The sequence below is a fragment of the Ornithorhynchus anatinus genome, chromosome 2 (assembly GCF_004115215.2).
Source record: "Ornithorhynchus anatinus isolate Pmale09 chromosome 2, mOrnAna1.pri.v4, whole genome shotgun sequence".
Classification (NCBI taxonomy): Eukaryota; Metazoa; Chordata; class Mammalia; order Monotremata; family Ornithorhynchidae; genus Ornithorhynchus; species Ornithorhynchus anatinus.
The window spans coordinates 2552524-2624612 of record NC_041729.1 but is presented as its reverse complement, the minus strand read 5'-3'; the positions used below and the strand labels follow the sequence as shown (position 1 = coordinate 2624612).

Below are 72089 nucleotides of genomic sequence, written 5' to 3'. Positions count from 1 at the left end.
AATATTCTCTGCCACAAGGAGAAGAGGGATATAAAAATATTTCCAATTCGCCCAAACATTACCTGGATGAGGCATGGGGGCTCTTTGCTCCGCGCCTCTGATTTTCCAAGGGAACCGAAGCTTCCCAACGGGACCTAGTAGAAAGAGCACATGACTGGAAGTCCAGGGAATTGGGTTCTAATTACAGTTCTGCCCTCCGTCTGCTGTGTGACCTGAGGCAAGTCACTCAGGTCCTCCGTCCCTCAGTTTCCCCATCTGACAAATGGGGATTCAATTCCTGTTCACTCATTCGTTCATTCAGTCACATTTATTGAGTGCTTACTGTGTGCCGAGCACTGTACTAAGCGCTTGGGAGCTTAGGCTGTGAGCCCCCATTTGGGACTGGGACTGAGTCTGACCTGATTATTTACCCCAGCATTTGACATGAAGTTAGCGTGTAACAGATTATTATTATTATTGCGTAATTACTATGGGTCAAGCACTGTTCTAGGTACTGGGGCAGATACAGGGTAATCAGTTTGGACACGGTCCCCAACCCAAGTGGGATTCAGAGTCATCATCCTCATTTTCCAGATGAGGTAACTGAGGCACAGAGAAGTTAAGTGACTTGCCTAAGGTCACAGAGCAGACAAGTGGCGGAGCTGGGATTAGAACCCATGTCCTGTGACTCCCACCCCTGTGCCCGCATGCTGTTTCCTCCAGCATTACTGTTTTCATCGTCGTCGTCATTATTATCATCATCATCATCCCGGGAACTACTGTTTAGTTACCGGGGGCGGGATGGGGGGCCCGGAGGGAAAGGGGGAAGGGAAGGGCAGGGCAGGGTGTCCACGGCCCTCCTGGCTCCCAGATCTGGATTCGGGGAAGAGAGCCAGGTAACCGTGACGACGAAGGCACCCCCGCCCCGAGCGGAGAGCTCTCCTTTTGGGGGAGGGGGGGAGAGGGTGTGGGACTCCCAGGGAGAGCGGGCAGCAGGCTCAATTTTGGCAGCCGGTTTTGGAGAGTGGGCCCCGGATCCCCCTGAGGAGACACAATCCTCCGCTGTGGGCATGGGGTCAAGGTCCAACGGGAGAGGTCCAGGAATATTCCAGCCCCATGAGACTTATGGAAATTGTCTTGTACTTTGCTATTTCCCCCACTCCCAATTTATGGAAATTAATGTCTGAACCCCCTTAAGGGAGGGGATCGTGCCCAGCAGCTCCGTTCTGTTGTACTCTTCCGAGCCCTTAGTACAATGCTCTGCAAACAGTAAGCGCTCAATAAATCCCACTGATGGATTGTTTGATGGAAGATTTGATGACCACTTGGTTTCTCACAATCCCGTGTAGGTGCTTAACCAAAACACCGTTATTATTATATTATTGAGAAGCAGCATGGCAGAGTGGATAGAGCACGGGCCTGGGAGTCAGAAGGTCATGGGTTCTAATCCCGGCTGCACCACTTATCAGCTGGGTGGCCTCGGGCAAGTCATTTCACTTCTCTTTGCCTCACTTACCTCATCTGGAAAATGGGGATTGAGACTGTGAGCCCCACGTGGAACAGAGACTGTGCCCAACCCAATTTGCTTCTATCTACCCCGGCACTAAATACGGTGACTGGCACATAGTACCTTAATTATTATTATCATTATTATTATTATTCAGCTTGTCCAACCCCAATCGGGGACAGATTCAACACTGGACTCCTTCGGGTCCAGAGCATTTTCGAGGCCCGGTCTCCCACCGACGAGATTCCTGCCGCTGAGATCCGTGGCCGGGAAGCAGCCCCCCCCCCCCCAGTTCCCAGGGACCCGGATGTATGGGGGGCAGGGGAAGACCGCCAGTCCCGGAGGCGGGAAACTGAGGGTTCTTCGCCTTATCCTCGTTCACTTTGGTCAAATCATTTCACCTCTGGGCCTCTATTTCTTCTTCAGATTGAATCCACCTATTCATTCAATCGTATTTATTGGGTGCTTACTGTGAGCAGAGCACTGTACTAATCGCCTGTGCACCCTACACCATACAATCCCCTAGTCTGTAAGATCACTGTGGGCAGGCAAGTCACTTAACTTCTCTGTGCCTTAGTTCTCTCATCTGTAAAATGGGAATTAAGACTGTGAGCCCCACGTGGGACAACCTGATTACCTTGTATCTACTCCAGCACTTAGACCAGTGTATGGCACATAGTAGGTGCTTGACAGATACCATCATCAAGGAATGTGCCCACCAACTCTGTCATATTGGACTCTCCCAAGCACTTAGTACAGAGCCCTGCACACTAATAAAGTGCTCAACAAATATGACTGACTGAGTGATTGACTGACTAGAGAAGCAGCGCGGCTCAGTGGAAAGAGCCCAGGCTTAGGAGTCAGAGGTCATGGGTTCTAGTCCCAGCTCCCCGACCTGTCAGCTGTGTGACTTTGGGCAAGTCACTTAACTTCTCTGTGCCTCAGTTACCTCACCTGTAAAATGAGGATTAAGACCGTGAGCCTCACGTGGGACAAACTAATTACCCTGTGTCTACCGCAGCGCTTAGAACAGTGCTTGGCACATAGTAAGCAGTTAACGTATACCAACATTATTATTATTAGCATTAAGTTCCTGAGGCTGCCATTCCAGCCCCAGGGTTCTAATCCAGCTCTGGCCTCCCCCGCCCCCTTTTTTTTTTTTAACAGTATTTGTTAAGTGCTTATTATAATTATAATGATAATGTTGGTATTTATTAAGTGCTTACTATGTGCAGAGCACCGTTCTAAGCGCTGGGGTAGATACAGGGTAATCAGGTTGTCCCACGTGAGGCTCACAGTCTTCATCCCCATTTTACAGACGAGGTAACTGAAGAACAGAGAAGTTAAGCGACTTGCCCACAGTCGCACAGCTGACAAGTGGCGGAGCCTGGATTAGAACCCATGACCTCTGCCTCCCAAGCCCGTGCTCTTTGCACTGAGCCACGCTGCTTCTCTATATATACTATATACAGACACTGTACTAAGCACTGGGGTAGATACAAAATAGCCAGGTTGGACTCCGTTGTATTGTCCTCTCCCAACAATGCTCTGCAAACAGTATGTGCTCAATAAATATGAATGATTGATTTATTTGATCGATTAAGACACCCAAGCCACTGATCAAAAATGGCATGAGCCATTAGGAACATAAGCGAGGACCAGTGAATGGAGCATGGGCCTAGGAGACAGAAGACCTGGGTTCTAATCCCAGCCCTGGTAGTCACCTGCTTTGTGATCTTGGGCAAGTCATTTAACTTCTCTGTGCCTCGGTTCCCTCATTTGCAAAAGGGGGACTCAATACCTGTTCTCCCTCCCGTTTAGACTGTGAACCCCAAGTGGGACCTGATTATCTTGTAGCAGAATGGTGTAGTGGATAGAGCACGGGCCCGGGAGTCAGAAGGCCATGGGTTCTAATCCCAGCTCTGCCACTTCTCTGCTGTGTGGCCTTGGGCAAGTCACTTTACTTCTCTATGCCTCAGTTCCCTCATCTGTAAAATGGGGATGAAGACGGTGAATCCCATGTAGGACAGGGACTGTGACCAACCCAATTTGCTGGTATGCACCTCAGGGCTTAGTACAGTGCCTGGCACATAGTAAGCGTTTAACAAGTACCACAGTCGTTATTAGTAGTATTACCCCAGCACTTAGTACAGTCCTTGGCACATAGAAAGCACTTAACAAATACAACAATTATTATTGTCAATATTAGCAGTTGAAGAAATAATAATAATTAATATTAATTGTACTTGTTAAGTGCTTACTATACGCCTAGCACTATTCTGAACTCTGGGATAGAGGCAAGTTAATCAGGTTAGGCGCAGTCCCTGTCCCACGTGGGGCTGACACTCTTAATCCCCATTTTCCAGATGAGGTAACTGAGGCCCAGAGAAGTGAAGTGACTTGCCCAAGGTCACAAAGCAGACAGGTGGCGGAGCCAGGATGAGGACCCAAGTCCTTCTGACTCCCAGGCCCAGGCTCTATCCACTAGGACACACTGCTTCTCTGGGCTTGGAATAATAATGTTGGTATTTGTTAAGCGCTTACTATGTGCAGAGCACTGTTCTAAGCGCTGGGGTAGATACAGGGTCATCAGGTTGTCCCAAGTGAGGCTCACAGTTAATCCCCATTTTACAGATGAGGTAACTGAGGCCCAGAGAAGTGAAGTGACTTGCCCACGGTCACACGGCTGACAAGTGGCAGAGCCGGGAGTCGAACTCATGACCTCTGACTCCGAAGCCCAGGCTGCTTCCCGAATAAAGGGCTTGGAATCCCCTGGGTGAAATCCTCTCTGCTCTTTCATCTCACCGTCATGGCATCTGAGCACTTGCCCAACCAGTAAGCGCAAAACAAAGCATCGGAGACGAAAGATCGCCTTCCTAGAAGTCTCCCCAGAGAGATCCTCACGACAGGGGTCCCGGGCGGACCTGACTAATGGTGAGGTCATTTGGGAGAGTTCCGTGTTCGAGGGGGAAGGATTTCTAGGCACTAGGCAAATTAGGAAGTCAGAGCGTTTCCAGAGAGCGACGATCGGGTCCTCTCTTTAATCCGTCGCCAAGAAAAGCACATTCCTTTCTCTTAGCCAACATCTCATCTCACCAGGCCCGGGGACACTGTTTAGGGTCGGCTGTTCGGCAGGGCCGGATCGACCCCAGCTGACGGGCCGGGGCTGGACCGTCTCCCGAAGACCACCGTGGACCCCCGCACCTCCCGAGGGGCGAGGAGAGCCACGGTCTCCGTCCTCTGGGAGACCCCGAGGAAAGCCGGAGTCACCCGGAGGGGAGAATGCCGGGACTTGGGTTACGGAGGAGGGTGAGGGGCTTATTTAAAACCCAATTCATCCTTTCCCATACGGTCTGACAGTTTTTAGATCGTGAACTCCTTGAGGGCAGAAATCGTTCTAAAAACTTGCTTTCTCCAGGAGGCCTTCTCTGGATAATCTCACCTCCTCCTGGATCAAACCTCCCTATCAGCAAGCACCTCAACCCTCGTGCTATTTGTCTATTTTTCTTTGTTGCTTATTTGTTTATCCTCTCGTCTCTAATTTCTATCAAGGTTCTCATCTGACTGCGGTATATCCTTTTTTTTTTAGTGGTATTTCACTCATTCATTCGATCATATTTATTGAGCGCCTACTGGGTGCAGAGCACTAGATTAAATGCTTGGAAAGTACAATTTGGCCACAGATAGAGACAACCCCTACCCACTTGCTATGTGCCAGGCATTGTACTAAACTCGGCCTGGACCCCCCTCAACCTTCCTGCTTGCCTGCCACGAGTGCTCACTACATCAGAAAACTATGGTCTTGCCAGACCAAGGAGCACAAACAAACAAACAAAAAATAAATGGCGGTATTTGTTAAGCGCTTACTATATGCGAAGCACTGTTCTAAGCGCTGGGGGATGCAAGGTGATCGGGTTGTCCCACGTAGGGCTCACAGTTTTCATCCCCATTTTACAGATGAGGGAACTGAGGCACAGAGAAGTTAAGCGACTTGCCCAAAGTCACAGAGCTGGCAAGCGGCGGAGCCAGGATTAGAACCCACGATTTCTGACTCCCAAGACCGGGCTCTTTCCACTAAGCCGCGCTGCTTCTCTACAAGAGAGTAAGAGAGTGAGAAAACGAGGATCCGGGGCTCACAGGCCCTTCCAAGTTTCGCCTGTACCCCAGTTGCGGCTGCGGCCCTTTCGAGAGCCAGGCACATCCTCTCCACTCGGTCCAGGCACACGGTAACCGATCGATTGATCGATCGATCCGTGGTAGTTATGGGGCACTTACCGAGCACTTGCCGAGCACTGCATACTAAGCTCTTGGGAGAATTCAGTGCGGTAGAGTTGGAACAGGCATTCCCGGCTCATCGGCGGCATGGTGTAGAGGATAGAGCCCGGGCCTGGGAGTCAGAAGGTCATGGGTTCTAACCCAGGCTCCGCCACTCATCTGCTGTGTCCCTTGGGCAAGTCATTTCACTTCACTGTGCCTCAGTTACCTCATCTGGGAAATAGGGATTGAGACTGTCAGCCCCACATCAGACAGGGACTGTGTCCAACCCTATTGGCTTGTAATAATGATTATCATCATTATTATTGTTATGGTATTGGTTAAGCACTTACTATGTGCCAAGCACTGTTCTAAGCACTGGGGTAGATACAATACCTTGTAAGTAGTTACCGTGTATAGTGCTCTGCGCACAGTAGAACGTAAGCTCCTCGAGGGCGGGGATGGTTTCTACTAACTTTATTGTACTTTCCCAGGTGCTCACTCCAGGGCTCTGCACACAGTTAGGCTTTCAGTAAATACAATTACTTGATTGACTCCGTTGTCCCACGTGTCAGGCTGTCCCACGTGGAGCTCACACTTTTAATCCCCATTTTACGGCTAAGGTAACTGAGGCACAGAGATGTTCAGCGACTTGCCCAAGGTCACACAGCAGACAAGTGGCGGAGTCGGGATTAGAACCCACGTCCTCTGACTCCCAAGCCCGTGATCTTTCCACTAAGCCATGCTGCTTCTCTTCCAGGCACATAGTTAGTGCTTAACAAATGCCACAGTTATCATTGCTATTATCATCACCATCATCAGTGGTATTATTGAGCACTTATTATGTCCAGAACGGTTCATTAAACTGGACACAGTCCCTGTGTCACATGGGGCTCTTGGTAGGAGAGAGTAGGATTTAATCCCCATTTTAGAGGTAAGATAACTGAGGCACAGAGAAGTTGGGACTTGCCCAAGGTCACCTAGCGGTCACACAGCAGAGCCGGTATTAGAATCAGCTCCTCTGACTCCCGGGACTGGGCTCTTTACGCTAATAATAATAATAATAATGTTGGTATTTGTTAAGCGCTTACTCTGTGCAGAGCACTGTTCTAAGCGCTGGGGTAGACACAAGGGAATCAGGTGGTCCCACGTGGGGCTCACAGTCTTACTCCCCATTTTACAGATGAGCTAACTGAGGCCCAGAGAAGTGAAGTGACTTACCCACAGTCACACAGCTGACAAGTGGCAGAGCCGGGATTCGAACCTATGACCTCTGACTCCAAAGCCCGGCCTCTTTCCACTGACCCACGCTGCTTCTCGGAAGACGGAGTCAGCAACGGAGTCAGTCAAGTAATTGTATTTACTGAATGCCTAACTGTGTGCAGAGCCCTGGAGTGAGCACCTGGGAAAGTACAATAAAGTTAGTAGAAACCATCCCCGCCCTCGAGGAGCTTACGTTCTACTGTGCGCAGAGCACTGTACGCGGTAACTACTTTATAAAAAACCCTGTGTTTAGTGCTTACGGTGAGCACAGCTCTGCACTGATGGCACAGGATGCTCAGAACACTGGAGTGATCCCTGGGGGAGTTCACAACACATGTAAAGAAAACAATATGGCCTTCAAGTAACTTACTATCTTACGAAGAAGACGGTCACCATAAAGTGACAAATCTCCCCCCTCTGGACTGTAAACTCCTTGTGTCAGGGAACGTGTCTACCAGCTCTGCAGTGCTGTACTCTCCCAAATGTTTAGTGCTCCGCACACAGTAAGTGCTCAATAAATACCATTGATAGATCGTGGCCTAGTGGACAGAGCCTGGGCTTGGGAGTCAGAAGGACCTGGGTTCTAATCCCAGCTCCGCCACATGTCTCCTGGGTGACCTTGGGAAGTCACTTCCGTCTCTGTGCCTTAGTTCCCTCATTTGTAAAGTTGGGTTAACTGGGAGCCCCATGTGGGACATGGATGGTCTCCAACCTAATTAGTCCGAATACCCCAGTACTTAGTACAGTGCCTAGAACATCATAATAATAATAATAATGTTGGTATTTGTTAAGCGCTTACTATGTACAGAGCACCGTTCTAAGCGCTGGGGCAGATACAGGGGAATGAGGTTGTCCCACGTGAGGCTCACAGTCTTCATCCCCATTTTACAGATGAGGGAACTGAGGCACAGAGAAGTGAAGTGACTCGCCCACAGTCACACAGCTGACAAGGGGCGGAGTTGGCATTCGAACCCATGACCTCTGCCTCCCAAGCCCGGGCTCTTTCCACTGAGCCACACAGTAAATGTCTAGCCAATACCATTTAAAAAAAAAAAAGAGCATATCACAGTCAGTTAAGAACCTGGATAGAGATGAGAGACAAGAGAGGATAAATGCATAAGCGAAAAAGAAAAATAGATAAATAACATCGGGGCTGAGGCGTCTGATAGGGAGGTATGCTCCAAAGGAGGTGAGATTATCGGAGAAGACCTCCTGAAGGAAGTGAGTTTTCAGAACGATTTCTGCCCTAGAGGAGTTTTACGATCTAAAAACTGGCAGACCACATGGGAAAGGATGAACTGTGTTTAAAAAAAAAAAAACAAACTCTTCATTCCTTTTCTGGGGTCTGAGAGAGTGATGGGCAGGGGATGTGAGTGCTAATGCTGTTGTATGTTCCCAACTGCTTAGTACAGTGCTCTGCATAGAGAAAGCACTCCGTAAATTCCACTGACTGATCAATTGATTGATTGAGGGATTTGGGGTACCCGCTCATCTGCACTATTAATAATGTTAATAACAATGTTGGTATCTGTTAAGCGCTTACTATGTGCCGAGCACTGTTCTAAGCGCTGGGGTAGACACAAGGGAATCAGGTTGTCCCACGTGGGGCTCCCAGTCTTCATCCCCATTTTACAGATGAGGGAACTGAGGCACCGAGAAGTTAAGTGACTTGCCCAAAGTCACACAGCTGATCCCAGTTTCAGAGCTTTTCAGAGTTAAAAAGTTTGGCCGTTAACTGATTGATTTTTTTTTTTAATGGCATTTGTTAAGTGCTTCTTACGTGTCAAACACTGTTTTAGGCCCTGGGGTAGGTATGAGTGAATTAAATTGGCCACAGCCCCTGTCCTGGGCCCTCGGTCTAAGTAGAAAGGAGAACAGATATTGAGTCCCCATTTAACAGATGAGGTAACAGGCATAGAGAAGTTAAGTGACTTGCCCCAGGTCACACAGCAAGCGTTTGGCAGAGCCGGAATTAGAACACAGATCCTCTGGCTCTCGGACCGATGCTCTTTCCACTAGACCACGCCGCTTCTCGTGACATTTCATCCCCAGAGCTCTTTGAAGGTTCCCTTCCCATTCCTGGCTGGCTTACAAGTCAGAAATCAAATGGCTAATGACATACAACGTTCAGTAGCCTTTAACGCTCTCCCAGACTCCTCCACGCACCATTGCCAGAGATTAAGGGACGGGTGGAGCCTGGGGTCTGAAGTTGGAAAGGGCTTGCGTTTTAATCCTGGCACCAGCGAAGACTCACTCTCCTTGGCCCTGGGAAAATAATTAATCACTTAAACTTCTTAGTGTCTCATTTTCCCAATTGGTAGGACCGAAATATTAAAACCTGCTTCACAAGGTGTTGAGGGAATTAATTACTTGAATGTTTATTAAGTGCTTTGAAGATGAAATGCGCTAAGGACTCACTTTCACTGTCTCTTAGATACTCCTGTGTTCTTGCGCAGGGACAAGAATCAAAAGGAAGCAAACCGTAAAACTCAGATGAAAGATGCATTTTCGTTCCAAGGAAACAAGTAATAACAGATATACGCGCTTCGCCAGTGTGGAGCGAGAATGCCTAATGGAAGTCAGAGGACCTGGGTTCTAATTCCCCCTCTGGCGCTGGCCTGCTGGGTGACCTTGGGCAAGTCACTTTAACCTCTCTGGGCCTCCATTTAATCTTCATAATGGAGACAAATCACCTGTTCTCCCTTCCCGTCAGACGGGGGGTCCTTTTTCTTTTGCTCTGTTTTGTTTTTCGTGGTATTAAGTGCTTACTGTGTGCCAGGCACTGTTCTAAGTGCTGGGGTGGATACAAGCTAATCACGTTGGATACAGTCCACGTCCTACATGGGGCTCCTGGTCTTAGACCCCATTTTACAGATGAGGAAACCGAGGCCCAGATAAATAGATCCTCCCTTCCTCTTAGACTGGGTGTCCCATGAGGGACAGGGACCTTGTCCAACCTGATTAACTCTGTGCCTGGCACATAGTACACGCTAAACAAAATACAATAAATAAATAGATAGATAGCTAAATAAAAACTTGTATCTCTCCCAGTCCATCAATCGGTGGTAATTATTGAGCACTTACTGTGTGCAGAGCACTGCACTAAGCACTTGGGTTAGCCCAATACAACACAGGCGGCAGACAGGTTCCCTGTCCTCAGCGACCTTACAGCCTGAAGAGGGAACAGATATCAATCGATCAAACATCAACGGTATTTATTGCGCCTTGACTGTGTTCGGCCCACCACAAGCCGGAGTCTTGTTTGAGCCCCGAGACATTTCCCAGGGGGCAGTGGGAGGAGGGCGTGGGCTGTGAGGGGCAGTGTTTCGGGGTCCTCCCCGGACACCCCGGATCAGAATAGTGCCAAGCACGCAGTACGGTGTTCTGCACACAGTAAGCGCTCAGTAAATACGATTAAATGAATGAATGAATCCGTTAAGGGAGCCGGGGAAGGGAGGAGTTGGATCCCGAAAGCAAACTCGGCGACCGCCCTCCCCTTCCCCGATGTTCATCAGTTTCTCCAACCCTAGAGGGGTTAACTCCTGTAAGTCCCACCTTCACAAAATGGCTAAAATCTGCCCTTTCCACTCCATCCGAACTGCTATCACATGAATACGGTGACTCATCCTATCCCACCTGGATTACTGCATCGGTCTCCTGACTGACCTCCCGGCCTCCTGTCTCTCCCCACTCCGGTCCATACTTCACTCGGCTGCCCGCATCATTTTTCTATAAAAATGTTCACCCTGCTCCTCAAGAAACTCCAGCGGTTGCCCATCCATCTCCACGTCAAACAAAACCTTCTCACCGGTGGCTTTAAAGCACTCTATCAACTAGCCCCCTCCTACCTCACCTCGCTACTCTCCTACTTCAACCCAGCCCGCACACTTCACCCCTCTAACGTTAACCTTCGCACTATGCCTCCATCTCGCCTGTCTCACCGCCGACCCCTGGCCCAAGTCCTGCCTCTGGCCTAGAGCCCCCTCCCTTCTCAAATCGACGGACAGTGACGCTCCCCTCCTTCAAAGCCTTATTGAAGGCCCATCTCCTCCAAGAGGCCTTCCCAGACTAAACCCCCCTTTCCTCTTCCGGCTCAGCGGAAAGAGCCCGGGCTCCGGAGTCAGAGGTCGTGGGTTCGACTCCCGGCTCTGCCCCTTGTCAGCTGTGTGACTGTGGGCAAGTCGCTTAACTTCTCTGTGCCTCAGTTCCCTCATCTGTAAAATGGGGCTTGACTGTGAGCCTCACGTGGGACAATTTGATTACCCTGTATCTATCCCAGCGCTTAGAACAGTGCTCTGCACATAGTAAGCGCTTAACAAATACCAACAACTCTCTCTCTCTCTTCTCCCACTCCCTTCCACGTCAGCCTGACTGGCTCCCTTCATTCATCTTTCCCACCCAGCTCCACAGCACTTATGTACGTATCTGCCATTTATTTATTTATATTAACGCCCATCTCCCCCTCTAGACAGTAAGCTTATTGTGGACAGGGGATGTGTCCGTTTATTGTATCGTACTCTCCCAAGCACTTAGAATAGTTCTCTGCACACAGTAAACGCTCAGGAAATATGACTGAATAAATGGAATAAAAGAATGAATAAGTGAATAATACAGAGTCTTCAGAGACAAGGGGCTTCTGCCTTCTACTTTTACGGTTTGGGGCTTCCACCCTCACTGCGGGAGCAGAGACGGGGCTGTGGCTGGCAGCTGGGTTTGATGGGCCGTCTGTGGCCAGTGGGCCACTGGGAAGTAACAATTAACCTTCGTGATGTTCACTGGGGCCAGGGTTTAATTGAGCGTTGTATTGACTGGATGCTTCAGATCTGTCAGGAAACCAGATCCCTCCATCTCTACCCTTCCCGGGATGCATCTTGGAATGTCCCGGGCTGGAAACAGCTTGGGAATAAGAGAATCTGGACAATGGGGGAGAAAGTTGGGACTGCCCGGGACACTCAAGAGAATCAATCAATCAATCAACTGCATATGTAAAGGACACGGAAGAGGACAATATAACAGAATTGGAAGGCATGTTCCCTGCCCACAAAAAGCTTACAGTCTAGATGGGGAGAAAGACATGAATAGAAATTACAGATACGTGAGTTAGTGCCGTGGGGCTGAGGGAGGGATGAAGAAATGATGCAAAACCCAGTATGGGGGTGGCACAGAAAGGAGTGGGAGAAATAAGAGAAGGTGTAAGCTCATGGTGAGCAGGAAATGTGTCTGTTTATTGCTGTATTGTACTCTCCCAAGCGCTTAGTACTATGCTCTGCACACAGTAATCGCTCAGTAAATACGATTGAATGACTGAAAGAATATAGGGGTTGTAGAGAAGCAGCGTGGCTCAGTGGAAAGAGTCCGGGCTTGGGAGTCAGAGGTCATGGGTTCGAATCCCGGCTCTGCCACCCCTGTCAGCTATGTGACTGTGGGCAAGTCACTTCACTTCTCTGGGCCTCAGTGACCTCATCTGTAAAATGGGGATTAACTGTGAGCCTCACATGGGACAACCTGATTACCCTGTATCTACCCCGGCGCTTAGAACAGTGCTCTGCACATAGTGAGCGCTTAACAAATACCAACATTGTTAGTAGTAGTAGTAGTAGAGTAGTCGTATCGATATTAGTAGCACAGTCCCCTTGTAAACTAGTTGTGGGCAGGGAATGTGTCTGTTATATTGTTATATTGGATTCTCCCAAGCTCCGCTCTACCAGTCTCGGACTAGGGGACGGAGAGTCAAACAGAGGCCTACCCCTTCCATTCCTACCTCGGGCAACGGTTAGCGAGTGGCAGGCCATCTGCTACAAGTCCAAACTCACCCATGCTGGGGGGCAGCGGCACGAGACAGAGTCAAGGGCAGAGCCCCAAGTTTACCTCATGGAAGGAGGCGATGGTAAACCACTTCGGGATTTTTTCCAAGAAAACTCTGTGGATCCGTTACCGGAACGATTGCAGATGGCGGTGGGGCGTTCCGGGAGAGATGCCTCCACGGCACCGCTGTGGGTTGGAGACGACTCGACGGCATAAGACAGGACTGTCCCGAGCGCTTAATACTTACTGCACTCAGTAAGCACTAAGTAAATACCATTGATTTATAGTAGTAATGGTACCACCAGTTTTGTAGTGGAATTCATTCATTCAATAGTATTTATTGAGCGCTTACTATGTGCAGAGCACTGTACTAAGCGCTTGGAATGTACAAATCGGTAACAGATAGAGACGGTCCCTGCCCTTTGACGGGCGCACAGTCTAATCGGGGGAGACGGACAGACAAGAACAATAGCAGTAAATAGAATCAAGTGGAATAATAGTAGTACTAATAGAAATAATAACAATAATAATAATAATAATGTGGGTATTTGTTAAGCACTTACTATGTGCAGAGCTGAAATGATCCCTTACAGATGAGGGAACTGAGGCACAGAGAAGTGAAGTGACTTGCCCACAGTCACACAGCTGACAAGTGGTGGAGCCAGGATTCGAACGCATGACCTCTGACTCCCAAGCCTGGGCTCTTTCCAATGAGCCATGCTGCTTCTCTAGTAGTGATATGGTAGTAGTGATATACTAGCAATAGTAGTAGTGATAGGCTAACAGCATTCAATTAGTGATATTTATGGAGCCCTTACTGTATGCTATAATAATTATGGTATTTGTTAAGCGCTTACTTTGTGCCAAGCCCTGTTCTAAGCACTGGAGTAGATACAAGATAATCAGGTTGTCCCACTCACAGTCTTCATCCCCATTTTACAGATGAAATAACTGAGGCCCAGAGAAGTCAAGTGACTTGCCCAAAGTCACACAGCTGACAAGTGGTGGAGCCAGGATTAGAACCCACGACCTGTGACTCCCAAACCCATGCTCTTTCCGCTAAGCCACGCTGCGTCTCATAGAGCAGGGTACTAAGTCCTTGAGAACGTACAATGCATGGAGTTGTTAGAAATGATCCTTACCCACGAGGACCTTACAGTCTGCAGGGGGTGACAGACATTAAAATAGATTAGGAGAAAGGGAAATCGTAAAGTATGAAAATATTTACAGAAGTATGGTGGGGCTGAGGTGAGAATAAAAATGTACTAGTAGTGTAGTATTAGTAGTTGTGGGCAGGTATTGATGTCATATTGTACTCTCCCAAGTGCTTAGTACAGTGCTCTGCACACAGTAAGCTCTTAATAAATGCAATTATTATTTATAATAATAGTAGTTGTAGTATAGTAATGATAGTAGCAGCAGCAGATTGAGAAGCAGCATGGCCAGAAGAAAGAGCACAGGCCTGGAAGTCAGAGGACCTGGGTTCTAATCCCAGCTCTGCCACTTGTCTGCTGTGTGTCCTTAGGCAAGACACTTAACGTGTCAGTGCCTCAGTTACCTCATCTGTAAAATGAGGATTAAGACTGAGAGCCCCATGTAGGACAGGGACTGTGTCCCACCTGATTACCTTGTAATAATAATAATGATAGCACTTATTAAGCACTTACTATGTGCTGAGGACTCTTCTAAGCGCTGTTCTAAGGGTAGATATAATTCCGACTCCGCCACTGATCAGCTGTGTGACTTTGGGCAGGTCACTTCACTTCTCTGTGCCTCAGTTACCTCATCAGGAAAATGGGGGTGAAAACTGAGCCCCATGTGGGACAACCTGATGACCCTGTATCTACCCCAGCGGTTAGAACGGTGCTAGGCACGTGGTAAGTTCTTAACAGATACAACGATCGTAATCAGTAGCAGTGGTAAAAGTAGTTGTATAGACGCATAATGGAGGCAGAAGTGGAAGTAATAGTACTAGTAAAAGTACTAGGAATAGTAGTGGTAATAGTAATAATACTATTAGTATAATAGTAATAATAATAATTTTTTACAGTATTTAAGCACTTACTGTGTGCCAAACACTGGGATAGGTACCAGGTAACCAGATTGTCCCACGTGGGAATCAGTCTCAATCCCCATTTTACAGATGAGGTAACTGAGGGACAGACAAGTGAAGTGACGTGCCCCAAGTCGCACAGCAGGCAAGAGGCAGAGTCAGGATTAGAACCCACGTCCTCTGACTCCAAAGCCATGGCTCTTGCCACCAAGCCATTCTGCTTCTTCTGTAGAAGCACAGTAAGAGGAGGAGAAGGAAGAGGAGGAAGAGTAATCGTACAGAGGCAGAGTCACAGCAGTAGTAGTAATACAGCATTGACTGATTGATTGCCAATGACTTCATTCATTCAATAGTATTTATTGAGCGCTTACTATGTGCAGAGCACTGTACTAAGCGCTTGGAATGTACAAATCGGTAACAGATAGAGACGGTCCCTGCCCTCTGACGGGCTCACGGCCTAATCGGGGGAGACGGACAGACGAGAACAATGGCAATAAATAGAATCAAGGGGATGAATCAGGGAATTGAGTGGTAACAAAATCAGGAAGGATACAATATCCGTTCTCCCTCCTACTTGACCTGAGAGTACCATGTGTAACATGGTTAGTTGTACAATCCCAACTCCTCCACTTGTCTGCTGTGAGACCTTGGGCAAGTCACTTCACCTCTCGCGGCCTCAGTTCCCTCATCTGGAAAATGGGGATCGAGACCGTGAGCCCCACATGGGACAGGGACGGTGTCCAACCCAATTTGTTTGTATCCACCCCAGAGCTTAGTATGATGCCTGGCATGTAGTAAGCGCTTAACAAATACCATAATTATTATTATTATTGCTGTTATCATTACTCCAGCACTTAATTCAGAAGTTGGTACACGGTAAGCACTTAATGAATATTATTATTATTTTTAATTCCAGTCCCACATGTGATTCAGAGTCTAAGGAGGAGAGTTAACGGGTAATTCAGCCCTACTTTACAGGTGAGGATACCGAGGCTCGGAGAGGTTAAGTAATTTGCCCAAAGTCACAGAGCAGGAAAGTGGCACATCCGGGATTGGAACCCAGCTTCCCCGACTCCCAGACCTGTGCTCTTTCCACTAGGTCAGGCTGCTTCTCACACGAGGAACTTCTGCAACTGCCAAAGGACACTCCTCCTCATCGCTTCTTAACTTTGTTAATCCAGATTTCCTTTTCCTTCTTCTTTAGTGATTTCCTCTCCAGAATGAGCAGTCTTGCCCGAAAGAAATATTTACGGCCCCAGTCAAAGAAACCTTCCTCTCAGCTGACAAAATTCATTAAACGTGCGTGAGACGACAACTTTGTTCCCCACAAAAAGGAATAAAAAACCTATTTTGCTTTAAGCTGACCACACTCTATCTGTCAGGGTAAATATATCCACTTTCTGTGGCTTTTTTTTTTCCCCCTTCATGTTTAGGAAGTGTTTGCATGTCATAACATTTTGTCTGTTTATCTGAAATATTTCCACTCAAAAAGATTGTTTGTTCAAACAGACTGACATGTTGATATGTTGGCTGACAGCTCAGTGACTGGTATTGAAATAAAATGTAAAGTAAACACATTTGCATACAGTTTATATATGACCCGGGTCTGAGGAAGCCGAGGAAGTACGGAGGGTGAAATCAGAATTTCTTATCTCCCAACACCCATTTCAGCTTCCCTCTCATTTCCAGGGTCTGCTCTCATAATGCTCTGGGATTAACCAAGGTGGATTTTTTTTTTCCCATTAGCCTGAAATCCAGTTCCAGCTTTCCTAACCTTTAATAATTGGGGTATTTGTGAAGTGCTCACTATGCGCCAAGCACTGTACCTCGCGCTGAGGTAGAAACAAGGTAATCAGGTCAGACAGTAATCCCCCTTTTCTTCGGACCACATCTTTGTACTTTCATTGAATGATGTTGGTATTTGTTAAGCACTTACTATGTGCAGAGCACTGTTCTAAGCGCTGGGGTAGATACAGGGTCATCAGGTTGTCCCACTTGAGGCTCACAGTCTTAATCCCCTTTTACAGATGAGGTCACTGAGGCACGGAGAAGTTAAGTGACTTGCCCACAGTCACACGGCTGAAATACAGCGTTTATTAAGAGCTTACCGTGGGCTGAACGCTGGGACAGATACAAAGAAGATCAAACACGGTCCCCGTCCCATATGGGGCTATCTTATCCCTATTTTATAGATGGAGAAACTGAGGCCCGGAGCAGTTGAGTTGACCAAGGACATGCAATATGTCGGGTGCAGAGCTGAGAATCAATTAATCAGTGATATTTATTAGGGGCTTACCGTGTGCAGAGCACTGTACTAAGCAACTGGGAGAGTATAATGATGAAGCGGTCAGAGCACAAGCCTGGGTGTTAGAAGGTCATGGGTCCCAGCTCTTAGAACAGTGCTTGGCACATAGTAAGTGCTTAACAAATACCATCATCATTATTCTAATCCTGGCTCTGCCACTCGTCTGCTTTGTGACCTTGGGCAAGTCACTTCACTTCTCTGCACCTCAGTTACCTCATCTGTAAAATGGGGATTAAGACTGTGAGCCCCACGTGGGACAACCTGATCACCCTGTATCTACCCCAGCGCTTAGAACAGTGCTCGGCACATAGTAAGCGCTTAACAAATACCAACATTACTATTATTATTCTCTGTGCCTCAGTTACCTCATCTATAAAATAGGATTGAAACTGTGAGCCCCACATGGGACAGGGAGGAACTGGGTTCAACCCTATTTGCTTGTATACAGCCCAGTGCTTAGTACAGTACCTGGCACATAGTAAACGCTAAGCAAATACCACAATTATCATTATTATTATTATTATTATTATTAGACAAGATGACTGCCCACAAAGAATTTGCACTCAGAGGGATCGCAAATCCAGTCCTGTGCTCTTCCTATTATGCTATCCTGCCTTCCAAGAGTTTGGAGCAGTGACCTGGGGGTAGGAAGTGCTTAATAAATGGTGAGAAATAGTCTAGTTTTGTGGATAGAACACGGGCCTGGGAGCTAGAAGGACCCAGGTTCTATTCCCGCCTCCACAACTTATCTGCTGTGTAACCTTGGGCAAATCACTTCACTTCTCTGTGCCTCGGTTACCCCGTTTGTCAAATGGGGATTAAGATTGCGAGCCCCATGTGGGTCAGGGACTATGTCCAACCTGATTACCTTGTATCTCCCCAGCCAGCGCTTAGTACAGTGTCTGGCATATAATAAGCACATAACAGCTCCCCTTTCCTCTTCTCCCAATCCTTTCTGCGTCTCATTCATTCATTCATTCATTCAATAGTATTTATTGAGCACTTACTATGTGCAGAGCACTGTACTAAGCGCTTGGAATGGACAAATCGGTAACAGACAGAGAAAGTCCCTGCCCTTTGACGGGTTTACAGTTTCCCTGACTTGCTCCCTTTTCTATCCCCCCTCCCAGCCCCACACCACTTATGTCCCTATCTGTCATTTCTTTATATTAATGTCTGTCTCCCCCACCTCTACACTGCAAACTTGAGTGGGGAGGGAATGTGTCTGCTTATTGTTGTACTCTCCCAAGCACTTAGTAGTACAGTGCTCTGCACACAGTAAGCGTTCAGTAAATCTGATTGACTAAATCAATTAATTAAAAGCATATACAAACAAAAGAAGGACCGACTGCCTGATTTCCCTTTAATATCCATCCCGATGGGCAGCTTACACAGGATTTCATTCATTCAGTAGTATTTATTGAGCGCTTACTATGTGCAGAGCACTGGACTAAGCGCTTGGAACGTACAGATCGGTAACAGATAGAGACAGTCCCTGCCCTTTGACGGGCTTACGGTCTAATCGATGAACTGTGGATACAGGGCTAGTAATTCCTGTTAATAAGGTTTTTTCAGGATTTATCCGGCACCTTTCAATTATGAAGAGATTTATGATCTTGCTAATTTTCAATGATCATCAACTGTATTGGCCAAATAAACTAGTGGGTCGTTGCCGCTCAGTGAATGAGAACTTTGTGCACAGAAGGGAGAAATATTATCCCAACCTGCAGTACTGCTCTCATGGACAGAACAAAGCAGAGAAACAGTTCAATTATCCAGGTAAATATAAACGTACATATACAATATCTATATATGTATATGAATGACAATGATTGAGATATAGACAGAGACACATAGGTATATTTATATACATATATGTATATATGAATATATATATGTTTGTGTGTCAGAAGGACCTGGGTTCTAATCCAGGCTCCACCTCTTGTCTGCTGTGTGACCTTGGGCAAGTCACTTAACTAGAGAAGCAGGATGGCTTAGTAGAAAGAGCCCGGGCTTGGGAGTCAGAGCTCATGGGTTCGAATCCCGGCTCCGCCGCTTGTCAGCTGTGTGACTGTGGGCAAGTCACTTCACTTCTCTGTGCCTCAGTTACCTCATCTGTAAAATGGGGATGAAGACTGTGAGCCTCACGAGGGACAACCTGATGACCCTGTATCTCCCCCAGCGCTTAGAACAGTGCTCTGCACATAGTAAGCGCTTAACAAATACCAACATCATTATTATGTATCCACGGCATCGCTGCGGATCGGAAACAACTCATAAGACAATAGTCAGGACCAGGCTGGCCAATGGGGATTCTGGGAAAATTAAAAGTGTACCTGTGGGCCAAAGTGGGTAGTGTCCAGCTTAGAGTGACTCCTTGCTTCTTTTTTAAAAAAAATTGTATTCGTTAAGCACTTACTATGTGCCAGATACCGTGCTAAGCGCAAGGTAGAAACAAGATGATCAGGTTGGTCCCAGTCCAGGAGCCATGTGGGGCTCACAGTCTTAATCCCCATTTAACAGACAAGGTGACTGAGGCACAGAGAGATTAAGTGATCCGCCCAAGGTCACATGAGCAGACCAGTGATGGAGTTCGGATTCGAACCCAGGTCCTGGCTTCCTCCACTCAGGCCTCAAGTAACAACTGGAAGAGGGTGTTTGAGTGTTTCCTCTCATCGAACGCCTTCCCGTCTCTCTCTGCCTCCCCTGCTCCCTTTCTGCATAACCCTAATAAGAATTTCAGACCCGTCTGGTTCTGATAAGAGGCTCAATTCGCTGAAATTTTTACGTTTCCCGAAGACCAGGTTGACAACCGGCGAATCGCCCAGAATGGTGGAAAAAATCAAATCCGAGCCACTAAGCGAAAATGTTTGGGAGCCAAAAGTCCCAGGTCCTGCTCCCAGCGCGGCCTCTGGAAGTCACTTAACTTCTCTGGGCCTCAATTTCCTCACTGGTGAAATGGGTAGAGAATACCTGTGTTCCTCCCTCCCTGTTAAACTTTAAGAGTTTAAGTCCCCCCAGAGAGCACGGGGTTGGGAGTCAGAGGTCGTGGGTTCTGATTCCAGCTCCGCCACTTGTCAGCCGTGTGACCCGGGGCAAGTCACTTCATTTCTCTGTGCCTCAGTTACCTCGTCTGTAAAACGGGGATTAAACCGCGAGCCCCACGTGGGACAACCTGATTACTTTGTATCTACCCCAGCGCTTAGAACAGTGCTTGGCACATAGTAAGCGCTTAACAAATGCCATCAATATCATTCTGGGAAGGGACCACAGTGCTTTGCCTCAACACCCTTTTTCTGCCTTCATCCTCTATCCTACCTCCTCCTCTCAACTGCACTATCTCGGAGCACTGAGGGTGGTACAGATCTAGATGGGGCATAGTGTCTACATAGGCTACTGGCCCATAAATGGGATACATTGTGCCTGTCCTATAGCATCTCGATATGCTACTAGAGAAGCGGTGCGGCCTCACGGATAGAGCCAGGACCTGGGAGGCAGAAGGACCTGTGTTCTAATCCCCGCTCCGCCATTTGTCTGCTGTGTGAACTCAGGCAAGTCACTTCACTGGGCCTCAGATCCCTCATCCATCGTATGGGGGTTGAGACCGTGAGCCCCACGTGGGACGGGGACTGCGCCCAACCCGATTTGCTTGTATATCCACTCCGGCGCTTAGTACAGTGCTTGGCACATTGTAAGTGCTTAACAAATACCATTTTTATTACCATTATTATATGCCATTACCCCGTGGACAGGGCATCTTTCGCCTGCTTGATTGCATCTAAGTGTTCTAATCCCAGCTCTGCCCCCGACCTGCCGTGTGACCTCGAGCGAGTCACTTAACAACTCTGTGCCTCACTTGTCTCATCTGTAAAATGGGGAGTCAATACCTATTCTCCTTCCTACTTAGACCGTGAGCCCTACGTGAGACCTGATTATCTTCTATCTACCCCTGTGCTTAGTACAGTGCCGGGCATAAAGTAAGTGCTTAACAAATGTCATCACTGTCGTCATTATTATCATACAGTTCTATCCTATGAATGGGGTACATTGTGTCTCGTCCTTTTACCAGGGTCTGGGGGATTCAGGGCAGGAGAAGGGAGACTTTCCACCAGCGACACCCCAAGAACCTTCAGCCCCAGCAGTGTGGCCCAGTGGATGGAGCACGGGTCTGGGTGGCAGAAGGACCTGTGATCGAATCCTGCCTCTGCCCCTTCTCTGCTGTGTGACTTCGGACAAGTCACTTCACCTCCCTGGACCTCACTGACCTCATCTGGAAAATGGAGACTAAGACCTTGAGCCCCATGTGGGACAGGGACCGCGTCTAATGTGATTTGCTTGTATCTTGCCCGGTGCTTAGAACAGTGGCTGGCACATAGTCATGGCTTAACAAATACCAACATCATCATCATTATTATTATTATGGGGAAACCATCAGCCCGAGACCCAGAAAGGGGATGTTTGTGAAGTCTCTGCCGTAACCCAGACGGGAAAGATCCTAATCTGATTTCGTTTCCCGGGTCTGTCCCACGTGCTTCCAAGGAATTCCGATGGTGTAAGGAGAGGAACGTGGTTCTATTTAAATTGTGTACAAGGCCTCCTCTCTCCACATGTGCTGTCTTCTGTGTTTATTTTATGGTAGATTCCGTTTTACAAAGGAAACTCGAGAAAACAACTAGAAAATGGGAGAGGAAACGTTTCCGACGGCATCTCGCTCCCCTGTCCTCCTTTCCCCCTACTTGGATTTCAAAATAGGCCCGGACAGGGGGATCCTGGGAAGGAGCCCCCAGAGAGAGATGAGATAAACCTGTCAATCAGCGGGCAGCTGGCTCCATCACAGGGCTCGTTGCTTCAACTGCCATAAGAGACGGCTCGGATTATTCCGCTTTTTGTCACGACGACGCCGGGGAGGTTAACAGAAATCCTGGGTGTCTTCTTCGCCTCCGCCGATCACGACTCTTCCTCGCTCTGACCGCTCTTAGCTGAGGGAGGGAGGTAGGGGCAAAATCTGGCCTGCATTTTTACCCCCCACCCCACAACCCTTCAAACTCCTTCTCGGGCATCTTGAGTTCAGCCAAACCCAAGGCAAGTTTAGCCCCAAGCACTTCTCCCTTGAGTGCAATGACTCGTGTGTGTTTAGAGGGAAATTGAATCGGCATGTTTTCGATCCGCTTCCACCGCGCTTTTCGGAATGCCGTTCGCGAAGGAGCCGTTTGATGTCCGCGGAGCCTTCTGAGGGTTCCGGCTGAAACTCTTCCAAGGCCCCGCTAAAGCGAGCCACCGCCACCGGCCCGGGATAATCATTCCGAAGCCCGGCTTGAGTATCGGGTGCGAAACTCAGAGCCCGCCAGGTCTGCGGGGAGACCAGATGTTCCAAAATACATCACCGTCTCCAAGGAGGCATGAAATATGGATTTGTTTCGGCAGGCGGGAGAGGGGAGGGGATGGGGATGGGCGCTTCTCCCCAGATTGGCAGAGAGCTCAAAAGCCTCCTGGGGACAATCGGCCAATCGGAGCCGGCTCTGGCCGGAGCCAACAAAATGCAAGTGGGCCGAAGGGATGCAGTCTGGAGGTATGGTGGTTCCACATCCCGAGAGGAGAAACGGGGGTCGGTCTACCCTCTAGACCGCCTCCCCCTTTAGACTGTAAGCTCCTTTTTACGGTATTTGTTAAGCGAAAGTAATAATAATGAATAACGATGGTACTTGTTAAGTGTTTACCATATGCCAAGCTCTGTTCTAAGCTCTAGGGTAGATAAGAGTTAGTCAGGTCGGACACAGTCCCCGTACCACATGGGGCTCACACTCTTATCCCAGTTATACAGGTGAGGTAACTGAGGCACAGAGAAGATGAGTGACTTGCCCAAGGTCACACAGCAGACAAATGGCTGTCTAGAACCCAGTTCCTTCCGACAACCAGTCCCACGCTCTGTCAACTAAACCATGCTGCTTCTATGTAGGAGGGCAGGGAACATGTCTACCAACTCCGTTTCACTGTACTCTCCCAAGCACTCAGTTCAGTCCTCTGCACACAGTAAGCGTTCAATAAATCCCACTGATCCACTGATGGATGGATTGAGGCTTCGGATGAAGAATCACAATCACGGGATTGACTAAGCCTTTCCAGTGGGCCGAGAACTGCACTGGGTGCTGTGCTGAACGCTTGAAGGAGGTTCAGAAGTGGAAGAATGGAGATACCTCAGGAACTTAAGCGCTTAGTACAGTGCTCTGCACACAGTAAGGGCTCCATAAATACGACGGAATTGAATGAATGAACTTACAGTTCAGTGAGAAAGACAAGTAGACTTCTCTCACTGAAATTATAATTAACGGAGCACAGGGGAGATACAAATAATAACCACCAAAAATCTTCCTCTAAACATCAGGGTCGCACTTGGAGAGTTTCCAGTCCTCTACCAGCCTCGACTATGGGAGGGAGAATCAAGCAGAGGCCTACCCGTTCCATTACTAGCTTGGCCTGTGGCTAGCGAGTGGCAGACCATCCGCTACAAGTCAAAACTTACCCGTGCTGGGCCCTTAGTCGAGGGCAGAGACTCAGGTTTTCTGTGCAGAAGGAGGTAATGGTAAACACTTCCGGATTTTTCCCAAGAAAATTCTGTGGATCCACTACCAGAACGATTGCAGATGGAGGTGGGGCGTTCGGGGAGAGATGTATCCGTGGCGTCGCTATGGGTCGGACATGACTCGACGGCACAAGACAACAACAACAAGCACTTGGGAGAGGACAATAGCTATAGTAGACACTTTCCCTGCCTTCCAGCTTTACAGTCTACTGTGTGCAGAGCATCATCCTGAGCACTTGGAAGAATACAGCTAATTAATAATAATGTTGGTATTTGTTAAGCGCTTACTATGGGCAGAGCACTGTTCTAAGCGCTGGGGGAGATACAGGGTCATCAGGTTGTCCCACGTGAGGCTCAAAGTTAATCCCCATTTTACAGATGAGGTAACTGAGGTACAGAGAAGTTAAGTGACTTGCCCACAGTCACCCAGCTAAGTGGCAGATCCAGAATTCGAACCCATGATCTTTGACTCCCAAGCCCGGGCTCTTTCCACTGAGCCACTGTACTAAGCACTAAGGAGAGTACTGTAGAATTAAAAGACAATTAATAGACACGGCCCCGTCCCCAAAAACCTCATAATCCACTGTGTGCAGTGGACTTCACAGTCTCGAGACTGTAAGCTCATTATTGGTAGAAAACGTGTCTGCCACCCGTTGTGGGCAGGGATTGTCTCTATTTGTTGCTGAATTATACTTCCCAAGCGCTTAGTATAGTGCTCTGCACACAGTAAGCACTCAATACAATTGAATGAATGTTAATTCTGCTATATTGTCCTCTTCCAAGAGCTCAGTACAATGCTCAGCACATAATAATAATAATAATGGTGATATTTGCTAAGCGCTTACTATGTGCAAAGCACTGTTCTAAGCACTGGGGGGATCCAAGGTGATCAGGTGGTCCCACGTGGGGCTCACAGTTTTAATCCCCATTTTACAGATGAGGTAACTAAGGCCCAGAGAAGTGAAGTGACTTGCCCACAGTCACACAGCTGGCAAGCGGCGGAGCCGGGATTAGAACCCATGACCTCCGACTCCCAAGCCCGGGCTCTTTCCACTGAGTCAGGCTGATCGATTGATGATTGTGCAGAGATCGATTGATGATTGTGCGGAGCACTGTACTGAGCACTTGGAAGAGTACAGTTAAAAGACATAACCCCGCCCTCAGGGAGCTTGCAGCCTACTGTACATAGAGTACTGTATTAAGCACTTAGAAGAGTAAGGTAGAATTAGTAGACACGATTCCTGCTCTCAGACACTTTACAGTCTATTGGGTGCAGAGCTCTGTACTGAGCACTTAAAGGAGAACGAGAGAATTAGTAGCCACAAACCGTGCCCTCAAGTAGCTTAAAGCCTACTTTACGATCTCTATCCACGAAAGCGGATAAAGAAATCAGTCAACAAAGAGCTAAAGAGTAGTGCTTCAGAAGACTGAGGCAGCAGAATACCAAGAAAAAACATCTGTGCTCCTGGATTTGAATGGAAACTCAAGAGTTTGTCATTCACTGGGACCGGAGAGTGTTTCCGAAACCATGAAAGAGAATCTTGCTAGCGTTTTGGCAGGACTGTTTAAAATGTTTACATCTCAGAGGAGGAAGATTGAAGAAAGTGACTTGAATAAGTTCCAGTTGGGACTGGGTAATTCTGGAGGAAAGATTCATTACGAACTGTTAGAGTCAGGCAGTCGATCGTATTTACTGAGCGCTTACTGTGGGCGGAACACTGTCCTAAGCGCTTGGAAGAGGACAGTAGAATAATAGAACGGACACAGTCCCTGCCCATAGCGAGTTAGAAATGTAGAGGGGAGATTTGCCCATGAGGATAAGAGAGTCAAGAGGGTAGCCAACACCCAATTTCTCCGAGCACCCTGGAGCTGGGTTCTAATCCTGCTCCGCCACTTGTCTGCTGTATGACTCTGGGCAAGTCATTTCCCTTCTCTGTACCTCGATTTCTTATCTTATTGTCTCCGACCCACGGGGACTCCATGGAAACATCTCTCCCAGAACGCCCCACCTCCGTCCGTGATTGTTCTTGCAGTGTATCCAAAGAGTTTTCTTGGTAAAAATCCAGAAGCGGTTTACCACCAATGCCTTCTTCTGCGCAGTCAACTTGAATCTCCACCTTCGACCCTCTCCCGTGCCGCTGCTGCCCAGCACAGATGAGTTTTGACTTGTAGCAGATGGCCTTCCACTCGCTAGCCACTGCCCGAGCCAGGAATGGAATGGATAAGCCTCTGCTGGACTCTCCCTCTTGAATTCGAGACTGGAAGAGGACAGGAAACTTTCCAGGTACCAACCTGAGAGGCGGTTCCTCAATTACCTCAGTGGGAGAAAGTGGGCATTAAGGTTGTGAGCCCTTTTGGGGACAGGGAATGAGTCCAAATTGATTAGTTTGTATCTTCCCCAGCACTTAGTACAGTGCCCAGCACATAGTGAGAGTTTAACAAACACCATAAAAAAAAAAATTTTGATATCACCGGTGACAGATTTCTGAACTGGGTTAATCTATCATTCAGTGGTATCAATTGACTGTGTTCAGAGAACTGTACTAAACGCTTGGGAGAGTGTAATATAACAGAGTTGGTAGACACAGTCCCCGACTGAACCAATAATGGCTGTGCTGATGGGGTTCTGTTCTTGTGCTTTGCAGAAAGTTGGTGAAGCAGGTAACTAAGTGACCTTAACTTGATCACCGTTAAATCGTTTGATGAATTCAAGGCACCAACTAGGAAGTAAAGTTTGTTTCCAAAGGAGCCAGATGGTAAGTTCTTTGTGGGCAGGGAATGTGTCCGTTCAGTGTTCTTAAATGTGCTTAGTGCTAAGCACATTAAGTGCTCAGGGAATACCATCGACTGAACAAATGAAAGGAGCTCAGTAACGATGTCTGGAGGCTCCATTGGTTTCTATTCCACATCTCATCCTTCTGGGAGCCCCACTGTAGGAAAATACAATTACCTTCCATGTGCAAATCAATCAAACGTATTTGTTGAGCACTTACTGGGTGCAGAGCACTGTACTAAGCATTTGGGAAGAGGACAATATAAGAACAGATACGTTCCTGGCTCACCACGAACTTATTCTCTAGAGGCCATTTGGTAGAAAGAATCAATCTGTGGATTGAATGAGGCATCTGAGCCGAGGATACTGTCAGGGTGACGGGGTGGTGAGACAGGGAAGATAATGAATAATAATAATTGTGGTATTTGTTAAATGTTTACTATGTATCAGGCACTGTATTAAGTGCTGGGGAGGATACAGGCAAATCGGTTTAGACACAGTCCCTGTCGCACATGGGGCTCCCAATCTCAATCCCCAGATGAGTAACTGAGGCACAGAGAAGGGAAGTGGCTTGCCCATGGTCATGCAGTAGACAAGAGGCAGAGCCAGGATTAGAGCTCAGGTCTTTCTGACTCCCCGCCTTGTGCGTTTGTGTTTTTTTTCAGTAATACTAATTTTCTAAGCACTATGTGCCAGGCTGAACCCTGGAGTAGATGCGATTTAATCAGATTAGACACAGTCCATGCCCTACATGGGGCTCACAGTCTTAAGTCCCATTTTACAGATGAGGTGACTGAGCCCCAGAGAAGTAAAAAGACTTGCCCAAGGTCACACAGCAGACAAGTGGCAGAGCCGGGATTGGAACCTTCTGACTCCCAGACCCGAGCTCTACCCATTAGGTCACATCATTTCTCACTAGGCCTTGCTGCTGCTGCTTCATTATACCATGTCCACCGTGGGCAGACTCTGGGGGCCGAGCCGTGGAATGGATCCTTTGCCAGTCTACCCACTGAAAGATCAAATCCTGTTCTACCAACTGGAGCACCTGATCGCCCTCCTTCTCAAAGTATGTTCTCTTCTTCCTTCTCCCTTCAAATCAGGCACAGCTTCATTGGGTTGAGGAAAAAGTAAGGCTTACCTTTGAAACCTTTTAGGGGCTCATTAGAACAGGAGCCCCTATACCCCCCCCCCCCCGCTTGTTAAATACCCTTTATGAAGAGGTAAACCGAGATGGTGCTAGAAACACTGAAAGAGTAAGGATAGTATTGGCTGTCAGAGGGTCAGGCTCCTGATAGCCCTTTGATCAAAGGATCTTCTCGGCAGTGTGAGTTTATAACCAGCCAAGACAAACAATGAACAACTTTATCTTCCCCTTATGAAAAGGGAAAAAAAAAAGCCCCAGTGGTTCCAGAAAACTATTTTTGGACTAGACAGATTTTAGCAGATTTCTTCTAAATACCAGGACCCAGGCTTGGAACCTCTCTCCGCCTCCCTTCTGCAAACAATCAGTCGACTGATCAATTGTACTTATTAAGCACTTACTGTGTGCAGAGCGCTCTACTAAGTTCTTGGAAGAGTATAATATAACAGAGTTAGTAAACACCTCTGTCCTCTCAGACAACACGGCCACATCCACATCTCTCCCTCTGAGTCCGTTCCAGCAACTCCACACATTGTTCCACTATACACACGCACACACACCCCACTTCCTTCAGGCGAACCCCTAGATGTCCGATAAAAGAAGCAAACCGACCCCGTTGGGCCTAGTAAAAACAGTTCTTGCCTTCCTTTTCAACGATTATAAACTGCAGGAGTCATTGCCGCTGCTTAGCTTAGAGTCTTGATGTTTTTTCGCAAGGTGACGACCCTCTGTTTGCAGCTGGAGGAAGGAGCAGCCGCTTCCTTGCCTTTTGTCAGCTGGGCAGGGTACAGCTGGCCAGTTTCAAATCCGTTGATTACAGCACGGTTATTTCATCTAATAAAGGGAGCACTAAAAAGAAGGAAGGAAAGAAAGGAGCGCCCCAATCTGTTTCTTGACGGATCCCAGAGACTCCAGGAAAAAAAAAAAAAACAAGTTCTCTTCACGAATGTTGAGTCGCCTCTCATCTCTGGAAGGGAATGCCCATCTCTGACATATTGGGAGAGAGGAAGAGGCTTAGGGGATACTCGTTTAGAATAGAATAATCCTCACTGTGGTATTTGTTACATGCTTACTTCATGCCAAACACTGGGCTACTGCTACTAATAATAATTAATAATACTAATTATGGTATTGTTAAGTGCTTACTCTGTGCCAAACAATGTTCTAAGTGCTAGGGTAGACACAAGTTAATCAGATTGGACACAGTCCCTGTCTCACATAGAGCTCACGGTCTTAATCACCATTTTATGGATGAGGGAAATGCAGCACGGAGAAGTGAAGTGACTGGGAATAGAACCCAGGTGTTTCTGACTCCCAGGCACTAAGCCACGCTGCTTCTCTAAGCTCTGAGGTAGCTACAGGGTAATCGGGTCCCACACAGGCCCTGTCCCACGTGGGACTTGAAATCCAAGGGGGAGGAAGAAGAGACCCCGTGGGGAGAGATGGAGAAAGTGGGATCTCACTCAGCAGAGTCTCCCCCAGCTGCGGAGGCTGGCATCGGTGGAGGGGGCAGATCGAGACCGGCAGAGGTATAAAACATCTTCTCCAGTGATGTAGCTCACTTCTGGGCTAAGTGTACTCCTCCTAAAATAATAATAATAATGGTATTTGTTAAGTGATCTCTCAGGGTGGCATCTAGAGAGTTTCCAGTACCCTACCAGTCTCTACTACAGGAGGGAGAGTCAAGCAGAGTCATACTCAATCCATTCCTAGCTTGGCCAGTAGCTACTAAGTGGAAGGCAATTGGCTACAAGTCAAAACTCACCTGTGCTGGGCAGCAACGGCCTGAGAGAGAGTTGAGGGCAGAGACTCAAGTTGACTGCATGGAAGAAGACAAAGGTAAACCACTTGCAGATTTTTCCCAAGAAAATCCTATGGATCGGTTACCAGAACAACTGCAGATGGAGGTGGGGTGTTCTGGGAGAGATGTGTCCATGGCGTAGCTATGGGTCGGACACGACTCGACAGCGTGACAACAATAACAACAAGTTGTTAAGTGCTACTATGTGTCAGGCACTGTGCTAAGCACTGGGGTGGCTACAAGCAAGTCCCTGTCCCATGTAGGGCTCACGATCTCAATCCCCACTTTACAGATGGGGTAACTGAGGCCCAGAAACTGAAGTGACTTACTCAAGGTCACACAGCAGCAGACAAGTGGCAGAGCCGGGATTAGAAGCCAGGTCCTTCTGACTTCCAGGCCCGGGCTCTCTATCCACTAGGCCACGCTGCTTCTCCGGCTCGCCCACAGCAGCACCTGTTCCGGCAGAGCCCTCATCTCCCTCTTGGCCTCTAGACCAACTACTCACCTCCTCGTTCATTCATTCAGCCTTATTTATTGGCCGCTTACTGTGTGCAAAACACCATACTAAGCGCTGGGGAAAGTACAGTGTAATAAGAAACAGACATTCCCTGCCCACAACAAGCTCACAGTCTAGAAGACTAGGTCTTTTTCTCCCCGAACGTTTCCTCGGCCTGTTGCCCATGGATGTTATCTTGTTCGCCCTCTCCATTGTCCTTTCTCCCTGTCTCCTCCCTCCTCTAGCCTCTTCTCCACCAGGCTTTTCTTCTGGCCTTTTGGCGGGGAGCTGGAAGGATGGTTCATGCCAAGGTGAAGGGTGCACATCCTCTCTCTCAACTCCCAAACCCACAAGGCAGATAAGCAGAGGCTGAGAGACAAAGACAAAGAGACAGAAAAATAAAGTCAGAGAAGGACAGAAATGCAGAGGGAGAGGACAAAAAGGCAGAGAGAGAGACACAGAAAAAGAGAGAGGCAGGCAGAGGGGGACAGAGATGTCGACTCAGAGAGAGACACAGAAGGGCAGAGAGGCAGAGAAAGACAGAGATGAAGATGGAGAGAGACAGAGAAGCAGAAACAAAGAGAGGCAGAGAGAAACAGAGAGGCAGAGATAGTCAAAGAAGGACAAAGAGGCAGAAAAAGAGAAGCAGCTTGGCATAGCGGAAACAGCATGGGCACGGGAGTCAGAGGAGGTGGGTTCTAATCCCGGCTCTGCCACTTGCCTGCTGTGTGACCTGGGGCAAGTCACTTCACTTCTCTGTGCCTCAGTTCCCTCATCTGTGAAATGGGGATGAAAACTGTGAGCCCCACGGGGGACAACCCGATAACCTTATATCTATTCCAGCGCTTGGAACAGTGCTTGGCACTTAGTAAGCACTTAGCAAATACTACTTATTTTTCTCTGAGCTTCAGTTACCTCATCTGTAAAATGGGGATTAAGACCGTAAGCACCAAGTGGGACAACCTGATTACCTTGTACCTACCTCAGAGCTTAGAACAGTGCTTGGCATATAGTAAGCACTTAACAAATACCATTAAAAAAATAAATAAAATTCAAAAAAAGAAATTGAGAGAGAGAAGCAGAGAGAGAGAGAGAGAAGGGCATAAAGGCAGAGAGAAACAGGCAGGGAGAGAGATAGAGGAAGAGACAGACCAAATGGAGAAGCAGCGTGGCTCAGTGGAAAGAGCCCGGGCTTGGGAGTCAGAGGTCATGGGTTCGTATCCCAGTTCTGCCACTTGTCAGCTGTGTGACTCTGGGCGAGTCACTTCACTTCTCTGGGACTCAGTTACCTCATCTGTAAAATGGGGATGAAGACTGCGAGCCCCACATGGAACAACCTGATTACCCTGTATCTACCCCAGCGCTTAGAACAGTGCTCTGCACATAGTAAACGCTTAACAAATACAAACATTATTATTAATATTATTATTAAAAGGACAGAGGCAGAGACAGTAAGAGAAGGGCAGAGAGTAAGAGAAGGAGACAGAGGAGCAGGGTGGCTACATAGAGAGAGAGTGGACACAGAGACAGAGAGAAACCGAGAGGCAAAGAGAGATAGAGAGGCACAGACAGAGAGACAGTGATAGACAGAGGGACAGAGAGTCAGAGAAGGACAGAGGCAGAGAGGCAAAGATAGAGAAACAGACAGAAACCAAGAGACAGTGAGAGACAGAGAGAAATAGAGAGGAAGGCAGAGATAGAGGGAGACAGAGAAACAAGGAGAGAAACAGCGGCAGAGAAGCAGAGAGATGAAGAGAGACAAAGAGAGACAGAGGAAGAGACAAAGGAGAAACACAGAGTCAGAGCCAGGGAGTCTATTGGAGGATGAGGGAACGAGAGATGGAAAGTGCATTTATTTTCAAGGAACGGTTACTACCGGCCTGATGGGCTAACGTAGTGGAAAATTTGGAAGTGGGTTGGAGGAGAGTGGATGTTAAAATTATAATTTCCCTATTATCGAGATGTCTCTCAGCTCCAATGACAGGATGCACAGCAAACACTTCAGAAACTCTGTAGCTTCTCCAAGCACATCTGAATAATTGAATTTCTGCTCTGTGACAATATGTCCTGTCTGCGTAAAGTTCCCTTTGCATTTTATTCCATTTCAGCCTCCTCCCTGACTCTATTTCTCTCTCTCTCTCTCAGTCTCTCTCAGTCTCTCTCAATCTCTGTCTCTCTATAGCCTTTCTTTCATCTCCTCTGATTTTCTATCTCTTTTCTTTTTTTAAGGATTTTTGTTAAGCACTTCCAATGTGTCAGGCACTGTACTAAGTGCTGGAGTAGATACAAGTTTATCAGTTTGGACACAGTCCATGCCTCCCATGGGGCTCACGGTCTTAAATCCCCATTTTATAGATGAGGTAACTACAGCACAGAGAAGTGACTTGCCTAAGGTCACGCAACAGACAAGTGGCTGAGCTGAGATAAGAATCTGACATCCAGACCTGGGCTTTATCCACTAGGCCATGCTGCTTCTCTCTAGGCCATGCCGCTTCTCACCCTGCTCCTTCTCTCTGTCTGTCTTTCTGTCTCTCTCCTGCCTCTCTGGCTCTGCCTCCTTCCTCACCACCCCATCTTTCTCCCTCTCTCCTCCGTTGAGGAGGGGATGGAGCTAGGGACTGATGCCCAGTGGGGAGGGGACGGAGTGGATGATAGATGCCCAGTGGGAAGGAGCCGGTGTTGCGGGCAAATGTTGGAAGGGGGGGGGACACGGATGCCCGACAGGGAGTAGACGAAGCAGGTGATAGACGCCCTCATATCAGACGGATAATGAATGGCTCTCCCCTACTTCAAAGCCCTATTGAAGGCACACCTCCAGGAAGCCTTCCCTGACTGGGCCCTCCTCTCCTCTTCTCCCACTCCCTCTCCACTGCTCATACTTGCTCCTTCATTCATCCTCCCTCCTTTCCCCACAGCACATATGTATATATCTGTATATGTCTGTCATTTATTTATTTACTAATCTATCCACCTATGTATTTATTTATATTAATGTCTGTCTCTGCTCTAGACTGTGAGATCATTCTGGGTAAGGAATGTGCCTGGTGTTATAGTGGTCTCTCCCAAGTGCTTAGTACAATGCACAGTACAGCGTGGCTCAGTGGAAAGAGCCCAGGCTTGGGAGTCAGAGCTCATGGTTTCAAATCCCGGCTCCGCCGCTTGCCTCCTGTGTGACTGTGGGCAAGTCACCTCACTTCTCTGTGCCTCAGTTCCCTCATCTGTAAAAGGGGGATGAAGACTGTGAGCCCCACGTGGGACAACCTGTTCACCTTGTATCCCCCCTGCGCTTAGAACAGTGCTTTGTACATAGTAAGTGCTTAACAAATACTACCATCATTATAAATACAATTAATAATAATAATAACGCCTGACGGGAAGGGGCCAGGGAAAGAATGGGGAGGAGTGATGTCCGACAGGAAGGGACTGGAGCTGGGCACAGATGCCTGACAACAAGGGGCTGGGACCGGGGAAAGATTCATTCAGTTGTATTTACTGAGCACTTATAGTGAGCAGAAAACTGTACTAAGCACTTGGGAGAATACAGTAGAACAACAAACAGAAACATTCCCTGCCCATTCATTCATTCAATAGTATTTATTGAGCGCTTACTATGTGCAGAGCACTGTACTAAGCGCTTGGAACGTACAAGTCGGCAACAGATAGAGACGGTCCCTGCCCTTTGACGGGCTCACGGTCTAATCGGGGGAGACGGGCAGACGAGAACGATGGCGATAAATAGAGTCGAGGGGAAGAACGTCTCATAAAAACAATGGCAAATAAACAGAGTCAGGGTGATGTACATCTCATACAAAATAAACAAAATAAATAGGGTGATGAAGATATATACAGTTGAGCGGACGAGTACAGCGCTGAGGGGGTGGGACGGGAGAGGGGGAGGAGGAGAGGGAAAGGGGGGAGAAGAGGGTTTAGCTGCGGAGAGGTGAAGGGGGGGTAGAGGGAGCAGAGGGAAAAAAAGGGGGGGAACTCAGTCTGGGAAGGCCTCTCGGAGGAGGTGAGCCCACAACGAGCTTCCAGTCTAGAGAGATGCCCAAGAGGGAAGGGATGAGAGGGACGGATGCCCGAAAAGGAGGAGATGGAGCCAGAGACAGATGCCCGATGGGAGGAAGGGACGGGGGGGCGGGGACAGATACCCACCGGGGAGGGAGTAGAGCTGGGGACAAGATGCCTGACAGGGAGGGGACAGAAGCCAGGGACAGATACCCGATGGGGAGAAGAGTGTTGTGGGCAGCGTGAAGTCCCAAGTGCTTAGGCAATGTAGAAGGGTGGAGTGGTTGGTAGTAGATCAGAAAATGGAGATACGTTCACTCAGTTGCATTTATTGAGTCCTCACCGTGTCCAGAGCACTGTACTAAGTGCTTGGAAAGTACAATTCGGCAACCGATAGACACAATCCCTATCCAACAACGGGCTCACAGTCTAGAAGGGGGAAGACAGACAACAAAACACATCATTGATAAAATAAATAGAATAATAAATATGTACATATGTACCCAAGTGCTGTGGGGCAGGGAGGGGGACAGAGCAGAGGGAGGGAGTCGGGGCGATGGGAGAGGAGAGGAGGAGCAGAGGAAAATGGGGGCTCAGGCCGGGAAGGCCTCCTGGAGGAGGTGAGCTTTCAGTAGAGATGGGAGAGCAATCGGAGAAGTCTTCTTGGAGGAAGTGAGATTTTCGAAGAGCCTTGAAAAGGAGAGTGGCAGTCTGCTGGTTGTGATCGGGGAGGGAGCTCTGAGAAGCGGGGTGGCACTGGGTGAAAAAGACACAGTGAGAAGTTCCGCTTGCTAGTTGGGTACCCCCTCCCCAGATAACGTCCACCTAGACCGTAAGCTCATCTCTAGACCGTGAGCTCATCGTGGGCAGAAATGTGTCTGTTGTTATATTGTACTCTCCCAGTCGCTCAGTACAGCACTTTACACACAGTAAGCGCTCCATAAATACAATCGAGTGAATGACAGGAGGGACACGGCCCTGCCAAGTGCCCACGAGCAGGGCGGAAGTCAATGGATACCCAATAGTCGTGGATATTTCTTCTCCATGACTTGAATTATCTGGAAGAGCACAGGGAGGGCGATCTGTACATTTCCCGCCGCTTCACCCCCAGGCGGGCGGAGAAGAGGTGGGGGGAGAGAGGAGGAGGGGGGCGAGCTGGATGTTGTAATCATCCGCCCCAGAAAGTATTTTAAGTATTTTGTTTCCATTATGCTATTTTGAGTCGATTACTCGGTAGGTTGATTAAAGATTCCTTCTGGCAAGAGAAAAAAAAAAAGGACGATGATGTGTCTGTTGCTTTGATGACTGTTAGTCTTTCCCAGGCAGGGCTTCAAAGCGGGAGTGTAAACATATGGAGGGAAACGGATGGGTCCTCCTGCGAGAGGCCGCTCGGCCGGACAACCGTCTGACGACGCTTCACCTCAGCCTGAGAAGCAGCGTGGCCTAGCGGGTAGATCCCGGGCCTGGGGGTCAGAAGGACCTGAGGTCTAATTCCGGCTCCGCCACTCATCTGCTGGGTGACCTTGAGCGAGTCACTTCACCTCTTTGGGCCTCGGTTACCCCATCTGTCAAATGGGTATTAAGACTGTGATCATTAAGACTGTGATCCCCTTGTGGGACGGGGACCGTGTCCAATCTGATTACCTCGGATCTATCCGCGGCTCTGTACGGTGTCCGGCACATAGTTAAGCGCTTAACAAACACCATTAAATCTGAATGCCCGGGGAACGAATGAATGTCAAAGGTTCTTTCCAAGCCCAGCTTCTGCCCATGGACTCTCTCCTCTACTGAGCCAATGATAATAACAATAATAACGATGGTATTGGTTAAGTGCTTACTATGTGCCAAGCACTGTTCTAAGCGCTGGGATGGGTACAAGCTAATCGAGTTGGACACAGCCCCTATCTTATGTGGGGCTCACAGTCTCAACCACCCATTTTACAGATGAGATAACTGAGACACAGAGAAATGAAGTGACTTACCCAAGGTCATTCAGCAGATGGGTAGCGGAGCCAGGATTAGCACCCATGACCTGTTGATTCCTAGGCCTGAGCTCTAAACACGGCTCGGGATTGAACCTCTCCCTGTTCTCCCGTGGTAGAAATTCCACTTCCTGGGTCCCCCAGAGATGTAGGAGGGTCACATTGGGGAGAATATTCTCTGCAGGGATAGGAAATTAGAATCAGTAGCATCAATAGAATCAATTTTTCTGGCCCCGCTCTCCCCCCATGTTAGATGATGAGATTCCTTTTGTTGAGCCCCCCCTCAAGAATTTGTTACCACACCCCCGCTCTCAGTTGATGCTCAGAAAATGCTGAGATTTATTCGATTTTAGTGGAAAGAGTACTGGGAGCCAGAAGACCTGGATTCTGATCTTGGCTCTGTCCCTTGCCGGCAGTGACACCTTGGATAAGTCACTTTCCTTCTCTGTCCCTTAATTTTTTTGTCCGTAAAATGGGATTCAAGTACCTGTTCTCCCTCCATTTTAAACCATGAGCCCATATGGGGCAGAGACTAAGTTTGTTTTGGTTATAATAATAATAACTATGGTATCTGTTAAGCGCTTGCTTTGCGTCGGGCACTGTACTAAGCACTGGGGTGGATTCAAGCAAATAGGCCTGGACACAGTCCCTGTCCCATGTGGGGCTCACAGTCTCAATTGGAGAAGCAGCGTGGCTCAGTGGAAAGAGCACGGGCTTTGGAGTCAGGGCTCATGAGTTCGAATCCCAGCTCTGCCACTTGTCGGCTGTGTGACTGTGGGCAAGTCACTTAACTTCTCTGTGCCTCAGATCCCTCATCTGTAAAATGGGGAATAAGACTGTGAGCCCCACGTGGGACAACCTGATTCCCCTATGTCTACCCCAGCGCTTAGAACAGTGCTCGGCACATAGTAAGCGCTTAACAAATACCAACATTATTAATTCCCATTTTACAGCTGAGGTAACTGAGGAACACAGAAGTTAAGTGACTTTCCCGAGGTCACCCAGAAGACAAGTGGCAGAGCTGGGATTAGAACCCATGACCTTTTGACTCCCAGGCCCGGGCTCTATCCACTATGTGGTACTGCTTCCCTAAAAATAATAGTGGTATTTGTTAAGCACTTACTATGTGCCAGGCACTGTACTAAGCGCTGAGGTGGATACAACCAAATAGGTTTTGACACAGTCCCTGTCCCCAGTGGGCCTCAGTCTCCATCCCCATTTTCCAGATGAGGTAACTGAGGCCCAGAGAAGTGAAGTGACTTGCCCGAGGCCACACAGCAGAGAGTGTGGCTCAGTGGAAAGAGCACGGGCTTTGGAGCCAGAGGTCATGAGTTCGAATCCCGGCTCTGCCACTTGTCAGCCGTGTGACTGTGGGCAAGTCATTTCACTTCTCTATGCCTCAGGTACCTCATCTGTAAAATGGGGATTAAGACTGTGAGCCCCAAGTGGGACAACCTGATTTCCCTGTGTCCACCCCACCGCTTAGAACAGTGCTCTGCACATAGTAAGCGCTTAGCAAATACCAACATTATTATTATTATTATTATTATTATTATTATTATTATTAAATGGCAGAGGGGGATTAGAAGCCATGACCTTCTGACTCCCAAACCCGTGCTCTATTCACTACGCCAAGCTGGTTCTCATGCCAACTATCTATATCTGGCACAGTGGCTGACACAGAGTAAACATTTAGCAAATGCCATTATCATCATGATCGTCATTATTATCGTTATTATTATTATAGAAGAATATGGAATGTAGAATATTTCTGGAAAAGTTACTCAACTTCTCTGGGCCTCAGTTCCCTCGTTTGCAAAATGAGGATTCAATCCCTGTTCTCCCTCCTACCCCAGTGCTTAGTACAGTGCTTGACTCATAGTAATCGCTTAACAGCTATCACAAACCAATCAGGCTGCTTGGAGGAATCGTGTGCTAGACACCCTTCTGGGTTAAGGCCAGACTATTATCTGGTGTGATGATCACACTTGGTGTGATGATGATAACAACAATAATAATTATAATTGTATTGGTTCAATGCTTACTATGTGTCAAGTGCTGTTCACAGCTCTAAGGTAGATACAAGCTAATCAGGATGGACACCGTCCCTGTCCCACGTGGGGCTCACATTTTTAATCCCCATCTCCCAGGTGAGGTAACTGAGGCCCAGAGAAGTGAAGTGGTATTTGTTAAGCGCGTACTATGTGCAAAGCACAGTTCTAAGCGCCGGGGGATGCAAGGTGATCAGGTTGTCCCACGTGGGGCCCACAGTTTTAATCCCCATTTGACAGATGAGGTAACTGAGGCCCAGAGAAGTTAAGTGACTTGCCCAAGGTCACACAGCTGACTAGCGGCGGAGCCGGGTTTAGAACCCATGACCTCTGACTCCCAAGCCCGCGCTCTTTCCACTGAGCCGCGCTGCTTCTCAGCGTGAAGTGACTTACCCAAGGTCACACAGCAGACAAGTGTGGGAACTGGTATTAAAACCCCAGTCCTTCTGACTCCCAGGCCAGTGCTTTATCCACTAGACCACGCTACTACAGTGTGATACACTGTATTAAGCGCTTGGGAGAATAAAGTATAACAGAGATGGTAGACACTTTCCTGCCACAAGGAGTTTACAGTTTAGAGACAATCTAGTCCCCCCTAGGACTTAATTCCCTACCTGTAATGAACTTATTTATATTGATATCTGCCTCCCCCTCTAATAATAATAATAATAATGTTGGTATTTGTTAAGTGCTTACTATGTGCAAAGCACTGTTCTAAGGACTGGGGAGGATACAAGGTGATCAGGTTGTCCCACGTGGAGCTCACAGACGGTAAACTCCTTATGGGCAGGGAACCTGTCTACCAACCCTGCTATACTGTCCTCTCCCAAGACCTAAGTTCAGTGTTCTGCAAACAGTAAAAGCTCAATAACTTTTATTTGATCTGGAGGATTTATTGATCTCCATGCCCCAACCCCAATTTGCATTTCTCATAGTAGCCAGCAACCCTGGGAAGGTTTGATCCATACACCCAACTTTCTGGATGGTCAAGCCCAGATCTAGTTGGGGAGAAGAAAGCCTGGAATTCTACCAGGGAGTGCTGACTTCTCCCCGTGCTTTGCCTTGAAATTCTCCCTTCCGATGGGCTGTCAACTACCTGAAAATTCCTTCATTTGGCTCGTTCCACACTTCCATCCCAGTTCCTCCTCGCAACTCAAGAGTGGACATGAACTCAAGAAGCAGCGTGGCCTAGTGGATAGAGCACGGGTCCGGAAGCCAGAAGGACCTGAATCCTAATCCCGGCTCTGCCACTTGTCTGCTGTGGGACCTTGGGCAAGTCACTTCATTTCTCTGCACCTCGGCTCCTGTATATCAAATGCCATCGAGTCATTTCCAATACCTAGCGGATCCACGGACATATTTTCTCCAAGGCGTCCTATCATCATCTGTCATCATTCTAGTATTATTACTATTATGGTATTTAAGTCCTATGTGCCAAGCACTGTTCTAAGCGCTGGCACTGTATCCATCGAGTTTTCTTGGTAAAAGAATTCGGAAGTAGTTTACCACTGACTTCTTCCACCTTACCTTAGTTACCTCACCTGTAAAATGGGTATTAAGACTATGCGCCCCGTGTGGGAGATGAACTGTGTCCAGCCTAATTACCTTGTATTCATTCAATCGTATTTATTGAGTGCTTACTGTGCATAGAGTGCTTACTGTACTAAGCTCTTGAAATGTACAGTTCAACTACAGTTGTATCTACCCCAGCGCTTAGTACAGTGCCTGGTACTGTGGGGAGCCCACAACAAGCTGCCTTATTAGTGACTACTTGTGATCCCACAAATAACAAGACGGAAGAGACTGGCAAAGGTGCTGATGAGCTCTACCTGAGGCAGGTGATTGCTAGTCTGTGGGGGCAGAGCATGGAGGAAGATGGGGCTTTCTCTCCCTGTTCTACCCAGTAACGGGCCTGGACCCATCAATGACTGCCCCAAAGAGCGACAGCTGCAAAGCCTAAGCAGATAAAAGGCGCTCATTTCTTATTTTTTTTTATTATGAATCGTGGGAGAGTAGCAGAAGGCAATGGCAGTTGAAAGCAGAATGAAGAAACACCGGCAGAATGGGCTCCCTTGACCAGCAGACTGGTATTGGGCCCTTGGTGGAGTGAGTATGTATATGTGTCACTCCCTTGCACGTTGGTAAAACTAAGTAAAAAAAAAAAGCTTTCCATAGTAACCTTGGTGATCGGAGGTGTGGCTTGACTTTACTATCTGTGGCTGAAATTCCCCAGGTCTAGGAAGGTATGAACCAGGGGCTCGCGACAGGTACATGGTAAGCACTTAACAAATACTGTTTAAAAAAAAAAAAGAATAGGTTAGTCGGACTGCAGTTTGCAACTTCCTTGAGTTCACTCAATCCACCATTAGTCTTTATTGAACACTTACTGCCTGCAGAGCACTGTACTAAGCACTGGGGAGAGTGTGATACAGGAAAGTTGGTAGGCACCCAAAGAAGCTCTGTTTGCCCTTGACCATCTGCAACCCAGTGGAAACCCATTAAGTTAGAACTACCACCTGGGTATTCCTTTCCAGCACTTAGCACAGTGCTCTGCACACCATAAAGTGCTTAATAGACATTAGAGAAGCATCATGGGCCTGGGAGTCTGAGGTCGTGGGTTTTAATCCCGCCTCTGCCAAGCGTATGCTGGATGGCCTTGGACAAGTCATTATCTTCTCTGTACCTCAGTTACCTCGGCTGTACAATGGGGATCAAGATTATGAGCCCCAAGAGGCACATGGACTGTGTCCAACCTGATTACCTTGTATCTACCCCAGCGCTTACAAGAGTGCTTAATCAATCATACTTATTGAGTGTTTTTTGTCTGCACAGCCCTGTTCAAAGTGCCTGGAGACCCATTCCCCGCCCCTAAGGAGCTGACAATCTAGAAGGGGAGACACCCATTAAAGTAATTACTAATACGGATAGAAGCGCTGTGGGGCGGCGGTTGGAGTGAATATCATCATGAAAGGGAAGAGGAGAAGAGGAAACAGAAGCCTGCCCTTTCTCAGCATGGTATAGTGGATAGAACACAGGGCTGTGAATCAGAAGGTCATGGGTTCTAATCCCACTCTACCGTATGTCTGCCGTGTGATTGGACAAGTCACTCCTCTGGGCTTCCATTATCTCATCTGTAAAATGGTGGGAGTGAGACTGTGAGCCCCACGTGTGACAGGGACTGTGTCCAACCCGATTTGCTTGTTTTCACTCCAGAGCTTAGTAAATTGCTTGGCACACAGTAAACACTTAACGAATACCACATTTAATAATAACCACTGGTATATACTAAGTGCGGTCTACATGCCAAGCTGTGTGCGAAGCACTGTGGTGGATACAGTATAAGCAAATCAGGCACAGTTCCTGTCCCATGTGGGACTCGCGGCGTAACCGAGACGAGGAGGAGGGTGTCCTTTCCTGGTTATGATCTGGGGGCCTTAGAGTCGGGCAGAATGAAGGAACCTCAAATTGTTCCGCCCTCTGTCTCTGAGAATGCCAAATGCCCCTAAACATTTTCTGCGAAACCTGGAGATGACTTTTACTTCTAAAAATGTTCGATCTGAATTTTTTTTTTAATGGTCTACGTGTCAAACGCCGTTCTAAGTGCTGGGATGGATACAAGTGAATTAGGTTGGACAGTCCTACTTCTGCTTGGGGCTCACAGTCTAAGTAGGAGGGAGGAAGGAGAAATGAAGCACGGAGAAGTTAAGTGACTCATCCAAGTCACACAGCATTCTACCGCCCGCCCCGCACGCTCCGCTCCTCCGCCGCCCACCTCCTCACCGTCCCTCGGTCTCGCCTATCCCGCCGTCGACCCCCGGGCCACGTCCTCCCGCGGTCCTGGAACGCCCTCCCTCCTCACCTCCGTCAAACTGATTCCCTTCCCCTCTTCAAAACCCTACTTAAAACTCACCTCCTCCAAGAGGCCTTCCCAGACTGAGCTCCCCTTCTCCCTCTACTCCCTCTACCACCCGCCCTTCACCTCTCTGCAGCTAAACCCTCTTTTCCCCCTTTCCCTCTGCTCCTCCCCCTCTCCCTTCCCATCCCCTCAGCACCGTACTCGTCCGCTCAACTGTATATATTTCCATTACCCTATTTATTTTGTTAATGAAATGTACATCGCCTCCATTCTATTTAGTTGCCATCGGTTTTTACGAGATGTTCTTCCCCTCGACTCTATTTATTGCCATCGTTCTCGTCTGTCCGTCTCCCCCGATTAGACCGTAAGCCCGTCAAACGGCAGGGACCGTCTCTATCTGTTGCCGACTTGTTCATCCCAAGCGCTTAGTACAGTGCTCTGCACATAGTAAGCGCTCAATAAATACTATTGAATGAATGAACAGCAATCATTTGGCAAAGCAGGGATTAGAACCCAGGTCTTTTGACTGCCAGGCCTGGGCTCTTTCCGCTAGGCCACACTGTTTTTCTCTTTTTCCCCTTAGCTGGCTCTTCCTGACTACTCGCGAATGTCGGAATCCCGGTGGCTTTCACTCCTGGCCAAGTGGGAAAACTTCCACTTATAATAATAATTATTATAGTATTTGTAAAGTGCTTACTACGTGCCAAGCACTGTTCTAAGCGCTGGGGTAGGTACAAGGTATTCAGGTTGTCCCACGTGGGGCTCATAGTCTTAATGCCCATTTTACAGATGAGGTGACCGAGGCACAGAGAAGTTAAGGGGCTTGCCCAAGGTCACACAGCAGACAAGTGACGGAGTCGGAATTAGAACCCAAGTCCTCCGACTCCCAAGCCCGGGCTCTTTCCACTAAGCCACGCTGCTTCTCTGCTTCTGATGTCACAGATCATGCAAATAGCTACAAAAGTGATGTCATGTCTTAGAGGCTGGCAAACAACTCCAGACTCAGAGAGAACTCTAAGGAGAGTAGAGGTTAATGACGAAGAAGCAAAACCATGAAAAGAGGCTTTTATCCCCCACCTCCCTCCCCCACCCCCATAAAACTCAAAAAGATCCACACCCATCACAATCAAAGCGTACGAGATCTCAAGAGGGAAAATGACTTCAAGAAGAAATGAATTTGTAAAATCCAGAACCCTATCTTCACTCAAAAATCACCAGGAAGAAACAAAGGAAGAAAAAAAAGCGTACTTTTTTTTAATGTATGTGTGAGTATGTGGCTATTTAGCTATCTGTATCTAGCTAGCTAGGTATAGGTAGATAGATTAGAAAGTGATATATAGGATACTCTCTCAAGCAAATTGCCCTTGGATGGAAAGTACTTGACAAGGCGTTGTTTGGTCTTTAATCGAATCTGATCTTGTCTCTCTCCCTTGGCGTAAAAGCAAAAGTAAAGAAAGAGGAATTAAAAACTGGGAACGCTTGATTTGAAAGGCTTTTTAATAAAACGGAAAAAAAAACCTTCCAGAGAACAAAAGTGCAGAGAGAACTCAGCCATCGTTTCTCATGCCATTAAAATGGCATCTTGAAAAATGTTAATCGTTACTCTTTTTTTCATTGAAAAAAGTGTTTTTATTGTGAACATGTGTGAATAGGGCTTCAGTCATATAAAGTCAATGCCCACAATAAGTATATTTGTGTAGCAATTAATGTGAGATCAGAGACGCAACTTTTGCCAGAGAGCATTGTCAGTATGGGGTCTATTATGTGGCTCAAGAATCCAGTTTCTAAATGTGGAACACATTTGGCTAGTTGTAATTAAGCATTGAGGCTGTCTAAGAGCAAAGCCACAGTAACTCCAGCTCAGGATTATACCTAAAACACAGTTTCCAAATGTTCTCTTCTTGGCAAATCTTTAAGGAAACTCTATGCAGAAGGAATTTCAAGACACTTGTAATTAGATCTTAAAGAAAGAATATAAAAAAAAAGTCAAGCCCAGTGTTCATATTTTGTCTCTCCAACAAGCCCCGTTTAATTTCCTTTTATTGTGGAAGGGTTTATCTATCGACTTAGTTCGGGTGATATATCTTTTCCATTAGGTTTCTGTTAGGGTGTCTACTAACACTCCTGTGAATCCAGTACTTTCTGGGAAGTTTATTACAGCAGCTGTTAAGGCGAAGTCAAAGCGTCCAAGCAGTCCAAGGCTGGTCTTTACCACACTTTCAACTCCAGAAGATTTAGTTACCCAGGATTGCTTATACTGCTGCTTTTTCATATTCCTTGCGGTCTTATGAAGTATGTGGACTAGAGTATGGTTGTGGGCTCCGGGCCTGTGTTTCTGAAGACATTTTATTATAAGGAGAGGTGAGAGTGAGTGTGTGGGAGGGAGGGGGGGACCGGCTGGGGGGAAGGGGGGATATTGTCAGTCTGTTGGTCCCTGAGAATGCAGAGGGGGTGTTGTGTTTTATCAGACTCATTCAGTTTAAACCTCGATGTTGGCTTTGTGTCTGGTGGGGGCTGGGGGGGTGGGGGTCCTGTTATGGGGGGTGGGTGGACTGAGGGGGGTGTTGTGGGTATATACTGGGAAGTGATTGGGCTTGTGAGTGGGTGTGAGTTTATAGATAGGGATGAGAGAGCAAAAGAGAGGGGGGAAGAGAGGGAAAGAGAAGAGGGAGAAAGGGAGAGAAAGAAAGAAGAGAGGGGAGAGGAGAGAGAGAATGAAAGAAGCGAAGGAGGGAGGGAGAGAGAAGGGGGTAGAGAGAGGGGAGAAGGAAGGAGGAAAAGAGGAGGAAGTGATGGGAAAAGTATGGCCTAGTGGAAAGAGCACAGTGCCTGGGACTCAGAGGACCTGGGTTCTAATCCCAGATCTGCCAGAAGCCTGCTGGATGACCGTGGGCAGTCACTTCACTTCTCTGTGCCCTCAGTTTCCTCATCTGGAAAATAGGGATTCAAAGCCTGTTTTCCCTCTTACTGAGACTGTGAGTCCCATGTGGGACAGGGACTGTGTCTGACCTGATTAACTTGTATCTACCCCAACACTTGGTGCTTGACAATTAGTAAATGCTTAACAAATATAATAATAATTAAAAAGAGAGGAAGAAAGAGAAAGAGGGAGGGGAGAGAAAGAAGAGAGAGAGGTGAGGAGGGAGAGAGAAGAGAGAGGGAGAGCAGGAAGAGTGTGGGGAGAATGAGAGGGAGAGAGGGAAAAGAGAGGAAGATGAGAGAGCGAAGTGGGGATGAGAGAGAAGAGAGAAGGAGAGCAGGAAGAGTTGGGAAGAGGAGAAGAGAAATTGGGAAAGAGAGGGAGAGAAAAAATAGAGAGAGAAAGATGGGAGGAGGAAAGAGAGGAGGAGAGCAGGAAGAGAGTGGGGAGAGAGGAAGAGAGAGAGAGAGAAAGGGGAGAGAGAAAGAAGAGGGAAAGAGAAAAGGGGGAGCGAGAAAGAAGAAGAGATAAAGGGAGACAGAAGAGAGAGAAAGGGGAGAGAGAGAGAAATAGATAAAGAGTGGAGGGGGAGAGAGATGGAGGGAAAAATGGGAAAAGAAAATCCTCTATTTGTTATACTCTTTCCCTCACCCAAAAGGCTATCAGTAGACCTATCGGGTTTTCATCACCCAAATGTGATCCTACGGTGTTCCAGAAGTGAAACACATAATCAATCTGAGAGCCTGGGCAGGAGCCTGGAATGTTTTAAGAAGAAGAATGGGGAGCGGGAAGGGAACTGAAGAATCCCTCCTCTCCGGCGAGATGAACCACCTTTCCCTGCCTCCACAGCCTCGAAGTGATTCTATCTCACAATTAGGTGGGACAATTCCCAACTTTTTTTTTCCACCGAAAAGCGTGAAGAACAGATGTGCCCAAGCTTTGTAAAAAACTGGGCCCGCTAAGAAGAAAGCGTGAGCCTGGCTACAGAGCTTGCCTTTAGGGATTTCCCCAGTATATCCCTTTGGAATGAAAAATAGGTCCCTCTGCCTCCAGTGGAACTCCTCCAGGTCTGCTGGTCTCCCACACACCCCACAACATGACACCTCTGTGTGGAAAAAGCCCCCCAGGCCTCCTGAAAGGAAAACCAGCTCAGAGCGAATCCCCCCGAAATTTCTCCTTTGTTTGCGGTGATCTCAAAGGGCAGCCAGGATTCCATTGGAGCTTCTTGTGACAATGTTAACAATAATTTTGGTAATTTTTTTCTGTTGTTGCTTTTCTTTAATCGTCTGTTAAGCATGCATCAGATACTGTACTAAGTGCTGGGGTAATAATAATAATAATGGTGGTATTTGTTAAGCGCTTACTATGTGCCTAGCACTGTTCTAAGCGCTGCGGGGGTTACAAGGTAATCAGGTTGTCCCACGTGGGGCTCACAGTCTTCATCCCCATTTTCAGATGAGGGAACTGAGGCCCGGAGAAGTTAAGTGACTTGCCCAAGGTCACACAGCTGACAAGCGGCGAAGTCGTGATTAGAACCCATGACCTCTGACTCCCAAGCCCGAGCTCTTTCCACTAAGCCTCGCTCTTTCTCTAGGGTAGACCAAGATAATCAGGTTGGATACAGTCCACATCCCACATGGGGCTCACAGTCTAAATAAGAGCAGGAACAGACTTGGAATCCCCTTTTTATAGATGAGGAAACTGAGACACAGAGAAGTAAAGTGATTGGCCCATGGTCACAGAGCAGACAAGTGGAGGAACAGGGATTAGACTCCAGGTTCCCTGACTCCCAAGCCCATGCTCTTTCCATTAGGACACACTGCTTCAAGTCAAGTGAGTTGAGCAAACATCCTGCTAAGCACTGGGGTAGATACAAGATCATCTGGTTGAGCACAGTCCCTGTTCCACATGGAGCTCATAATTTCAGTGCTCAGAACAGTGCTTGGCACATAATAAATGCTTAAATACCATCATTATTATCATTATTATTACGGGGGAGGGAGAGCCAGTATTTAATTCCTCTTTTACAGAGGAAGAAACGGAGGCCCAAAGAAGTTGTGTCTTGCCCAAGGTCATCTGGCAGGATAGTGGTGAGCCAGGATTAGAATCCAGGTCTCCTGATTCCCAGTCCTGTGCATAGTTCCACTGTAAAACTTAATAGGTGTCTTCCTTTTTAACCATTATCAATGGAAGAAGTTTTTAAGAGAAGCAGCATGGCTTAGTGAGGAGCCGCATTTCCTAGTGGGAAAAACATAGGCCTGGGTTTTGATCCTAGCTCCACCACTTGTCTGCTGTATGACTTTAGGCAAGTCATTTTGCTTCTGTGTGCCTCTGTTACCTCATCTGTAAAATGGGAATTAAGGCTGTGAGCACCACATAGGACATGAACCTGATTAGCCTGTATCTACCCCAGTCCTTAGCACAGTATGAGCACATAGTAAGTACATAACAAAGACCATTAAAAAAAAAAGTCACTCGGGTGAATCAAAGAACCTCAGTTGCTGGGGACTCTAGACTGGCTTTTTCTTAAAGATGTTTTAGAAGATTAAAAGAGCCATTTGTTTTCAGAACTCCGAAGTGAACGCATTGACTGATTCTATGGGCTTGTTTTTTTAGCAGGATTGACCCAGGAGTTTTCAGAGGGAATAGTGTGTGTGTGTGTGTGTGTGTGTGTGCCATCTGCCAGTGGTATGACATTAGTTAATAGGACTATTGTTGTGGCCTAGTGGAAAAAGCATAGAACTGGGTGTCAGAACAACTGGGTTTTAATCCCAGCCCGGCTGTTAGCCTGCAGTGTGACCTTGGGCAAGTCTATTCTCTTTTCTGGGCCTCAGTTTCCTCATGTATAAAATGGACATTAAATACCAGTCTTCCCTCCCTTTCAAACTGTGAGCCCCACATGGAATAAGGACTGTGTCTGACTTTTTTTTTATAGCATTTGTTAAGCGCTATGTGTCAGGCACTGTACTAGGTGCCAAATAAATACAAACTAATGAGGTTACACACATTTCGTGTCCCACAGAGGGGTCACGGTCATCACCCTCATTTTACAGACGAGGCCCAGAGAAGCAAAGTGACTTGCCCAAGGTCACCCCGCAGACAAGTGGCAGAGCCGGGATTAGAACCCATGTCCCTCTGACTCCCAGCCCTGAGCCCTCTCCATTAGGCCATGCTGCTTCCCTGATTATTTTGTATCTACTCCAGTGTGCGGCCCATAGCACTTTACATACACCACAGTGATTATTATAGTAACTCCTTGGCAGATACCACTAGTATGGTCATCATTTTCATGACGCGAAAGGAAAGGTTTAGCTTGTGAACCCGTCACTGGGCAGGGATTGTCTCTAGCTGGTGCCGAAATGTATATTCCAAGCGCTTAGTACGGTGTTCTGCACATAGTAAGCACTCAATAAATACTATTGAATGAATGAATGAATATTTGGAATGAATCAGCTGGGTCACTTGAGGTAAATAGTTGGAGTTATCCATTCCATTTTACCTGGCGATATATTTTGGAATTGCCACCAGCATCCATAAACCGTGCCCTGTTCCTCCCCTATCTCCCAGGGCCACCTCCATAACCAGGGCAATCAGTCAGAACTCCCAAGTTCAAAGCCTCCTCAACAAGGGTCAAGGACATTTCATCACCTGGCTCCGACCGGGGGACGGGAAAGGAGGCCTGGAGGGCTGCCTCTATTGATGAAGGAGAAATAATTAAACCTTGGGAGAATCCCCAAGAAATAATGTTCTACTTTCACTGGGGAGGGGGCAGGGGGAAAGGAAGGGAACAGAATCTGTTTACACTGGGGCAGCCTAGTGCTAACAGCAGAGAGCCACTCCCGGATTTGAAATTGAGGAACTCCAACCGGTAATGTGTCTCAGATTTTCCAAAACTCCCCCTCCCCCAGAAACACCAGGGACAAGCCCCTTGTGTCCCACTCCCATCTCCTGGTGAACTTTTGACCTTTACCCTCCCGTTCGGACCAATCTGTTCCTCTGGACACTCAGACATCCACAGTTGTCCCCCTGGAACCTGCTAGAACTCCCGGAGGGTGGGCGAGTCCTTTTCCGACGCGTCCCGTCAAGTGTCAGCCAGGTCCTGGATGCTGCTGGCAGGCTTTCAGGGTCTGGCCACACCCACCGTCGGCAAATACCCCTCCCCAGGGGAGACCCCCCCCACACCATCTGTTAGGCTACTTGATCACATTGCCCTAATGGACTCTTCCGGAGTCTGATTGGGTTTTAATGGTCTCCGGCTCCGATGGGCTCTTCAAGCGTCAGCCGGAATTCCGACGTTTATCAGGGGCTGTCTCCCTGTCTGGTTTTCCTCCTTCCAAACTTGTTCTGTCCCCTGCCGGATAGAATAATCATTAATAATTACGGTACTTGTTAACGCCTACCCTGTGCCAAGCACTCTTCTAAGCGCTGGGGTAGAGACAAGTGAATCTGGTTGGACGCAGTCCCAGTCCCAGATGGGGCTCCCAGTCTTAATCCCCATTTTACAGTCAGTGAGGCCCAGAGAAGTGAAGTGACTAGCCCAAGGTCACACAGCAGACAAGTGGTAGAGACAGGATTAGAACCCAGGTTCTTCTGACTCCCAGGCCCGTTCTCTATCCACTAAGCCATGCTGTGTAAAGAAGGAGGTCCTCTAGGATTCGGGGCACTGAAGGAAGCTGCAGGACAGCTCCTCAAGGGTTTTAAGATAGTGGGTCTGGGTTCTAATCCCAGCTCTCCCACTTGTCCGCTATGTGACCTTGGGCATGTCACTTCACTTCTCTGTACCTCCGTTCCCTAATCTGTGATACAGGGATTAAGACTGAACCCCATGTGGGACAGACCCACGTAGCCCATTTGATTAACTTGTATCTAGCCCAGTTCTTAGCACAGTATCTGGAACATAGTAAGCGCCTAACAAATGCCATTACCATTTCATCTGTGAGATGAAGATTCGACACTTGTTCTCCCTCCCACTTAAACTGGTGAACTCCGCGTGGGACCAGGACTGCGTCCAAGTTGATAGACTGTAAACCCGTGGGGGGCAAGGAATGTGTCCGTTTATTGCTACATTGTACTCTCTGAAGCGTCGAGTACAGTGCTCTGCACACAGTAAAAACTCAATAAATACGATTGAATGAATGTATGAACTGTCTGTATTACATCTAACAGGGACTGCGTCCCACCAGACTATCGCAGCGTGGCTCAATGGAAAGAGCCCGGGCTTGGGAGTCAGAGGACGTGGGTTCTAATCCCGACTCTGCCACCTGTCTGCTGTGTGACCTTGGGCAAGTCGCTTCACTTCTCTGAGCCTCAGTGACCTCATCTGTAAAACGGGGTTGAAGACTGTGAGCCCCACATAGGACAACCTGATTACCTTGTATTTTCCCCCAGCGCTTGGAACACTGCTAGGCACATAGTAAGCGCTTAACAAACACCATTATTATTATTACCCCGGCATTTAGTACAGTGTTTGGCACATGGTAAGCTTCTTAAATATTAACGCTTTTATTACTGTGGTCAAAGCACTGTACTCAGAACTTGGGAGGCACAGACTCTGCCCTCAAGAAGTTTGCAGTCTAATTGAGGAGGCGGACAGACCCAAGTTGAATATTTGTGTATGTGTCCAGGGGGAGCAAGAGAAAAAATAGAGATACAACTGGTTGTGATAAAAAGCAGCGTGGTCTAGTGGATAGAGCACGAGACTGGGAGTCAGAAGGACCTGGATTCTAATCCCAGCCCCGCCACTTGTCCGCTGTGTGACCTTGGGCAAGTCACTTCACATCTCTGAGCCTCAGTTCCCTCAGCTGTAAAATGAAGATGCAGTCTGTGAACCCCATATGGGACAGAGACTGTGTCCAACCCGATGATCTTGTATCTACCCCAGCGCTTAGTGCAGTGTCTGGCACATAGTATGCACTTAACAAATATCATTATTGTTACTATTATGATGATGATGATGATGATGATGAATAATAATGCTCAGTACAGTGCATTGGACCATGTGCCAGTCAATAAATAGCACAGCTATTACTACTATGAAAAATGAAGAGAGAAATGGAGCATAGAAATTGCTATGTAAGTAGAGAGAATCGCTTTCAATTCACCAGTTCTAATTTGTCTTCAAATCTGTGGAAGATTTCACTATCTGGAAATCGTTGGTGTTTACTGAGTACTTTATGCAGAGCACTGTACTAAGTGCTTGGTGAAACCTGCCGGTCTCACCTTCACAACATCACCAAGATCTGCCCTCTCCTCTTCATCCAAACTGCTACCAGGTTAGTACAATCACTCATCCTCTCCCTACTGGATGACTGCATCAGCCTCCTTTCTGACCTCCCAACCTCCTATCTCTGCCCGCTCCAGTCCATACTTCACTCTGCAGTCCGGATTATTTTCTTACCGAAAGATTCTGGGCATGTCACCCCCACTCCTCAAAAGTCTCCAGTGGTTGCCTATCAACCTCCATATCAAGCAAAAACTCCTCACAATTGGTTTCAAAGCTGTCCATCACCTTGCCCCTTCTTACCTCACCTCCCTTCTCTTCTCCAACCCAGCCCCGGACACTCGGCTCCTCAGGTGCCACTAACCTTCTCACTGGGCCTCCATCTTACCTGTCCCACCGTCGACCCCTGGCCCACAACCTACCTCTGGCCTGGAACACCTTCCCTCCTCAAATCCCACAGACGATCACACTTCCTCCCTTCAAAGCCCTACTGAGGGCTCACCTCCTCCAAGAGGCCTTCCCAAACTAAGCCCCCCTTTTCTCAGCTCCCCCTCCCCTCCATGTTGCCCCCACTCGCTCCCTTTGCTCTATCCCTTTTTCCCCACCCCACAGCACTTTTGTATATATGTACATATCTATAATTCTATTTATTTATATTGATGCCTATTTACTTGCTTTGATCACTCTCTCCCCGCTTCTAGACCATAAGCCCGGTGTGGTTAGGTGTTGTCTCTCTTCATTGCTGAATTGTACTTTCCAAGTGCTTAGTACAGTGGTCTGCACACAGTAAGTGCTCAATAAATACCATTGAATGGATGAATGAATGGAAATTACAATGCAACAGAGTTGGTAGATACGTTCTAACTGCTTGATTGGGATTCAGAGGAAGGTAACTGGCTGTTTTCCATCTCTACTGACAGCCAAACAAAAATAATCGGCAGTAAGAAGCATTTAGGATAGCTTCCAGAAAGAACTTCCTTATCAAGTTCTGCACCCAGTAAGCGCCCAATAAATACTACTGATTGAGGAATGTCACCCAAAAAGGGAATCACTGCAGGAGAGAGATCGGGATATTCTCCTAGAGGGCTTCCAAAACAGGTGCAGATATCTCTGTCAGGCTGGATAAAAGGGTGCCTCTGCCCAAAGGCAGGAGAATGGACCAAATGACCTCTCCAGGCATCTGGGATTTGAAGAAGGAGCATGGGCTAGTGGATAGGGCACAGTCCTGGAGGTCAGAAGGAACTGGGTTTCAATCCCAACTCTGTCACTTGTCTGCTGTGTGACCTTGGGCAACCCACTTAAATTCTCTGGGTCCCAGTTTCCTCATCAGTAAAAAATGGGGATTAAGACAGTGAGCCCCATATGGGACATGGACCAGGCCCAATCTGATTATCTTGCTTCTACCCCAGCATGTAGAACAGTGCTGAGCACATAGTAAATGCTTAACTAATACCATTTAAAAAAAAGAACCTAAGAATTCACTTACAGCTTCGTGGTAGGGCTACAAATTCCCAAGGGGTCTCTACCGGTCAAACTTTATAGAGAGGTAACAGTAAGTCGTGCCCATAATTTTTACATGTCGGCTAATTGGGTTCCCAGGGAACGAACAGTGCGTTCCCACAGCTGGCAACTTACGCGCTCCCAATCAGAAGCCAATTTTCTCCCCTGTGTCGAGTGTCCGCGGCTAACCAGATGCAGGTGTGACCGGCCCGACTGTGACGGTCATCATTCTGCGTGAAGGAGTTATTCCTCTCAGGTCACGGCCGGGGATCTGTCCAGACCCAGGGGCTACAGCCGGGGCAAGCAAGAGTCCAAAGAAGTAGCATTGCCTAGTGGATAGAGTACAGGGCTGGGAGTGAGAAATTGTGGCTCCATCATTTCATTCATTCATTCAGTCAATCATATTTATTAAGTGCTTACTGTGTGCAGAGCACTCTACTAAGCACTTGGAAAAGAACAATACAACAGTAAACACTGTTATTATTACTAATTATGATAATGGCTGTTGCTAAGTGCTTATTATGTGCCGGGCACTGTACTAGATGTTGGGGTGGTTACAGCAAATCGAGTTGAAAATCCCGGCCCCAAGTGGGGCTCACAGTCTCAATCCCCAATTTGCAGATGAGGTAACTGAGACAGAGAGAAGTGAAGTGACTTGCCCAAGGTCACACAGCAGGCAAGTGGCAGAGCAGGGAGTAGAACCCAGGACCTTCTGACTCCCGGGCCCCTGCTCTTTCCCCTCGGCCATGCTGGATGACCTTGGGCAAGTGTACTTAATATTTCTGGGCCTCATTTCCCTCATCTGTAAAATGGGGATTAAGACTGTGAGCCTCATGTGGGACACGGATTGTGTCCAACCTAATGACTTTGCATCTGCCACATTGCTTAGACCTGTGTCTGACACATAGTAAGCGCTTAACAATACCATTTAAAAGAACAAAAACCTACCCATCCTGAGCTAGCCATCCCCCGGACTACTTTGTGCGGGGACCTGCCCGAGAAGTTCCATCTAGAGCAGTTAGAAGTTCCACTAGGCCAAGAAGCAGTGTGGCCTTGTGGAAAAAGCTCAGGCCTGGGAGTTAGAAGGAGACCTGGATTCTAATCCCAGCTCTGACACCTGGGCAAGTCACTTGATTTTTCTGTGCCTCAGTTACCTCATCTGGAAAATGGGGATTAAGACTGTGAGCCCCAGGTGGGACAGGGCAGTCAGATCAGGGTGTGCCTGACTAACCCCTAAGTGACAAAGGCCCAGGTACATACATTTTTACATTTTTCATTTCAACTGCTGCCTGCCTTCACACCTACTCAGTCTTTGCTTTCTTCTACCAATCCAGTCTGTTGACTCCTATTCACTAGCCCCTTCACTCTCAAGACAGTTCATTCTCAGTCCCCTTCGCGGGCTCCTTCCTCCTCTGCCTCCCACCCCCTAATTGAGGGGATCCCTCAAGGTTCAGTTCTGGGTCTCCTTCTAATCTTTATCTACGCTCGCTCCCTTGGAGAACTCATTCGCTCCCCTGGCTTCCATTACCTCCTAGGCAGATGATACCCAAACCTAATCTCAGCCCTGATCTCTCTCCCTCTCTGCAATCTTGCATTTCCTCCTGCCTTCAAGACATCTATACTTGGATGTCCTCCCGTCTCCTCAAGTTTAACATGTCCAAAACAGAGCTCCTTACCTTTCCACCCTAACCCTGTCCTCCCCCTGACTTTCCCATCACTGTAGACGGCACCACCATCCTTCCTGTCTCTTAAACTCGTAACGTGGCCCTTATCCTTGACTCCTCAATCTCTTTCAACCCACATGTTCAATTCGTCACTAAATCCTGTAGGTCCCACCTTCACAACATCGCTAAAATCCACCCTTTCCTCTCCATCCAAACTGCTACTACATTAGTACGGTGACTCACCCTGTCCCGCCTGAACTACTGCATCAACCTCCTTGCAACCTCCCTGCCTCCTGTCTCTCCAGACTCCAGTCCATACTTCACTCTGCTGTCCCCATCATTTTTACAAACAAGTTCAGGACATGTCACCCCGCTCCTCAAAAAACTCCAGGGGTTGCCCACCCACCTCCGCGTCAAACAAAAACTTCTCACCATTGACTTGAAAGCAGTCCATCACCTTGCCCCGTCCTACTTCAACTCACTGCTCTCCTTTTACAACCCAGCCCTCACACTTTGCTCCTCTAATACTGACCTTCTCACTGTGCCTTGCTCTCACTTATATCGCTGTCGACCCATCGCCCACTTCCCGTCTCTAGCCTGTAACACCCTCCCTCCTCAGATTTGATAGATAATTACTCTCCCCCACTTCAAAACCTTATTGAAAGCCCATCTCCTCCAAAAGGCCTTCCCAGACTAAACCCCCCGCTTTCCTCTTCTCCCACTCCCTTCTGTGTCGCCCTGACTTGCCCCTTTGCTCTTCCCCACTCCCACCCCCACAGCACATATGTACATTTATATCTGTCATTTATTTGTATCGATGTCTGTCTCCCCCCATCTAGAATGTAAGCCCGCTGTGGGCAGGGGGTGTGTCGGCTTATTGTTGTATTGTCCTTTCCCAAGCAGAGTGCTCTGCACACAGTAAGCGCTCAGTAAATACAATTGAATGAATGAAGTGCTTTGCATACAGTAAGCGCTCAAACAGTACCATTGATTAATGGGGGGAAGAAGATGTTATTTTGTTTTCGGGTTGGCCTCTGTCTGAACTCTCTCACCGACTGAAGCCTGATCTTACTCCTCAGAGACCCAAATTCCATCTCCAGACTTGAGTAAGGCCCTCTCTGATTCCCCGCAAACAGGAGGGCCAGGACGGGAGGGAGTGGGGGTTGCCGGCCGTAAACCCCTAAACACTTTTCCCCTGAAAGCCCCCGTGAGGTTTCAGGGTCTCAGTGGAGCCCGTGATGTATCGATATTTATTGGGATCTGCAGCGGAGAGTGGTTATCGTCTAGGGGGATGGGGGTCCTGCCCAGGACAAGTGATTCCTTGCAGTAAATCCTTGTGAGAACAAGAGACTCATTATGGAAAATGCTCTCTTAAACAATTACAGACCTTTTCCTCCCCACCAGTGTGGCATTATTTTTGACATTCATCTAGGCCAGAAAGAAGGAGGTAGCAGGAGGGGCTTGGGCAGGCTTGGGGGAGGGCGGGGGGCCAGGGAAGAGGGCAGGGGGTGGAAAATCCAGACTCCAAACCTCATTAGGAGAGGTTGTCGGCAGCTTGAAATGAAAGACAGTTCAGCCAATACTGTTTATCTTAATGGTTCCACAAATCCGTTCATTCTAAGTAATACTACCTTGCTTTAAAGGTCACCGGGTTGGCCTGATGTATAGACTTCACTTCTGATTCATTACGTTGGATGCACGTTTTTTCCCGGACGTTTGGGTTTACTGGAAGCCACACCGATCCCTAATCAGGTAGCTTTGAATTCTTCTGTTTGTGTCGGAGACGGAGGCTGGGTCGGGTTGGCGTAGGCCTCCTCTTTTAGGGTCACACGAGTTCCTTTTGATCAGCGTCGACAAGGATCGTGAACCAGAGGTCACAGGCTGTTCCCCTTGGGGCTTCCAGGTCTACCAGACAGCAGCAACTGTGTCGTTGCGTTATTGGCTTCTGAAGTCTCCTCGTCCCCCTCTTGCCCCCGGCCACACTTCAAGGAAGACTGACTTTCTCGGAGTCTCAACCAGAACGAGAAACGGGGTGGCTCAATGGAAAGAGCCCAGGCCTGGGAGTCAGAAGGACCTGGGTTCTGATCCCGGCTCTGCCACTTGTCTGCTGTGTGACGTTGGACAAACCACTTCTCTCCTCTGTAATAATAATAATGATGGCATTTGATAAGTGCTTACTACATGTGAAACACTATTTGAAGCGTTGGGGAGGATACAAGGTGATCGGGTTGTCTCACGTGGGGCTCACGGTCTTCATCCCATTTTACAAATGAGGTAACTGAGGCCCAGAGAAGTTAAGTGACTTGCCCAAAGTCACACAGCTGACAAGCGGCAGGTCCGGGATTAGAACCCATGACCTCCGACTCCCAAGCCTGTGCTGTTTCCACTGAGTCATGCTGCTTCCCTAAAATGGGGATTAAGACTGTGAGCCCCACGTGGGACAATCTGATTACCTGTATCTACCCCAGCACTTAGAATAGTGCTTGGCACATAGTAAGAGCTTAACTAATACCATAATAATTATTGTTATGATTATGAGGTCATGGGTTCTAATCCCGGCTCCCCCACTTGTCTGCTGTGTTACCTTGGACAAGTCAATTTGCTTCTCTGGGCCTCAGTTACCTCATCTGTAAAACGAGGATTGAGACTGTGAGCCCCACATGGGCCAGGGACCGTGTCCAACACGATTTACTTGTACTTACTGTAGCTTTTGGTAGAGTGTCTGGTACATAGTAGATGCTTAATGAATACCATAATTATTGTCATTATCATTATTATTATTATTATTATTGACTCCATAAAGCCATCTGAGCCCACCTCTCATCCCAAGGAGAGTCCTTTCTTTATGCCCCCGCTGCTTTTCCAAATTCTGCATGGTCTAACGCCCCATAAACATTTTTGTCTCTCTCCCCAACCCCTCAACCCCTCCCGATCTTTGCTTTTGTCACAGTGTGTCCTCAATCATGTCTCTGCAAAGCAACTAGTAGTTAGTTCATTATAGTACTTGTTAAGCGCTTCCTATATGCCAAGCACTGCGGCAAGTACACGTCAGTCAGGTTGGACACAGTCCCTGTCCCACATTAGGCTCCCAGTCTTAATCCCCATTTTAGAGATGAGGGAACGGAGGCCCAGAGAAGTGAAGTGACTTGCCCAAGGTCACAGAGAGGACAAGTGGCGGAGGCGGTATTAGAACCCGGGTTCTTCTGATTCCCAGGCCCAGGCTCTATCCATTATGCCACGCTGTTTCTCCACTAATAATGCTAGTTGAAATTGTAGAAAGCCAACTGATTTGGAGCAAAATCCCCTTTTGCAAGGAGATTCATCTTCAAACAATTTCTTTGCTAGGATGCGTGAACAATTTTGGACTTCCAGACAGTTGGCTGACTCTGGCGGCTATAGAGATCACACGTATTATGTTATGAGCCTACCACCTCTGCAATAAATGCCTTGGCCTGGTGGGTTTTCCCAGGGTCAGGTCTGATGGTGTAGGTCTGCTGGGGAAGAGAGTGATAATAATAATAATAGTGGTATTTGTTAAGCGCTTATTACGTGCCAGGCGCTGTACTAAGTGCTGGGGTAAATACAAGCTAAACGGGGTGGATACAGACCCTGTCCCACACAGGGCTCACGATCTTAAGCCCCCTTTTCCAGATGAGGGAATTGAGGCACTGAGGAGTGAAGAGACTTGCCCAAGGTCACGCAGCAGACGAGTGGCTGAGCTGAGATTAGAACTCAGGTTCTTCTGAATCCTAGGCCTGTGCTCTGTCCATTAAGTCATGCTGCTTCTCAGGAATAAGTACTAATAATCATTGGTGGCATTTGTTAGGCATGCACTAGGTGCCAAGCACTGTAGTAAGCGCTGAGCGAAATACAATACATAGTATCCCTGTCTCATTTGGAGTTCACAGTCTACGGGGGAGAGAGAAAGAGCTGGTGTTTAATCTCCAATTTGCAGAAGAGGAAACCGAGGCCCAGAGAAGTTCAGTGACCCACCCAAGGTCACACAGTGGGCAAGGAGCAGAGCCAGAATTAGAACCCCGGTCCTCTGTCTCCCAGCCATGAACTCTTTCCGCCAGATATGTTGATATCACTGATATTTTCTCATCAGCCGAAACAATCTGTGACCTTTGTCACCTTCACATGTTGCAGAACCAGCGTGGTCTAGCAGAAAGAGCATGGGCTTGGGAGTCAAAAGACCTGGGTTCTAATCCTGGCTCCACCCCTTGCCCACTACTTGACCTTGGGTGAGTCACTTCACTTCTCAGGGCCACCTTGTCTTCATCTGTAAAATGGGAGTCCAATACCTGTCCTCTCTCCTTAGGCCTAGCCCCATTTGAGACAGGGATTGCATTAGATCTTACTGTGTCACGTCTACCCCAGTGCTTAGTACAGTGCTCTGCACACAGTAAGCGCTCAGTAAATATGATTGAACAAATATGACTGAATGAATGAACCATCAGTACCACAATGATGCTTCTTCTTATTTGCCCAGATGCCTTAAAGTGTTTTGGGTTTTTTTTACAGTACTTGCTGAGAGGACAGGACAGGAACTGTACTAAGCCTCCCCCACTTGAGGTTTACAGTCTTAACCCCCATTTTACAGATGAAGGAACTGAGGCCCAGAGAAGTTACGTGTCTTGCCCAAGGTCACACAGCAGCAAACAAGTGGCCGAGTCAGAATTAGAACCTGGGTCCTTCTGACTCCCAGGCCCTTGCTCTATCCATTAGGCCACAGTGCTTCTCACCAGAGTCTTGGGATTTTTTTATTTTGGGGCGGGGGGGTGGCGCAGGAGGAATATCCAGACGTGGAAACTTTTACCTATTTCCCTCTTCACCCAAAGGCAGCTTTCAGGAGAATGTCCAAGTCCTTTTCTCCTCTCAGCGGACATTCCCAGAATGAAGTCAGCATGTGCGGAGCGAGAGAGGGAGGGAGGGCTGGAGGAGGGAGCCGGGATGTCTCAGCAGAAGAAGGACTTCCTATAGGTGAGAGATTTTGACCCCATTGATCAGAAGCGCTTTTAGATGGGGAACCTTGGGGGTGAGAAGCGATCACACGTATCTTGTTTCCATTGGGCGAAGACAAATAAGGAGAACACACATTCGGCACGTTTTCTGGACCAAAGTTTCTGCTCCATGTGAGGGTTAGTGATCCCCAAGGGCTCATCTTGTGGGAGGCAGAGTTTGTCACGCTATCTTGAGTCAAAATGTCTCTTCCCAGAAGCCTGTTCTGAGCTTGCCAGCTGCTGTGGAGAGTCACTGATTTCAGAAGTGAACTGGTATGCATGGCTTACACCCCCAGCCCCCCTCCCCCCACCCTCCCATCCCCACCAGGCATACCATTGTGGGTTTGCTTAGGCTTTTAACGTTTTATTTTGGCTTTTACTATCAATAAAAACGTTTAATGCAGCCTTGCAAATAATTTCCAAACATCTACCAGCCCACAAAATTTTCACCAGCCCCACCCACTCCGGAGCTAATGTCACTGAGCCTCTGGTGCTTTATTCATGCCACGTCACTCCCTGGCACGCGGGTTGGGAGGACAATCGAGGGCAATCATCGGAGCGGCCCAAAGAGCAGCAAATCTCGTGAGAGAATTGCCCCCAAGTTTCCCAAAATCCCCTTTGGGTGGGGGGGAATGGTAGTCAAAGCAAACAGAGTGACTTAGAGGATAGAGCCCGGCCCTGGGAGTCAGAAAGATCTGGGTTCTAATCCCGGCTCCGCCACCTTTCTGCTGTGTGACCTTGGCCAAGCACTTAACTTCTCTGGGCCTCAGTTACCTCATCTGTAAAACGGGGATTAAGACTGTGAGCCCCACGTGGGCCGGGGACCGTGTCCAACCTGATTATCTTGTATCTACCCCAGCGCTTAGAACAGTGCTTGGCATGTAGTAAGTGCTTAACAAATACCATAATTATTATCATTATTATTATTATTGTTCCAGGAAGGGGAAAGTGTTTAGGTGCCCAGGGAATATCCAGGATTTAATGAGTGTAAACTGTAAGCTCTAGACTGTAAATGCGTTGAGGACAGGGAATGTGTCCGTTTATTGTTGTATTGTACTCTTCCAGGCACTTAGTACAGTGCTCTGCACATAGTAAGCGCTCAATAAATACAATTAAATTGAATGAACGAATGAATGAGTGCCAAGGAACAAAGCCCCACCGAGAGTAAAAATATCCAGGGGTTAGTTTTAAAGGCTAAGACCCAGTTCCCTCAATAATTCAGTCGACCAATTATTTATCAGTGGCATTTCCTGAATACTTACTGTGTACAGAACACTTTACTGAGCGCTTGGAAGAGGACAGTAGAGTTGGCCGACATGGTCCCTTGTCTCAAGGAGCTTACAGTCTACTCTGGACAGAGCACTGTACTGAATGCTCAGGAGCGTACAAAGGAGCCCACTCTAGACTGTCACCTCTTTGTGGGAAGGGAATGTCACTGTTTATTGTTGTGTTGTACTTTCCCAAGCGCTTAGTACAGCGCTCTGCACACAGTAAGTCCTCAAAAGGTACAATTGAATGAATGAATGGACAGGAGCCCTGCCCCCAAGGAGCTGTCAGTCTAGTGGGAGTCAGAGGTCATAGGTTCGAATCCCGACTCTGCCACTGACCAGCTGTGTGACTGTGGGCAAGTCACTTAACTTCTCTGTGCCCCAGTTACCTCATCTGTGAAATGGGGATTAAGACTGTGACCCTCACGTGGGAGAACCTGATCACCCTGTAATCTCCCCCAGCGCTTAGAACAGTGCTCTGCACATAGTAAGCACTTAACAAATACCAACATTATTATTATTATTGTTATCATTTGGTCACTCTCACTAGGTCATTCCTTGCAGGGCGTCCTGGGTCTGAGACCCCAAGACATCCTGCCTGCTTTAAACCCGCAAGTTTACCTTTAGTGTCTGCCCAGAGACCCTTCAGGCAAAAGTGAGCCAGCCCAAGCCCAGGCACGCAGAAAGGACAGGAATGCAGTCTGGAAAGAGTCACGGGACAACACAGCGGAGAGGTCAGAAATGTTAAGTGGCATTTGATCTCTCCCACTCGTCACCCGGATGTTCGGGAGTTTCCCGGTGAGCTGCCATCCTGCTAGATCAAACAGTGCCCGTCGGCTCACGGGGAGCTGGTGGAGGGCGGCGGGGAGGATGGACAAGGGGCATGGGTCTCTGCTCTGCAAGACCCGTGAGCTTCCGAGTAAGCTTCCTGAGCTCCCGGGCTCATTTCGGGTTCTTATCCCGGCTCCGCCACTTGTCTGCTGTGTGACCTAGGGCAAGTAATTTCACTTCTCTGGGCCTCAGCTTCCTCATAATAATTATTATTATTATTATGATATCTGTTAAGTGCTTACTATGTGCCAAACTGTGTACTAAACACTGGGGTAGATATGAGGTAATCAGGTTGGACACAGTCCTGTCCCACATGGGGGTCAAGATCTAATCCCCATTTTCAAGGTGAGGGAACTGAGGCCCAGAGGAGTGGAGTGACTTCCCCAGGCCACATGGCAGAGCCAGAGTAGAATCCACGTCCTCTGACTCCCATACCCGTGCTCTTGCCGCTAGGCCACACTGCTTTTCGTAATAATAATGATGGTATTTATTAAGCACTTACTATGCGCCAAGCACCGTTCTAAGCACTGGAGTAGATACAAGGTAATCAGGCTGTCCCACGTGGGCTCACAGTCTTCATCCTCATTTTACAAATGAGGGAACAGAGAATTTAAGTGACTTGCCCAAAGTCACACAGCTGATAAGGGGCAGAGCAGGGATTAGAACCCACAACCTCTGACTCCCAAGCCCGGGCTCTTGCCACTAAGCCACGCTGCCTCTCCATCTGTGAAATGGGGATGAAGACTGGGAACCCAGTGTGGGACGGGGACTGTGGCCAACCCAACTGGCTTGTATCCACCCCAGTGCTTAGGACAGTGCTGGACTCATAGTAAGTGCTGTACAAATACCACAGTTAAGATTATTTCGGCAGCTGGAAACCAGGACCGTCACCATGTTTGCGCTTAATAAAGTGCTTTGCACACAGTAAGCGTTCAATAAATACAATTGAATGAACTTTTGGAAATCACTCTCCCCAGGATGATCCGAGCACTTTGTCACTCAGTGCTGAGAGGACTTGCAAAAAGCAGAGGAGACCAGGTGCTTGACCTCCAATAATAATAATAATAATTGGGGGGTGAATGGGGATATTCTGTGAAAGAGTCATGATAGTCCTGTTAGCAATTCTGTTGACCAGAGACTGGGAGATTTGGTGTGTGACTTTCTGCTTCCCCTTGGCCCTGGGTGTAAGACTGGAGGAATCGATCAACCAGTCCATCCGTGGTTCTTATTGAGTGCTTTCTGTGTGCAGGGTACTGTACTAAACATTTGGAAGAGCCTGATAAGATCCCTCCCCTTAAGGAGCTGTGTACAGGGGACAGTATTAATAATTGTAGTATTTAAGTGCCTACCATGTGCCAGGCACTGTACTAAGCACTGGGGTGGATGCAAGCAAGACAGGTTGGACAGAGTCCCTGTCACACATGGAGCTCACAGTCTTAATCCCCACCCTCCTCCTAGTTCTCCCATCAAATATTAATAATAATAATAATAATGTTGGTATTTGCTAAGCGCTTACTATGTGCAGAGCACTGTTCTAAGCGCTGGGATAATAATAATAATGTTGGTATTTGTTAAGCGCTTACTATGTGCACAGCACTGTTCTAAGCACTGGGGTAGACACAGGGGAATCAGGTTGTCCCACGTGAGGCTCACAGTTAATCTCCATTTTACAGATGAGGTAACTGAGGCACAGAGAAGTTAAGTGACTTGCCCACAGTCACACAGCTGACAAGTGGCAGAGCCAGGATTCGAACCCATGACCTCTGACTCCAAAGCCCGTGCTGTTTCCACTGAGCCACGCTGCTTCTCAATAATAATAGTAATAGTAATGATGACATTTAAGCGCATACTATGGTCAAGCAGTGGTCACTAACCAAGTTCATTTATTCATTCAGTCCTATTTATTGAGCACTAACTGTGTGCGGAACACTGTACTAAGCACTTGGGCGAGTACAATTCAACAGTAAACAGACACATTCCCTGCCCACAGTGAGCTTACAGTGTAGGAGGGAGACAGGCATTAATATAAATAAATGACCGATATGGACTTAAGTGCCGTGGGGCTGCGAGGGCGGATGAATAAAAGGAGCAAGTCAAGGTGATGAAGAAGGGAATGGGAGAAGAGGAGAGGAGGGCTTAGTCTGAGAAGGCTTCTTGGAGGAGATGTGCCCTCAGTAAGACTTTGAAGGTGGGGAGAGTAATTGTCTGTCAGATCTGAGGAGGGAGGGTGCTCCAGGACAGAGGGTGGACAATGGCAAGTGGTCAGCAGCAAAATAGGCGAGATGGAGGCCCAGTGAGAAGGTTAACACTAGAGGAGCGAGGTGTGTGGGCTGGGTTGTAGAAGGAGAGTAGGGAGCTGAGGTAGGAGGAAGAAAGGTGATTGAGTGCTTTAAAACCAATCATGAGGAGTTTTTGTTTGAAGCGGAGGTGGATGGGCAACCACTGGAGTTTTTTGAGGAGTGGGGAAACATGTCCTGAAAGTTTTATAGAAAAATAATGCACGCAACAGAGTGAAGTATTGACTGGAATGGGGAGAGACAGGAGGCTGGGACAACAGCAAAGAGGCAGATGCAGTAATCAAGGTGAGAGGATAAGTATTAAAGAGGTAGGAGTTTGGATAGAGAGAAAAGGGCAAATTTTAGTGACGTTGGGAAGGTGGAATTGACAGGATTTAATGATAGATTGAATATGTGGGTTGAATGAGAGAGTGAAGTCAAGGATAATGCCAAGGTTACGGGCTTGTGAGACAGAAAGGATGGTGGTGGCGTATACAGTGATGGGAAACTCACAGGGAGGACAGGGTTTGTGTGGGAAGATAAGCGGTTCTGTTTTGGACTTGTTAAGCTTGAGGTGACAAGAGGACATCCAAGTAGAGTTGTCCTGAAGGCAAGAGGAAATGCGGGACTGCAGAAAAGGAGAAAGATCAGGGCTGGAGATGTAGATTTGGTTGTCATCTGCATAGAGGTGGTGGTTGAAGCCTGAGAGCGAATGAGTTCTCCAAGGGAGTGGGTGTAGATGGAGAACAGAAGAGGATCCGGAACTGAACCTTGAAGGACCCCCACAGTTAGGGGGTGGGAGGCAGAGGAGGACCCACAAACGAGACTGAGAATGAACAGCCAGAGTTGTGGAGAAACAGGGTAGGACAGTGTCAGCGAAGCCCAGGTTGGGTAATATTTCCAGGAGAAGGGGGTGGCCCACAGTGTGGAAGGCAGTTGGGAGGTCGAGGAGAATTAGGATGAAGTAGAGGCCGTTGGATTTGGCAAGCAGGAGATCATCGGTGACCTTTGCGATGGCAGTTTCTGTCAAGTGAAGGGGACAGAAGCCAGATTGGAGGTGGTCAAGGAGAGAAATGGAGGAGACTACTTGAGACTACTTGTTTTGTTTTATTTTGTTTTGTTGTCTGTCTCCCCCATTTAGACTGTGAGCCCACTGTTGGGCAGGGATTGTCTCTATCTGTTGCTGAACTGTACATTCCAAGCGTTTAGTACAGTGCTCTGCACATAGTAAGCGCTCAATAAATGTGATTGAATGAATGAATGAGACAGCGAGTATAGACACCTTGCTCAAGGTGGGGCGGGAGGGTATAGGGGTGAATACACCGATGCTTAAGTGACGCGGAAGGGTTGAAGTGGTCCTTTGGGGGTGAAATAGAATGGGGAGACTAGTGGGCATGGTCAAGGAAGGGCTGTAGGGAGACTCAGCTCTGCAAGTGAGTGGTTTGGCTTCCTCTGGCCATGGTTAACCATCCTCTGGGAAAGAGGAGAACCGGGCTTCCAAGGGCAGGAAATTCCCATTGGATTCCAGTTTTCTTCCCAGATGGGAAACCTGGAGTGGGGAAGGAGCAATTTCAAGCCCACCCTGTTGGGGAACTGGCAGCCTATCCTGAGGAAACATAATGAAAGCATATTTAACCATTAAACCTAGGAAACTCTGGCAGGGCTAGAAACAGAGAGCGTTCATTTTTTTGGAACCTGAGGGTCTCTTTTTGGGAGTTTTGCCTGCTCTCTCTCTGAGGGTCAAAGGGCGTTCTGGTTATGGAGCCATTGGAAGGGGAATTTGGCATCTGGCATTGTTTTCTGCTGTCTTTGACTTTTTAGAAGCCGGGTCTCTTTTAAATAGGCCTGGTGGCTTCGCTCAGGAGCCTTTATCAGTGTACACACACAGGCACACACACACACACACGCACGCACGCACATGCACACACATGCACACACATACACGGGCATACAGACGGGCTCACACACACACCCTCCCATATGTCAAAGACGGCAGCCAAAACACGTTTGCGAAAAAGCTCGCGGCAGAGAGAAGGGGGGAGAAATGTGTAATCATTGCAGGACCTTTGAAAAAGCATCTTGAGCAAATTGAGTTTGTCTAAATCTCATCCAGCGTTGAACGTTTAATAGGAGTTGATGGTCTTTAATGCATCACATGCATGGAGTAAATGGATACTTTTGCCTTTAAAGGCCTGTTGATGTTAGGTGAGGGGGAACAACAGTTGTTGTGATTCAGAAACTCAGAACGAACCCAATTAATCAATGTTGAGATGATTTGAATCATGTGGCGTATGCTCGGTCACCTCTCTGATACCCTATCCTGATCCCTCCGTGGGCAGAGACATGATTGATGTCATCTCTGTGACCACCAAATTTCCAAGCAGAGCCAAGAAGTCAGGCCGACAGAGAAACAAATTAGATCAAAACCGTGATCCAGGGATCGGTTTCAGAGAAGAAGCTGGGAGCCCGGGGCTGGGGGGCGATGGGGGGAAGGGTTATATCTCCTTGTCTCTGGCTCCAGTCCGAGCTACAGGACAAGAAGTCATCCCAGAGCCGGGGTGTCTGGGGTGGGGGTGATTGGGGCGGGGGGGGGGGGGGAGCATAGGGGCTTGACTCGTCCTCTCCACCGGGGAGGAATGTTGGGGGGAAAAGGGGGGCAATCAACAGTTTGAGCCTGGGTGAAGTCCTCTTACCCTGTTTTCATCATGTTTGCACCCATGGGCTTTTTTTTTATGGTATTTGTTAATCGCTTACTATGTGCTAGGCACTGTTCTAGCCGTGGGGCGGTTACACGTTAAATCAGGTTGGACAAAGTCCCTATCCCACATGGGGCTCACAGTCTTAATCCCCATTTTACAGATGAGGTAACTGGGGCACAGAGAAGTGAAGAGACTTGCCCAAGGTCATGCAGAAGACAAGTATGTCTTTAGACTCTGAGCTCGCTGTGGGCAGGGAATGTGTCTTTTGTTGTATCGTACTCTCCCAAGTGCTTAGTACAGTGCTTTGCACACAGCAAGCGCTCGTGGTTTAGTGGAAAGAACATGGACTTGGGAGTCAGAGGATGTGGGTTCTAATCACACCTCTGCTACTTGTCGGCTATGAGACCTTGGTCAGGTCACTTAATTTCTCTGTGCCTCAGTTACCTCATCTGTAAAATGGAGATTAAGACTGCGAGCCCCACGCGGGTCAACCTGATTTCCTTGTATCTACCCCAGAGCTTAGAACAGTGCTTGGCACAGAGTAAGCACTTAACAAATACCATTAATAGTAGTAGTAGTAGTAATAATAATAACAATAAATACTATTGAATGAATTAATGAAAAGTGGAGGAGTCAGAACTGGAACCCAGGCCCGTGTTCGACCCACTAAGCCATGCTGCTTTCTCCTGGAGGAAAAGATGATCTCCCAGATGCCTCCCCCTGTTCTCCCCCTCTCCAGCTCAGAAGACTGCAGGGCAGCCCATACTTTGCTGTCTGGTGACTTTGCTTGGAGCAAAAGTAGCTGGGAGGGAGGGTGAGGCTGACAAAGACGGGTACCGAGACATGGAGAGGAGACAAGTGGGCAGCGAGAGACGGAGGCGACGACTGGGGGAGAGGAGACGGGCAGAGAGTGAGAGAAAACAGACGAGAGTCGCCGAGAGGAGAGAACCAGAGTTAGGTAGCAAGAGAGAGGCAGAGACCAAGTTTGAGAAAGGAGAGAGAACTACGTAGCCAGAGATAAGCAGAGACGGGGTCATAATAATAGTAATGGCATTTGTTAAGCACTTACTAGGTGCCAGGCACTGTACTAAGTGCTGGGGGGGATACAAGCAAATTGGGTTGGGCACGGTCCCTGTCCCACGTGAGGCTCACAATCTAAATCCCCATTTTCCGGATGAGGGAACTGAGGCCCAGAGAAGTGAAGTGACTCGCCAAAGGTCACAGAGCAGACAAGTGGCGGAACCGGGACCTTCTGACTCCCAGGCCCGTGCTCTATCCACTAGGCCATGCTAGGGAGAAGGGAAACAGAGACAGGCAGTACGAGAGAGACAGAGTCAAAGATGAGAGAACGAAAGGGAGATCAGATAGAGAAGAGCCAGTTAGAACTATTCTAAATGTCTCTAAAGCCCTAAACTCACACCCCCCTCACTTGTCCTTTTGCTACTTCCTCTCCGGCTCTCATCCCGCCTCTGTTGTCTGGAAATTGATTTCCACATTTCCCCTTGTGCCTCTTGCCAGCTCGTGGTGCCAGACCCTCTGCCTGGCCGGTCCCAGGACTGTCATTTCGGAATTCCGGAGAAGGGGCCGGGAGCCAGTGTCCAAAGTGTTTCTAAGAACAGGAGAGCACAATCGCTCGTTCTTTCCAACCACAAACACTCCATGGTCCCCCACCAGCTTTCTTCCACTTCAGAGTAGCCAGCTGCTGAGTGGGAAGAGTCAAGAGGGATGAGCTGCCTTCAATCTCCTGTACTCCTCCTCCTCCACCTCCTCTTCCTCATTCCTTCTCCTTGACTCCATCCTCCTTCCTTTCTTCTTTCTCCTCTTCCTTCATCCCTCACCATTTTTTCCATCCACTTCTTCCCTTCCTCCTTTCTTTCTCCCCATTCCATCTCTTCTTCCTTCCCCCTCGTCTCCCTACTCCTCCTTTTCTATCCCCTCTCTTCCACTCCCCCCACCCCAGTGTGGCTCAGGGGAAAGAGCCCGGGCTTGGGGGTCCAAGGTCATGGGTTCTAATCCCGGCTCTGCCACTTGTCAGCTGTGTGACTTTGGGCAAGTCGCTTCACTTCTCTGTGCCTCAGTTCCCTCATCTGTAAAATGGGGATTAAGACTGTGAGCCTCACGTGGGACAGCCTGATTACCCTGTATCTCCCCCAGCGCTTAGAACAGTGCTCTGCACATAGTGAGCGCTTAACAAATACCAACATTATTATTATTACCCTCTCCCCATTTCACCCCCGGTGGTCTATCCACGAGCCATACACCACGTGCCTTGACTGTAAGCTCCTTGTGGGCAGGGAATGTGTCTGTTTACTGTTGTACTGTAATCTCCCAAGCACTTAGTACAGTGCTCTGCATGCAGTAAGCGCTCACTAAATACGATTGGATGAATTGAATGAATGCCTAAATATAGTAAATATACATGTACACATCTATAGATAAATGTCTATAGGTATATATATCCAGAAGCACATTGCAAATAGGTAGAATCAAATCAAAATGAAAAGTACTCACGCATAAGCGCACCTACCCTTACCCAACCATGCTCTCATACTCGTGCCCACGCATATGCATGCCAAGTGGGTGTTCTGCACATCCTCACACTTTGCTATTTGCACACCCGTCCCTATGCCTACCCAAGGCGGAAGTCGTAGTGCCTAAGGTCGGGGAGCTGGCGAAATGAATATATTTTTTAACAAAATTCTCGGACTCTCCTCAAACTGACACAGTGTGGCTTAGTGGAAAGAGCAGGGGCTTGGGAATCAAAGGACGTGGGTTCCAATCCCGGCTCTGCCACTTGTCTTCTGTGTGACCTTGGGTGAGCTACTTCACTTTTCTGTGCCTCAGTTCCCTCATCTGCAAAATGGGGATTAAGACTTGTGAGCCCCATGTGGGACAACCTGATTACCCCAGTGCTTAGAACAGTGCTTGGCACAGAGTAAGTGCTTAACAAATACCATCATTATTATCATTATTATCCATTGTGTTTCCTGTGTGGAGTCTTTGCAGTTTTGTTTTGGTTTTTTCTAACAACTTTTTAGTTTTTAGTTTTTCCCCCAATTGGTCCCTGTTCCTCCTGCCTGGGATTTGTAGATAGTCTTTGGGGGAGTCAGGGGAGCCCAACCCAACCTAGGACCCTTTGTGTGAGACCCTCCCAGTTATATTCCCGAATGGCTTCACTTCCTTTTTTAATTTCCAAGTTATGGTATCTGGTTTTGCCTTTCCAACTCTGAACTGGAAAGTGGTCCCTGTCTTTCTTTCTCCGTCTCCTTCCTCCTCCTCTTTCCTCCCCCCGGCAAGACTCTCTCTCTCTCTCTCTTTCACTCCCAGAAGAGTAGCCAAGGGCTGAGAAGGGGGTCATGACCCCCTGACCCCGGGCCTTCTGTGTTCTCTAGGGGAGTGATCTGGTCCAGATAAATGGTGTGGGGTACCTCCATCTCGCCACCCTGACCTGTGGACCAAGTCCCTCTGGAGCATCTCTCTCTTCCTCATTATCTCTGCCTGTCTCTGTCTTTCTTCTCCCCCCACTCCCCCCGGGATAATAATAATAATGGCATTTGTTAAGCACTTACTATGTGCCAAGCCCTGTTCTAAGTACTAGGGTAGATACAAGGTAATCAAGTTGTCCCATATGGGGCTCACAATCTTAATCCCCATTTTACACATGAGGTAAATGAGGCACAGAGAAGTTAAGTGACTTACCCAAAGTCACACTGCTGACAAGTGGCGGAGCAGGGATTAGAACCCACGACCTCTGATTCCCAAGCCCTAGCTCTTTCCACTAAGCCATGCTGCTCCTCTAAAGGGAAACTCCTCTAATTCCAGTGGGATTAAGGGGTGGAAAATGCTGGGAGAAACGGGAGCGGGGAGAGGAATAAAAATGGGGGACCTTAGCACCCTTCTGGATAAATATTTTCGAGAGCTCTGGTTTCAGGGAGTTGACTTCCTCTCGCCTGAAGGAGTCAAGTTCTTAGGATGGATTTCGGCTTGGATTTCACCCTGGAAAATGAGGAAATTTGCAAAACAATCTGGCTTCTTCAAACACACCCCGCACCCCAGTCTCCCATCCCATCACTGACGTCCTTATCCAGGGGAGAGGGTTCCGTGGCTTCTTCCCAAAAACAGCAACCACAAAAACAAGGCACCAGGGCGAATTTGCCACCATGTGCCAATGTTTTTCGGTGAGGGAGTCCCCCTGCTCTTAAACCCTTGGGGCACAGCTGGGGAAGGGTCAAAATCTGGGTTTCTTCAAGGGTCCAAACAAGATTTATTAATAATGATAATAATTCTGGCGCTTGTTAAGCCCTTGCTAGGTGCCAGATATTGTACTAAGCGCTGGATATATTCATTCAATCGTGTTTATTGAGCCCTTACTGTGTGTAGAGCACTGCACTAAGCACTGGGAAAGTACAATGCAGCAAATAAAGACAATCCCTGCCCACAATGGGCTCACAGTCTAGAAAGGAGGAGATGAACATAATAATAATGTTGGTATTTGTTAAGCGCTTACTATGTGCCGAGCACTGTTCTAAGCACTGGGGTAGATGCAGGGTAATCAGGTTGTCCCACGTGAGGCTCACAGTTAGTCCCCATTTTATAGATGAAGTAACTGAGGCACAGAGAAGTTAAATGACTTGCCCACAGTCCCACAACTGACAAGTGGCAGAGCCGGGATTCGAACTCGTGACCTCTGATTCCCAAGCCCAGGCTCTTGCCACTGAGCCACGATGCTTCTCTATATCAATACATCAATACAATTCTCTACATCAGTACAAGTATACAGGCATCAATATAAATAAATAGAATTATAGATATACACATATATACATAAGTGAAGCAGAGAAGCAGCATGGCTCAGTGGAAAGAGCACGGGCTTTGGAGTCAGAGGTCATGGGTTCGAATCCCGGCTCGGCCACTTGTCAGCTGTGTGACTTTGGGCAAGTCACTTAACTTCTCGGTGCCTCGGTTACCTCATCTGTAAAATGAGGATGAAGACTGTGAGCCCCACGTGGGACAACCTGATTCCCCTGTGTCTACCCCAGCGCTTAGAACAGTGCTCGGCACCTAGTAAGCGCTTACCAAATACCAACATTATTATTAGAGAAGCAGCGTGGCTCAGTGGAAAAAGCACGGGCTTTGGAGTCAGAGGTCATGAGTTCAAATCCCAGCTCTGCCACTTGTCAGCTGTGTGACTGTGGGCAAGTCACTTCACTTCTTCGTGCCTCAGTTCCCTCATCTGTAAAATGGGGATTAAGACTGTGAGCCCCACGTGGGACAATCCGATTCCCCTGTGTCTACCCCAGCGCTTAGAACAGTGCTCTGCACATAGTAAGCGCTTAACAAATACCAACATTATTATTATTATAAGTGCTGTGGGGCCGGGGAAGAGGGGGAACAGCAAAGAGAGCGAGTCGAGGTGACATGAAAGGGAAGGGGAGCTGAGGAAAAGTGGGACTTAGTCTGGGAAGGCCTCTTGGAGGAGGTGAGCCGTCAGTAGGGCTTTGAAGGGGGGAAGAGTGATTGTCTGGCGGATTTGAGGGGGGAGGGTGTTTCTCCGCGCTCCCGATTTAGCCCCCTCCCAAACAAGGCCAGTAGAAAAACACCCTCTGCCACACAGACACACAGCCCCAACCCCACTTTGCAAGTCTGCAGCGGCACCCCATTTGGGAAAATCCACGATGAAGTCCCCCAGCTACCCCCTACCCTTTCCATCCCTCTCAGACATCAGCACCAATAATCAGATCCACCCACATGCTGACGGATTTAAATAGGATCCTTTTAATCAGTAAATAATCCACTGGACACCTTGAAGAAAAGCCCGGCCTTAACCCCGTGCCCCGGTTTAACGCTCACCAAC

General features: G+C 48.1%; 1 non-coding gene across 1 annotated transcript; it reads right to left on the bottom strand.

The window, feature by feature from the left end:
- Window positions 1-25910: 25910 nt before the first annotated feature.
- Window positions 25911-26048, bottom strand: LOC114809421. Its single transcript, XR_003757206.1, has one exon. It is a non-coding gene; the product is annotated as a small nucleolar RNA SNORA7 (small nucleolar RNA).
- Window positions 26049-72089: the final 46041 nt, after the last annotated feature.